The 72,089-nt window shown below is 37.8% G+C and overlaps 3 protein-coding genes and 1 pseudogene across 3 annotated transcripts; all 4 read right to left on the bottom strand.

The window, feature by feature from the left end:
- Nucleotides 1-8,167: 8,167 nt before the first annotated feature.
- On the bottom strand, nucleotides 8,168-16,645 carry LOC101134015 (olfactory receptor 6B1). Its single transcript, XM_055347563.1, has 2 exons — nucleotides 16,315-16,645; nucleotides 8,168-13,002 (listed from the first exon to the last, which is right to left on the bottom strand). Exons 1-2 carry the CDS (start codon nucleotides 16,605-16,607, stop codon nucleotides 12,042-12,044), a joined length of 1,254 nt encoding a protein of 417 aa, XP_055203538.1. The 5' UTR covers nucleotides 16,608-16,645; the 3' UTR covers nucleotides 8,168-12,041.
- Nucleotides 16,646-30,238: 13,593 nt separating this feature from the next.
- On the bottom strand, nucleotides 30,239-31,547 carry LOC101134950 (monocarboxylate transporter 1-like; annotated as a pseudogene).
- A 3,303-nt stretch (nucleotides 31,548-34,850) lies between these two features.
- LOC101137127 (olfactory receptor-like protein OLF3) lies at nucleotides 34,851-35,783 on the bottom strand. Its single transcript, XM_019030502.3, has one exon. It carries the CDS (start codon nucleotides 35,781-35,783, stop codon nucleotides 34,851-34,853), a length of 933 nt encoding a protein of 310 aa, XP_018886047.2.
- Nucleotides 35,784-51,182: 15,399 nt separating this feature from the next.
- On the bottom strand, nucleotides 51,183-52,175 carry LOC115935393 (olfactory receptor-like protein OLF3). Its single transcript, XM_031013412.2, has one exon. The coding sequence runs from the start codon at nucleotides 52,116-52,118 to the stop codon at nucleotides 51,183-51,185; it is 936 nt and encodes a 311-aa protein (XP_030869272.1). The 5' UTR covers nucleotides 52,119-52,175.
- Nucleotides 52,176-72,089: the final 19,914 nt, after the last annotated feature.

Raw genomic sequence — 72,089 nt, 5'->3', positions numbered from 1 at the left:
GGAAAGTTCTATGTCTTTTCTTAGAGCAGCATCACAGCCATTGACAGTGTTGCTCATCTTAAGTTTGTTGTACTGACTGTGCTGAGGATTCTCATCAGCTCTCTTTTCCTAGTTTGCGAGACAAGCACAAACTAAATGTTAAGAGCTCCTTTATATAGCTAATTATCAATATACCTGTGAATTTTTGTCTTTCTATGTGTGAGAGGCTTTTTCAGGAGTGTTAATTGGGTATTATTTGCAATCTAAATTTCCAGAGTTGTAATTTTAGATAGATTAGACTAGATATACTGTGTTTGAATATTCACAATCCTTGGATGTTACAACTTCTTCCAAGTGGTTTCCAAACTCAAGCATAAAGGTATTTATTTATATCCCCCAATTTTCTTCCTAATGGGTACAGAGGTAACTATCCTGTAACTTCCTAAATAAACATAAAAATAAGATTATAATAATAACTCTTAGTCCCAGTTGTTTGTATTCATGTGTAAATATAAAATATCTACATTATAATTACTTTAAAAATATTTTATTATATTATTGTATTTTAATGTGATATGAATTTCTCATTATGAAAGTAAACTTTTCTTTCTTTTTTTAAATTATACTTTAAGTTCTGGGATACATGTGCAGAACATGCAGGTTTGTTACATAGGTATACATGTGCCATGGTGGTTTGCTGCACCCATCAACCCATCATCTAGGTTTTAGGCCCCACATGCATTAGGTATTTGTCCTAATGCTCTCCCTCCCCTTGCACCCCCACCCCCTGGCAGGCACAGGTATGTGATGTTCCCCTCCCTGTGTCCATGTGTTCTCAATGTTCAACTTCCACTTATAAGCGAGAGCATGTGGTGTTTGGTTTTCTGTTCCTGTGTTAGTTTGCTGAGAATGTTGGTTTCTAGCTTCATCCACATCCCTGCAAAGGACAAGAACTCGTTCTTTTTTATGGCTGCATGGTATTCCATGGTATATATGTGCCACATTTTCTTTATCAAGCCTATCATTGGTGGGCATTTGGGTTGGTTCCAAGGCTTTGCTATTGTAAATAGTGCTGTAATAAACATATGTGTGCATGTGTCTTTATAGTAGAATGATTTATAATCCTTTCGATATATACCCAGTAATAGGATTGCTGGGTCAATGGTATTTCTAGTTCTAGATCCTTGAGGAATCGCCACACTTTCACAAGGGTTGGACTAATTTACACTCCCACCAACAGTGTAAAAGTGTTCCTATGTCTCCACATCCTCGCCAGCGTTTGTTGTTTCCTGACTTTTTAGTGATCACCATTCTAACTGGCCTGAGATGGTATCTCATTGTGGTTTTGATTTGCATTTCTCTAATGACCAGTGTTGATAAGCTTTTTTTCATATGTCTGTTGGCTCCATAAATGTCTTCTTTTGAGAAGTGTCTGTTCATATCCTTTGCCCACTTTTTGATGGGGTTGTTTTTTTTTTCTTGTAAATTTGTTTATGTTCCTTGTAGATTCTGGATATTAGCCCTTTGTCAGATGGATAGATTGCAAAAGTTTTCTTCCATTCTGTAGGTTGCCTGTTCACTCTGCTGATAGTTTCTTTTGCTGTGCAGAAGCTCTTTAGTTTAATTGGATCCCATTTGTCTGCCTTGGCTTTTGTTGCAATTGCTTTCAGTGTTTTAGTCATGAAGTCTTTGCCCATGCCTATGTCCTGAATGGTATTGCCTAGGTTTTATGCTCGGGTTTTTATGGTTTTAGGTCTTACACATAAGCCTTTAATCCATCTTGAGATAATTTTGGTATAAGGTGTAAGAAAGGCATCCAGTTTCACTTTTCTGCATATGGCTAGCCAGTTTTCCCAGCACCATTTATGAAATAGAGAGTCCTTTCCCCATTGCTTGCTTTTTTCAGGTTTGTTGAAGATCAGATGGTTGTAGATGTGTAGGTGTTATTTATTAGGTCTCTGTTCTGTTCCATTTGTCTGTGTATCTGTTTTGGTACCAGTACCATGCTGTTTTGGTTACTGTAGACTTGCAGTATAGTTTGAAGTCAGGTAGTGTGATGCCTCCAGCTTTGTTTTTTTGCTTAGGATTGTCTTGGCTATACAGGCTCTTTTTTGGTTCCATATGAAATTTAAAGCAGTTTTTTCTAATTCTGTGAAAAAGGTCAATGGTAGCTTGATGAGAATAGCTTTGAATCTATAAATTACTTTGGGCAGTATGGCCATTTTCACAATATTGATTCTTCCTATCCATGAGCATGGAATTTTTTTCCATTTGGAAAAAAACTTTTCATTTGATTTTTTTAACTTTTATTTTAAGTTCAGGAATACAAATGCAGGTTTGTTACATAGGTAAACTTGTGTTATGGAGGTTTGTTGTGGAGATTATTTCATCACCCACGTATTAAGCCTGGTACCCATTAGGTGTTTTTCCTGATCCTCTTCCTTCTCCCACCCTCCACCCTCTGATAGGCCCCAGTGTGTGTTATTCCCCTCTATGCATTCATGTGTTCTCATCATTTAACTCCCACTTATAAATGAGAACATGTGGTAGTTGGTTTTCTGTTCTTGTGTTACCTTGCTAAGAATAATGGCCTCCAGCTCCATCTACGTTCCCACAAAGGACATGATCTCATTCTTTCTATGGCTAAATAGTATTCCATGGTGTATATATACAACATTTTCTTTATCCAGCCTATCACTGATGGGCATTTAGATTGATTGCCTGTCTTTGCTATTGCAAATAGTGCTGCAGTGAACATATGCATGCATGTCTCTTTATAATAGAATGTTTCCACTTAATTTAGAAGTTTAATCATTTAAAACTACCTTCTCAACTGCTCATACAGGGCTGATGGGAGTGTAAATTGGTACAGCCACTTTGAAAAACTATTTCACAATATGTTATCAAGCTGGGCATATTCATATCCTGTGATTTAGCAATTCCAGTCTTAGTTACATGCCCAACAGAAATACATCTATAGGTTCAGCAAAGATATGTACTAGAATATCCATGCAATGCTATTCCTGATGGTCCCAAACTGGACACTCTACAGAAAGAGTGAGAAGGATAAATAAATTACAGTATTTTCTCTTTTTTAAAATTTTATTTTAAGTTTTGGGATACATGTGCAGAGCATGCAGGTTTGTTACGTAGGTAGATGTGTTACATGGTGGTTTGCTGCACCTATCAACCCATCACCTAGGTATTAAGCCCCACATGCCTTAGCTATTTATCCTGATGCTCTCCCTTCCCCTCCCCATCCCCGACAGGCCCTGGTGTGTGATGTTCCCCTCCCTGTGCCCATGTATTCTCCTTGTTCAACTCCCACTTATGAGTGAGAACATGCAGTGTTTGGTTTTCTGTTCCTGTGTTAGTTTGGTAAGGATGATGGCTTCCAGCTTCATCCACGTCCCTGCAGAGGATATGATCTCACTTATTTTTATGGCTGCATAGTATTCCGTAATGCATAGTTACCACATTTTCTTTATCCAGTCTATCATTGATGGACATTTGGGTTGATTCCATGTCTTTGCTATTGCGAATAGTGCTGCAACGAACATAAGTGTGCATGCATGTATCTTTATAAAGAAATGATTTATATTCCTTTAGGTATATACCCAGTGATGGGATTGCTGGGTCAAATAGTATTTCTGGTTCTGGATCCTTGAGGAATCACCACAATATCTTCCACAATGGTTGCACTAATTTACATTCCCACCAACAATGTAAAAGCATTCCTATTTGTCCACAGCCTCACGAGCATCTGCTGTTTCTTGACTTTTCAATAATCACCATTCTGACTAATTATAGTATTTTCACACAGTGAAATACTATACTATGATAAGAATGTGTTACCTACAACTACATGGAACAACGGGAAAGATCTCAGAAACATAAAATTGAGTGAAAGAAGCTATACACAGAGGATTGCATATTGTCTAATTCATTTTTTTAACTAAAATATCTGGCAAAATCCACCTCTGCTGTTTGAAGTAGGACAAAAGTTACTCTTGGAATTATGACTGGAAATGCACATGGGGGTGTAGTTTCTGGTGATTCTTTTTCTTCTGATGCAGGTGCTGATTTCATGGGCTGTGTTCAATTTGTGAAAATGCTTTGAGCTGTAGACTTAGGATATTAGTACTTTTACTTAAATGAAAACTTCTAAAAAAATTTAAATGATCCTATCTTTTGTGCTTCCTCAGGTTTACTGTCTCTTTCCATCAGTGTTATAGAGGTACTGTTTTTCATATTTGTAGTTGCCTCTTATAAAAATTCATAGTGACATGTATAAAATGAGTTGCATCTGTTAACAGCTATAAAAAAGCAGTGGAAAAATAATTTGGAAAAGGTCATTTTTAAAATTTATTTTTGTTTCAGGGAAAAAGCTGTGACAGACTACAAATAGGCCACAATTCTTTTCAGGTCTTTTCATCAAAAAGTGGAGTCTATTGCTCTACCTCTTGAATATGGGCTTGCTTGGGCCAATAGAATGTGAATGCTGAGTATAGATCTTAAGAGGTTTGTCAAGCTTCTCCTCTCTTAGAGCACTTTGATCTCCATGTGACAAGGTCAGGACAGCCTGCTGGAGGATAAGAGACCAGGTGGAGGGAAGACCTCACAGGCATGTTCCCAGTGACCTGCTAGTTGACTGCAGGCAGATGAGCAAGCCCGACATAATCAGTAGACCTGCCCAGCAAATCTACAGACTTCAAACTACAGACTTAAACTTAATAATTTTAAGCTGCTAAGTTTTGGGGTGGTTTGTTTGCAGCAAAATCTAACTAATGAGAGCTCTTTGCAAAGTGTGCTCTGAATATTTTATCAAGCTGGTCCACATGGACATGAATATACATGCTGCATTGTCTCCATCTTCAAAATACATCTAAAATCAGACCATTTCACCCCATTTCCACAACTACTGTTCATCATATCCACCGCTGTGTGTCACCATGATACCATAATGGACTCATAAATATTCTTTCTTCTCCTGCCCTTGCCTTATGCAAGCCTGTTCTTCACCAAAGGCTAGGGTGATCCTTTTAAAGCAAAAAGATCATATCACCCCACTGCTCTAAACCTACCAATGGTTTCCCATCTCATTCAGAGTAAAACCCAATATTTTCTCACAGTGGCTACAGGTTCAACAGTGTCTGGCCTATTCTTGTCTCTCTTATCTTATCTCCTACCCTGCTGTATTAGTCTGTTTTTACACTGCTATAAAGAACTACCTGACACTGGGTAATTCATTTTAAAAAGGCTTAATTGACTCAGTTCCACATGCCTGGGAAGGCCTCAGGAAACTTACCATCACGGCAAAAAGGTGAAGAAGAAGCAAGGCACGTCTTACATGGCAGCAGGAGAAAGAGAAAGTGAGGAAGGAACAGCCAAACACTTTTAAAACCATCAGATCTTGTGAAAACTCACTCACTATTATAAGAACAGCATGGAGGAAGCTGCTTCCATGATCCAATCTCCTCTCACCAGGTCCCTCCCTCGACAAAATGGGGATTACAATCAAGATGAGATTTTGGTGCAGACACAGAGTGAAACCATACCCCTGGAGTCTCCCAAATTTCATGTCCTTTTCACATTTCAAAACACAAGTATGCCTTCCCAACAGTACCCCAAAGTCTTAACTCACTCCAGCATTAACTCAAAAGTCCAAGTCCAAAGTCTCATCTGAGACAAGGCAAGTCCCTTCTGCCAATGAGTCTGTAAAATCAACAACAAGTTAGTTATGTCCAAGATACAATGGGAGTACAGGCATTTGGCAAATGCCCCCATTCCCAATGGGAAAAATTGGCCAAAGCAAAGGGCTATAGGCCCCATGCAAGTCTGAAACCTGGCAGGCCACCCATTAAATCTTAAGGCTCCAAAATGATCTCCTTTGACTCCGTGTCTCATGTCCAGGGCATGCTTATGCAACAGGTGGTCTCCCAAGGCCTTGGGCAGCTCTACCCCAGTGGCTCTGCAGGGTACAGCCCTTGTGGCTGCTTTCATGTGTTGCAGGAAGTCAGGGACCCTGAATGGAGGGACCAGCTGGAGCTGTGGCAGAGGAACATAAATTGTGAAGATTTCATGGGCATTTATCAGTTCCCAAATAACACTCTTATAATTTCTTATGCCTGTCTAACTTTAATCTCTTAATCCTATTATCTTTGTAGCTGAGGATGTACATCACCTCAGAACCACTATTGTACAAATTGATTGTAAAACATGTGTGTTTGAACAATAAGAAATCAGTGCACCTTGGAAAAGAAGAGAATAACAGCGGTTTTCAGGGAGCAAGGGAAGACAATCATAAGGTCTATCTGCTTGCGGGGTTGGGCAAAATAGGGCCATATTTTTCTTCTTGCAGAGAGCCAATAAACAGACGTGCAAGTAGGGAAGATATCGCTAAATTCTTTTCCTAGCAAGGAATATTAATAATTAATACCCTGGGGAAGGAATGCATTCCTGGGGGGAGGTCTACAAATGGCCCCTCTGCGAGTGTCTGTCTTATGTGGTTGAGATAAGGACTGAAATATGCCCTGATGTCCTGCAGTACCCTCAGGCTTATTAGGGTGGGGAAAAAACTCTGCCCTGGTAAATTTCTGGTCAGACCAAACTACTCTTGAACCCTGCTTTCTGTTGTTTAAGATGTTTATCAAGACAACATGTGCACTGCTAAATATAGACCCTTATCAGGAGTTCTGCTTTTGCCCTTGTCCTGTTTCCTGAGAAGTGTGTGATCTTTGTTCTCCTTTTTGCCCTTTGAAGCATGTGATCTTTGTGACCTACTCCCTGTTCTTACACCATCTCCCCTTTTGAAATCCTTAATAAAACTTGCTGGTTTTGCAGCTCAGGTGGGCATCACAGTCCTACTAATATATGATGTCACCCCTGGAGGCCGAGCTGTAAAATTCCTCTCTTTGTACTCTTTCTCTTTATTTCTCAGATGGCTGACACTTATGGAAAATAGAAAGAACCTACGTTGAAATATTGGGGGAGGGTTCCCCCAATATTCATGGGCTGGCATTGAGTGCTGTGGCTTTTCCAGGTGCACAGTGCAAGCTGTGGAGCTACTATTCTGGGGGTTGGAGGATGATGGCCCTTTTCTTACAGCTCCACTCCACATTTTCTCTCTGCATTTGCCCTAGTAGAGGTTCTCCATGAGGGTTCCACCCTTACAGCAGACTTTTGCCTGGACATCCAGGCACTTTCATACATGCTCTTAAATCTAGACAGAGGCTCCCAAAGTTCAAATCTTGTCTTCTGCACACCCACAGGCCCAACACCATGTGGAAACCAGTAAGGCTTAGGCTTACATCCTCTGAAGCAATAGTCTGAACCGTAGGTTGGCCCCATTTAGCCATGGCTGGAGTGACTGGGACACAGGGCTCCATGTCCTAAGGCTGCACAGAGTAGTTGGGCCCTGGACCCAGCCCAGGAAACCATTTATCCCTCCTAAGCCTCTGGGCCTGTGATGGGAGGGGCAACTGTGAAAATTTCTGAGATGCCCTGGAGACATTTTTCCCACTGTTTTTGTGATTAAAATTCATCTCCCTGTTACTTATGCAAATTTCTGCAGCAGGCTTATATTTCTTCCCAGAAAATGCCTGTTTCTTTCCTATCATATAGTCAGGCTGCAAATTTTCCAAACTTTTATCCTCTGCTTCTCTTTTATATGTAAGTTCAGATTTCAGATCATCACTTTATGAAAGCATATGACTATATGCTTTCAGAAAAAGCCAGGTCGCATCTTGAATGCTTTGCTGCTTAGAAATTTCTTCTGCCAGGTACCAGAAAATTATCTCTCCCAAGTTTAAAGTTCCACAGGTCTCTAGAGCAGGGGCAAAATGCTGCCAATCTCTTTGCTAAAGCATAGGAAGAGTGACCTTTGCTCTAGTTCCCAGGAAATTCCTTATCTCCACCTGAGACCACCTCAGCCTGGACTTCATTGTCTGTATCACTATCAGCATTTTGGTCAAAACCATTCAACAAGTCTCTAGAAAGTTCCAAACTTTTCCACATCTTCCTGTGTTTTTCTGAGCCCTCCAAGCTGTTCCAACCTCTGCCCATTACCCAGTTCCAAAGTTGCTTCCACATTTTTAGGTATCTTTATAGCAGTGACCCACTCCTGGTATGAATTTTCTGTATTAGTTCATTTTCACACAACTATAAAGAACTACCCAAGGCTGGGTAATTTACTTTAAAAACGTTTAATTGACTTACAGTTCCACATGGTTGGGGAGGCCTCAGGAAACTTACAATCATGGCAGGAGGCGAAGGGGAAGGAAGGCACATCTAACATGGCGGCGAGAGAGAGAGAGAAAGTGGGAGGGGAACTGCCAAACACTTTTAAAACCATCGGATCTTGTGAGAACTCACTCACTATCATGAGAACAGCATGGGGGAACCACCCCCATGATGCAATCACTTCCCACCAGGTTCCCCTTTTGATATGTGGGGATTACAATCAAGATGAGATTTGGGTGGGGAAACAGAGCCAGACCATATCACCTGCTTACCCTTTTCTCACTGCTCTGGCTGCTCGGTCTCTTCAATGTCCCTCAAACATACTACTCAAGACTCCATATCTTCCCTTGCTGTTTCTCTACCTGGAGTGTTCTTTGCCAAAGTAGCCATATATCTTACTCTCACAGCTTCTCCAGGTTTTTGCTCAAACATTTCTTCCTCACTTGGTGATTCTGTGACCATCTTATTTAAAATTTCTCATCTCCAGCAGCACTTCCTATTATACTTTCATGCTTTCTTCCTCCCCATCCATAGCACTTATTGCCACCCAAATTGGGATGTGTATTTATTTTCCAGGGTTTTTATAACAAATTACCACAAACTTGGTAGCTTAAAACAACAGAAATATATTGTCTTATAGTTCTGGAGGCCAGGAGTCCAAAATCAAGGTGTCATCAGGGCTCTCTTCCTTTGACAGCTCTAGGGGAGAATCATTACTTATATCTTCCAGCTTCTGGTGGCCCAAGGTATTTCTTGGCTTGTGGATGCAGAACTCCAATCTCTATCTCTACCTTCACATCACCTTCTCTGTTTTCTCTTCTCTCTCATATAAGGAACTTGTCATTGGACATTGAGTCCACTCGGATAATCCAGAATGGTCTCAGTTTGAGGTCCTTAACTTTATTATATTTCAAAGACTCTTTTTTTTTTTCAAATAAGTTCCCAATCACAAGTTCCAGGTTGAAAGTGTGAAAATATATTTTTGGAAGCCACCATTCAACCCATTACAATATGTATGTATGTTAGATATATATATGTATATACACACACACACACACACACACACACACACACACAAAGGTATTATCTGCTATCTGTTTCTGCTCACAAAGGTAACAAGTTTTAATATTTTGCTATTGTATCCCTACAGGTACATAATAGATCCTTAATATATATTAGTTAAATGAATGAATAAATATAGTGATTTAAAATATATACTGCATGTGTAATTAATATATATTTATATTTTATTTTGTGGGGTTCCTTATGAGTTTGGCTGGTGATAATCAAATCTTCAGGGCGTGTTCTCTGGATAAACTACTGAAACTGACTACCAGCCTTTTATGATGGTTACCCCAACAAGATCACCAAATGCCCTGAAACTTCCGGCTTGCTTTGTGTGTCACCTTAGAAATAGCTTGTTTCTATATGAATTTAACCAGTAATCCACTATACATTATTTTCTCTGTTGAGGCAGATTTCTACATTGGTCTGTGTCCTTACTTTGCTGAGCCTGTGCACTTAGGTATTCCTTCCACAAAGGGGAAGGAGCTCAATGTTCCATCTGTTATTTGAAAAAAAAATTTAATAGAATTCCCCAAGAAACCCTACTTCTACATTCTCCCTTTCCAAGATATTCATGAGAAATAATAAAGAAATAAACTGCCTCTGATAGTTGCAGCCTCCCAGGTTAACTATAACTATAGTATGTGGAGTCAACTAGGTGTGGAATGGTTTTAGACAGGTCCAGAGAGCATAGCCTTCCCAAACAGTTTTCCCATGCAAACCCTAATCTAGTGGCAGCTTGCTTAGATCATGCACTGCCCAAGATATTTAACAATCAATGTCTTTTCCGTCATGGTAGTTGATCCTCATAACCATTGCGTAAGAAACACCAAGCAACTATTATCACTCCTGTTTTACACATAAAGACTCAGTGTTTCCAAAAGTATAGATGGTTTGGCCAAGGTCACATGGTGAATATATATCCAGGGCTAAAATTCAAGTTATTGCCAGAGTTTTTTTTATCTTTCATTTCCTAATCCCTACTGAACATGTCTTTTCCTTTCTTAATTCACACATTTAATATCCCTATATGACTATGCAATTATATTTTGATTCATTTGAAGTTTTCAGAAAATAATCTCTTTTTTGTGTGTCTAGATTTTAAATAGAAATATATTCATCACAACTTACTTATTGCATCAAGGGACCAAACTACATTCCAGAAGCAAACATTAAATCCTTTCCATTTTAAGCATTGTTTTCTTTTGCACATTTATTCCCTAAAGCAAGTTGTGCTTGCATTTTATTTTTGTTTCTTTTTTCCTCTGGGACCTTATAATTCACATTTTTTCATTTTTATTTTATTACCGTTCTGCAGGTATAGTAATTCATAATTCCAACTATATTCCTTTACAACTAGCTTTCATACTTGGCTTCTAAAGAAGTATGTTTTCTCTCTAGGGAGAGCCCATTCACTAGAGAAAGACCCAGGGTTTGGATTCAGGGAACTGGGACTTTGACCTCTGCTCTCCCACTGTCTGTGGTTGTATGTTATTTACTTCCTTGAACATCTGTTCTGGAAGTTTATAAAATGGAACAAATAATTCTGCCTAACGTTTCTTAATTAAGAAGAAAGAGAAAGCATTCTTGAAAGTGTGGTTTGTTCTTAGCTAAAAGATGTTATTAATGCAAGAAACTCTCCTGTTTAAAACTGTTACAATAAAAGAATTAAATTCCCACTGATGTTGGCCCACTATGTTGAATACAGCTTAAAAATATATCTCCCTTTGCCATTGGCAAAACTATGAACCAAGAACAAGCATATCTATGTACCTTCTATGGGTGTAAAGCACATTTGATCAATGAGGTTCTAGCGTGTGTGTAGAGGGTGTTAGATATATAGGTAAGGAAAGTTGAGAATCACTATGGCATGGAATGAAAATCTCTGTCAATTCCTGAAACCTGTTACTTATCTCTGAGTTGAGTGTGGAGAAAGTGGAAAACCAAGAGAAGATAAAAGAGAGGGCGGGAAGGGGGGTGCAGGGCGGGAACAAGAGGATATCAAGATCAAAAGAAAAGAGAAGTAATGAGGGCAATTATTGTTTGGCAATTCATATATTTGATGATATTTATTTATCATCTATTTTATGTTCATCCACTAAAGGATACATTGTGGCACCTAGAAGGGAAATATAAAATTCAATAAAAGGCAACTGTGTGAGTTATATCAGAAGACAAAACACAATTGTGTAAGGTACAATTCACTTACAGATAAAAGAAAGCACTCTAACTAGTTTAAGCAGAAAGGGATTTAATACAGGTTAGTAAGTGCTTGCAAAAAGTGTTGCAAAAACTCAGGAAGCAGTCTCTGCCACCAAAATTCACTCCAAGCACATCAAGAATGAGACTGTTGAGGGAGTTGCTACCTCTGTCTTAGAAAGATGGGAAATCAGGAAGCTATCACCTATTTTGTTGGCCCCAGAGCTATTAGTGTATGGCAGATCCAAAAACAGCTAACTCACCCATCACCATCTCTCTTCCTACTTAACTCAGTTATAAATTTACTCACAGTCTTAGAAACCCCATTTGGGGTCACAACCATTGAGAACTGTTTTCTCTAGCTCTCTAGAAGGTGTATGGCCTTAGAGCACTGACCATATGCACAGATGCAGATACCCAAGCGCCTGAGATTGAAGTAGACATGGTGATGTCATATTAACATGGGCAGTGTCCTAACTGAGTCATTAAAGGAGAAAGGATGGAGGAAGACATACAGGCACCCACTGAGACCTTTCTTTCTAATCGACTGTAATTGACTAGTCAGATCTGCTGGCCTGGCAATATGCCAGTTTCTTCAGAGCTTCCTTGACCTCTCGGTTTCTTAGGCAATAAATGAAAGGGTTGAGAGAAGGAGTGACAATGGCATAGAAGATGGAAATAATTTTGTTCATGTTGAAGGCATTGATAACTCGAGGTCGAGCATACATGAAAATAATGGCTGAATAGAAAATGGTGACCACCACAAGATGGGAGGCACAAGTGGAGAACGCTTTCTGCTTTCCTGTGGGCATGCGTAATATGGTGGCCAGAATGCATCCGTAGGACAGGACAGTAATAAAGAGTGGGAATAGGAAGATGACCAGTGCCAGGATAAAGTCTACCAACTCAGTTATGGACATGTCTGTGCAGGAGAGATTAAGTACTGGAGAGATGTCACAGAAGAAGTGGTTGATGACATTGGGACCACAGAAGCTGAGGCAGGAGATGAAGTAGATCTTCGCCAGGGAGATGCCAAAGCCAATGGCCCAGGAACCAAGAGCGAGGCGGAAGCAGAGCCCATGGCTCATTATGGTTGGGTAGTGGAGTGGGCGACAGATGGCCACATACCTGTCATAGGCCATGGCAGCCAGAAGCACACATTCTGTGCACATGAGAGCAATGAAGAAGTACAGTTGTATCATACAGAGTGTGAAAGAGATGCTGTTGTTCACAGACCAAAAACTAAACAGTAACTTGGGCACAGTCACAGAGATGTACCAGGTCTCCAAGAAGGACAGGTTGGCCAGGAAGAAGTACATAGGCTTGTGCAGTTGCCGATTTTGCAGCACCAATAGGATGATGATCACATTTTCAGCCACTGTCAGAATATAGGCCACAAGGAATATCAGAAACATGGCTGCCCGCATACTCAAGCTCCCAGGGAATCCCACCAGAATGAACTTGGTGACTCGTGTCTGGTTCTCCAACTCCATATTGGAGACACAGGGCTTAGCTCTCCTGGGGAGGAAAAATCATTTGATCAGACTCCATGGCCCAGCTATATTTTTCCATACTTGTCTTCTCTATCAGTAACAGTTATCATTTATTAATACATATGACAGGTCAGACCATGAACTGGGTACGTGAGGCGCACAACGTAATTTAATTTCCACATAGCCGTGTGTGTGTATGTGTGTGTGTGTGATTGTATCTGTTTTAAAGATGAAGAAATCGTGTCTTGGAGAGGAATTAAGTAACTGACCACGTTGTCACTGGTAGCAGGGCAGGAATCACATTCAAGTCTCAGTCTAAAGCCCACGCTCCTTCTAATATCTTGCACCGTCTGACACCTAACAATTGCCAATTCCAAAAGATACACCTGACCTTCCTGTCTCTCCACCTACCCAGAGCTCTGGAAGTTCTTCCTTACAACTCCTTTATCCTTCACATGCTATTATTGTCATCTACCATCCCTGGAGATAGAGAGTAGCTGTCATCACCTATGAGGTACATGAGAAAGTGAGTAGCGGAGATTTGGGCTTTTCAGTATTAAAGACCTCCTGGACCTCATTCAAGTCTAAGGTCTGCCACCGATTTGCTATGACCTTGAAATCTTACCCTCTCTGAGATTCAGTTTTCTCTTCTGTCAATGTGAATATTCATATTTATTCAGCTTATTTCATTGAGGATCAAAATCCAAACGAGTTAATGTAAATGAAATTTTATATAAACTAATGGCAATAATCGTGAAAGGGGATTTTCCCCCATATTAGAGCAGTGATGAAGTTAGGAATACACTAACTGGAGGGAGGGGAGGATCTGCTGTGATCCAAGGCAAAGCCATGAGCAAAGTAAACATGGGCTCATTCAGGGAATTTGACATTCTTGAGAGTGAAAATGGGGATCACTGAGTGGAGATTTTTAAAGATAAGCAAACAAAGATAGAGATGCATTATAAAATTTGAAATATTTTCTATGAAGGTTAACAGACACAACATAATACTAAAGTAATCAGGAAAGGTCCCTCTGACCTTTGAGGAGGTAATATTAAGGCTGGGAAGGATTCTAGGACCCCAGCTCTTTGAAGGGCTGAGGTTGTAGGGAGCTGTGCTGAAGGAGATGTGATTGCCATGCTGTGATGGATGGGAAAGGAGCCAAGGAAGAAGGCAGGAAGCCAGGGCCAGAAGGTGCAGGACCCCAGAAGTTATAACAATCAGGGATCTGAACAGTGGTCTAAAAGCAGTCGGAAACAAGCAAAAGATTAAAGGTGAATGGGACATGATATGATTTACGCAATGGAAAGATAACTCTGTCATTGCAAAACGGACTCCTTGGAGGCAAGAGCGTGAGCTGTGAGCTATGAAACTAGTTGGAGGCTACTCAGAATAGGTGACAGTGAACTTAAATACTGTGGTTCCAGAGAAGCAGATTTAAGATACACGTTAGAAGCAGAATCTTTAACAGTAATTGGTGACTTGGATATGGAAGGTGAGAGAAAGAAGGAAATCACAGAGGAACCCCAAATATAGAGCTTGTTACCTAGAGGTGATGCCATTTACTAAGGTAGTTAGATGGCATCATTTACTAACTATCTTACTATCTTTACTAACTGTCTTACTATCAGTTCAGAAAATCTTCTAATAATAATTTATTGAGTATTTAATAGGTGCTGGGAAGTTCTTTTCATGCAATATCCCATTTAATCCACAAAATAATGTTAATTAGACATTGCTATTCTAATTTCAAAGAAGACACTGTGGTTTAGATAGATTAAATAATATTTCCAAGTTAGACAGTGATAAAATCAGAATCATAAAGCCCAGGTCCGACTACAAAGGCATGTCCTTAACCACTAGAGTGAAACACACTGATGAAGAATATCACATTTTGGACTTACCAACATATTTTACATTTAAAATTCCTGACTATTTTAGGAAGTGTTCTTTAATCCTGCTGAAATTTTATTATAAGCTGAGACTATTAGAGATGAACCCAAATGTTAAAAAGAAAGCGATATGATACAAGTACATATTCAATCAGACACACATAACAGAAATGAATGTATAGAAATGCTTGGTAAATGTATCTGAGAATAGATAATGATTGGATATGTTTTGAAATATAAATTAGGAGGAGGAAAAGGCATTTTTGGCAGATGAATCAGAGTGAACAAAGGCACGGAGATCTGAAACAGCTTGAAATTTTCAGGAACTCAACTCATAATTGCTGCGTGAGTGGGTAAATTGTGAGTGAGTGAATGAGCAGAAAAGAGATGGATGGAAAGAGAAAGAGAGAGACTCTGTTGTCACGGACCAGATCATGGAATAGTGAGGCATTTAAGAATTATCCTGAAGTATAGACAATAAGTAATCACTGTTTGTCAGCAGGATGGCAACATCCTCTTATTATATTCTTGTTTTTGATGTGGGAGGATGGGTTAGGATGAGACAAGGTTGCCAAACCAGAGATTCATAGACCCGTTAGAAAGCACCCTCATAGCAGACACTTAAAGATACACACAAAGAAGAGAAAAATCATTCTAGCTTATAACATTTGTCAAAGAAACAAAGATGGACATATTTAGCTATACTTGTTCACAAGTTACATAAGTTTTCACTTCTAGAGGAAGCTCTACAAGAAAAACAAAGAATTCCTTATTTCTCATTAACTAAATGAAGGTGCACTGGCACTAATTATTGCATACTGGTATTTTTATGTATCACCTTGCTGCAAAATATGTACAGCCTTTTTACTTATAATAGTTTTTACTCCATTAAGCATACTCAAACATGTTACCCCTCATAGCAAATTTACCACTGGTCTAGAATCAAACATCTTTGTTTCTTATGTCTGCTGCTATGCACTTTTCCCCAATTTTGTCAGGGTTCTATACATACGTAGGTTCCAAGTAATTTGAATTTGATGGACATTTAACCTCCGCCCCTGCCAAGATAGCAGCAGTTTTTGTAGCCACCACCAGAAACAAGTTGCCAGGAAGATGCAGTGGTTGCAGCACAGGGATATCAGGTCATCGGGTCAATGGTAGGGATCTAAAGTTTGGGATCATAATCTGGGGCACTAATTTTTGATCCCACACAGAGAGATGTCTCCAAAGTGGCAAGAGGAGCCTGCTCCTCAGCTCACTGCATAACTGGCTGCACTTAGATTTCAGGAGACAAGAATATTATCCGGACCGATTGCTAGGAATTGAGAGTGGATAGAACAGAGAGGCATTAAACATTTTAGAGTTTAAATGTTGCTGCACTGTAGGAGCCTGAAACAGGGCTGCCTGCATAGTGAGAAAGTAATGCTCTGAGAGGGAGCACTTACCTTGGCACAGCAGCCTCTGATAGGATGAAATGTGAAAACAAAGCCTTCACCGATTCTAAAATAGGAATAAGCAGAAGAAAAAGATTCAGGTATTGAATAGATGTGAGGAACCCACTTTCTAAACCTAGAAAGAGTGACCGGGTACAGATTGCCCCACTGCTTTCAAGCTGAAAGCCAGGATAAGATGACAGGAGAGCCCTAGGCACTAGGACCACATCTGCATCTGATGTGGCACGAGGCTGGCTCGTCCAGCACCCTGGGACTAGGGTGCCCATCACCTTCCTGGTGAACATGGCAGTGATTTTAGGCACACTGAGCTGTGAAGACCTTTGGATTCTGAGGGCTTTATAGAGTACCAAGACTTTCCCTACATATCTGCCAAGACCCAAGAGAAAAGAACCTTGACAATGGCAGTTCAGTTCTCTTGTGGGATCCAAGAGAAATTTCCATTTGCCCATTGTGGTGATCTTAATTGTTTTATATGTTATTAGTTCCATAGGAAAAAAAGTCCACTTATGACCACACACTTTGGAAAGAACCATATTTTTTTGACAGATGAAGAGAAAAATGTACTGCAGTGAAATCTCTATATATAGACTTTCGAATATTCTTCCATCTTTGGCTTACTTGAAACAGGATGATCATGCAAGTGCTCCAAATGTGATATTGATGCCCAAAGGAGACTGATATTAGTACATTTTAGTACAAGTTTAAATGACAGTTTTTGTTTTAGATACTTATGTCAACTTGTTCACTAAGTAAATTTATCCTGATAGAATTATTGTCACTTTGTCAGCTGCCCATGGGTACCATTTGACCAATAGTTCACATTCTGGTACAAAGCTCTAGTGTACTAAAAATCACTTCTTCTGTAGCCGGCAGAACTCTTAAGTTGCCCTCTCACAACGAAAAGCTATCAGATTCACTGTGATTTGATGCAATGGTAGATGAAGATATTAAAAGTTATAAACAGTTCAGTGTGGAGAGCCACACATGTTTATGGTAATTAAGCAAGCAGCCTTCAATACAATTTCTCTTGTAGGACTGAAGTATGAAAACCAAATAGCAAATAAAAATAAGCCATCTCTTTCAAATCTCTGGCCTTGATTTATCTCCAAGTCTCAGAAAAACTCTGACTTCTCTAAAATGTATTATTTGATATTAACCACAATTTTTCAACATGGTTTTAAGCTGCTGTGATATGGTTGTCACTGAGGGGGACCACATTTCTCCTCCAAAGATAGAAAATGCCCATCTACTGTGAGGAGATTCTGTGAATTACTGTGACAATCATTTTTGCCTCCTGGAGTCAACATTTTATACAAGCAATTCTAGAATGGAGATATTTAGCAGATAAAAATTGGCTGTATTCTAGGACATGTTGACACAATCTTATCCTAGAATTCAGGTGTACAGGCTTTCCTTAGAGTGTTTTTTTTTTTTTTCCTATACCAATTGGTTTCAGGTTGAAGTCTTCTGCAGATTCCTCTTCAATGTATATGGGAGGCAATAGGGAAACTCCAAGAACCTGTGTGTTGTGCCTGAGGTCCCTTGGCTATCTGCCTTCTTTTTTCGGAGTCCACGTATATTTGTTGTTATGTCCAGTTTTTTTTGTTGTTGTTTGTTTTTATTGTAAGGAGCATTTTATTCTTTATTATCGTTCTCTGTTGGGGTTGACACTAGTTCTGTTTGGGGCACACCTCCACACTTTGGCCATTACAACTCGGTTTTAGCCGTCAATTGTTATTGGGCAGACCCTGAAGGTCATTCAGAGGTGAAATCTTAGGGCCTTCTCAGGCCTTTTCTGAGCATGCATTCTGCTCTGGATATACACCTGGCTTTCTTAGTTTTCTGGCATACACCTGAGTTATAAAAAAATCCCTTATTTTCCAATGTACCTTCTTCCCCAACCTATTTTCTTCCCAATCTTTTCTGTCTGTTGCTTGTTACCACTTTTATCCCTAGACCAAGACTGCTGCAACCAATTCTTTTGCTTTTAACTGCATTCAGCAAATGGTACCTAGGAAGCTACCCCAGCCCTGGGAAAACTTCCATTCAAGAAACACAAAGGTAAGCCCTTCCACCAGCCCTTTGGTTGGCTTCCAAATGGTTAGAAAATTGTAACCAGTTTTCTTTGAGAATAAGGTTCATATTGCTGTTTCTCACGCACATTGTTAAATCTGTGCCAGAAGTGTGGGTTGTTATCTTCACAGCTGACACCATTCTGGGAAGTGAGCGAGGATAGGTGGGTAGTTTAAATGCCCAAAACTCTGTTACTGCAATGTGGCAGCTTCTGTTTTCATTAATCTTCCATTGTTTGTTTTAAACTTTTGGCTAGAATCCATAGTTAAACAAAAGCTAATTCTGACAGTTTTTGCCATCTTATTAGTTGTTTTTTGTTTTGTTTTGTTTGAGACAGAGTCTTGTTCTGTTGCCCAGGCTGGAGTGCAGTGGTGCAATCTCCACTCACTGCAAACTCCGCCTCCCAGGTTCAAGTGATTCTCCTGCCTCAGCCTCCTGAGTAGCTGGGATTACAGGCACCGCACCACCATGGTGGCTACTTTTTGTATTTTTAGTAGAGACAGAGTTTCACCATGTTGGTCAGGCTGGTCTCTAACTCCTGACCTCATGATCCACCTGCCTCGGCCTCGCAAAGTCCTGGGATTACAGGCATGAGCCACCATGCCCGGCCTTGTTAGTTGTTTTTACGGAGCTATGAAGAAATGGAATTCCTTACTTCATTTTTTTAATGGTGTGTTTTTTATACTTATATGTATATGTGTGTGTGTGTATATATATATTTACTTTATATATTGTCTTTGCCACTTGCAACCTTGCCAAACTCCTTTATGTCTACAAGCTTTATTGTACAGTCTTTATGTTTTATGTATATAATAACATTGCCTGAAGTTTAAAATTGTTTTATTTTGTTTCTTTCTCATTTGTATCCCTATTATTTATTTTTTCCTGACCTTATGATTTTGGCTAGGACTCTCAGTTGAAGAGAAATGATGAGTATAAACATACAGGTCATTTTTTGAATGTTAGAGGAAAATTAATCTTTCATCATGTTAGCTGTTGTTAGCTGCAAGTTATTCGCTAGACACCATCCTTGGTTAAAAAGTATCTTCTATAACTAGCCTTTTAGAGTCCTTGTCATTAATGAGTATTGAATTATATTTACTGTCTTTTCTGCATCTATTAAGATGATCAATTGGTTTTTCCTTTTAGTCTGTTGATAAACAAAATACATTGATTTGAATTAGTTTTGGATGTTGAATCAACATTGCATTTCCTTCATAAACTCCCCATGGTCATAATCTATTATATTTTTGTAACTTGATGGACTTGATTGGCTAATATTTTATTAAGAATGGTTGTGTGTCCATGAAGGTTATTGGACTCTTTTGTTTTTGTCTGTTTGTTTTGAGACAGGGTCTTGCTCTGTTCCCAGGCTGAAGTGCAGTGGCACAATCATGGCTCACTGCAGCCTCAAACTCCCAGGCTCAAGTGATCCTCCCTGTAGGGAAAAGAAAGAGAGATCAGACTGTTACTGTGTCTATGTAGAAAGGGAAGACATAAGAAATTCCATTTTGACCTGTACCCTGAACAATTGCTTTGCCCTGAGATGCTGTTAATCTGTAACTTTGCCCTAACCTCTTTACCCTAGCCTCTTTGCCCCAACCTTGAGCTCACAAAAACATGTGTTGTACGGAATAAAGGTTTAAGGGATCTAGGGCTGTGCAGGATGTGCCTTGTTAACAAAATGTTTCAAGCAGTATGCTTGGGAAAAGTCATCGCCATTCTCTAGTCTCGATAAACCAGGCGCACAGTGCACTGCGGAAAGCCACAGGGACCTCTGCCCTGGAAAGCCAGGTATTGTCCAAAGTTTCTCCCCATGTGATAGTCTGAAATATGGCCTCATGGGATGAGAAAGACCTGACCATCCCCCAGCTCGACACCCATGAAGGGTCTGTGCTGAGGAGGATTAGTAAAAGAGGAAAGCCTCTTGTAGTTGAGATAGAGGAAGGCCACTGTCTCCTGCCTGCCCCTGGGAACTGAATGTCTCCGTATAAAACCCGATTGTACATTTGTTCAGTTCTGATATAGGAGAAAACCTGCCCTATGGCAGGAGATGAGACATGTTGGCAGCAATGCTGCTTTCTTATTCTTTACTCCACTGAGATGTTTGGACGGAGAGAAACATAAATCTGGCCAACGTGTACATCCAGGCATAGTACCTCCCCTTGAACTTAATTGTGAAGCAGATTCCTTTGCTTACATGTTTTCTTGCTGACCTTCTCCCTATTATCACCCTGCTCTCCTACTGCATTCCTCCTGCTGAGATAGTGAAAATAATAATCAATAAAAACTGAGGGAACTCAGAGACCGGTGCGGGTGCAGGTCGTTGGTATGCTGAGGGCCGGTCTCCTGGGCCCACTGTTGTTTCTCTATAGTTTGTCTCTGTGTCTTATCTCTTTTCTCAGTCTCTCATCCCACCTGCTGAGATATACCCACAGGTGTGGAGGGGCAGGCCACCCCTTCACCCCCCATCTCAGCCTCCTGAGTAGCTGAAACTACAGGTGCACCCCACCACACTTGGCTAATTTTTTTGTATTTTTGTAGAGATGGGGTTTGCCATGTTGCCCAGGCTGGTCTTGAACTCCTGGGCTCAAGCATCTGCCTATTTTGGTCTCACAAAATCTTGGGATTACAGGTGTGAGCCGCTGTGGCCAGCCTCTTTTCTTATATATTGGTTTTGTTATCAGGTAAATCTGGGTTCATAAAATAATAGTCAGTATTCTTTTCTATTTTCTGAAAGACTTGTGTAGAAGTAGCACTATATTATCTTTTTATATGTGGTAGAATTCATTAGTGGAGCCATCTGGACCTGGATTTTTCCACAAGGAAGGTTTTTAACCATAAAATCAATTGCCTTCATAGATAGGGAGTCAGGCTACCTATTTTCTCTTATGTGGGCTTTGGCAGCTTTTGATTTTTCAGGAATTTAACTATTTCACTCAAGTTCTTTGAATTTTTAGTATAAAGATATTAAACTATTACCTTAGTATTGTTTCTAATGTCTGCAGGATCTGTAGAGATGTGTTATCTTTAATTGTATGTGTCTTTATTTGTGTTTTCTCTCTTTGTTTTGATCAGACTGACTAGGGATTTTTCAACGTTATTGATCTTTTCAAAGCTTGCTTTTGATTTCATTGAACTTCTCTACTATTTTTCTGTTTTTCCCCATCATTTTATATTTTATTTTGTTTCTTCTGCATCTTCTGTCTTTAGTTTTATCTTTTCAGTCTAGTTTCATAAGGTAAAACTGAGTCATTGATTTGAGACACTTCTAACAAAAGTGTTTAGTGCTTCACATTTTTCTCTAGGCTCTGTTTTTTGTTCAATTTGAAATATGTTTTCTAATTTTCTTTGTGATTTCCTTGACTTATTGATTAGTTAGAAGTATAGAGTTTAATTTTCATACATTTGGGGATTTTTCCAGAGGTTTTGGTTTATTCCTTATTTCTTATTTAATATCACTTCCTTATTTCTAATTTAATATCATTATGTTAAAAGAAAATATTTGTATAATTTCAATTTCAAATATGTTGACATTTGTAGTCTTCTATTGCTGAGTAGAATTTTATAAAAATGTCAATTAGGTTAATCTGGTTGATGGTGTTGTTCAGGTCGTCCATATTTGCTGACTTTCTTATCGTTTACTTGATCTATCAAATACTGAGAAAATTATGTTAACATCTTCACTAATAATGATGGGTTTGTCTATTCTTTCTGTATTTTAGTGCTATTATTAGACTGTTAAAATTATTATATTGTCTTGAAAAATCAACTCCCTTATTATACAATATCCTACGTTAATTCTGGTAATATACCTTCTTATGGGAATTTATTAGAAATTATTATAGTCACTCCAGCTTTCTGACATAGTGTTGCATGGTAGATCTTCACTATCTTTTTACATTTAATCAATTTATTCTTTTATATTAAAAATGAGTTCATTGATTGTAGAGAGCACACAGTTGGGTCTTTCTATTCAATTCTATATGTTGTTCTCTGCTTTTTAATCATTGTGTTTTAGATTATTTACCTTTACTGCTATTAGAGGATGAAGGTGTATTTAGGTGTACCATTTTGCTATTTATTTTTGTTGTTGTTGTTGCTTTTGCTTTTGTTTTCTTTTTCTACACTTTTGCCTTTTTATTAATTAATTTTAATAATTTCATCTTATACCTAATATTGGCTTATTAGTTATACCTTTGTTTAAATGTGTTTACTAGTTGCTCTAAATTTTAAAACATAATTTATTTTTATTTTTATTTATTTTTTTTGAGACGAAGTTTTGGTCTTGTCGCCCAGGCAGGAGTGCAATGGCACGATCTCAGCTCACTGCAACCTCCGCCTCCCAAGTTCCAGCAGTTCTTCTGCCTCAGCCTCCTGATTAGCTGGGATTACAGGTGCCCACCACCATGCCAAGCTAATTTTTATATTTTTAGTAGAGACAGGGTTTCGCCATGTTGGCCAGGCTGGTCTCGAACTCCTGACTGCAGGTGATCCACCCACCTCGGACTCCCAAAGTTCTGGGATTACAGGCGCGGGCCACCGTGCCCAGCCTAAAACATAAATATTTAGTCTATCATAGTCCAATTTTAAATAATATTATAGTCCTTTACAAAACATGTAAAAATATTATAACGGTTCACTTCCATTTTTTTTCCCTCTCATCTTTGTGCTATTGTTGTTGGTATTTATTTCTAAGTGTGTTATAAACTTCACAATACACTTACTTTTACTCCACAATACAGTTGCTACTTTTACTTTATTCAGTCAGTTCTTATTTACAATTAATAAAAATAAATATTTTTTGCCTTCATTATTTTTGCCATCTCTGGCACTCTTGATTTCTTTTGTAGGTTCAAATTTCCATTTGGTATCACATTTCTTCTTCCTGAAGAACTTTATTTAATATTTCTTGCAGTGCCCTCACATGTGATAAAGTACATCAGTTTTGTTTATCTGAAAAAGTATTCCATGCTTATATTTGAAAGAAATTCTCACTGTGTATAGATTTCTAGATGAGAGTTTTTTTCTTGTCAGCATTTTAAAGGTGCCCTCCTTTGTCTTATGCTGTGCCTCATTTCTGATGATAAATGGGTTGTAATTGTATCTTTGTATGTGTGTATAATATTTCTTTTTCTATACACATCTTCAAGATTTTATTTTGGTATCTGAGTTTTGGCAATTTGAATATGATTTTTTTCTCTATCCTGCTTATGATTCTCTGAGCTTCTTGAATCTGGGATTTATTTCATTGATTTTGCAAAACTTTTAGCCATGATATCTGAAAATATTTCATTTGCCTTGTTACTCTGTCTTCTTCTTAGACTCAAATTAAACATCTGTTAGATTGTTTTATGTTGTTGTACAGCTTGTTCTATTTTTATCCACTCACTCTTCTCTTTTTATTCCAGTTGGGATAATTTCTGTTTCCATAACCTCATGTTCACTGACTCTTCCCTGTGTGATAGTCAGTCTTAACTCCATCAAAGAAATAATCTATTTTTATGTTGGTTTTTTTTTGTTTCTAGCATTTCTATTTTACTTTAAGAAACAGTTTTATTGCTCTACTAAAATTTCTCATGTTCTCATGCACATTGCTTATGTTTTCTGCTATATCCTAATTATAGTTAGGGTGAAATTCCTGTTTGATAGATAGATCCAGTCTAGATCATTCCTGGTTCTGATTCTTTTGAATGTTTTCACTTAACAATGAGTAAGTATTTTCTTGTTGCTTTTGAAACATAATTTTTATTAAATGCTGGAAATTGTTGGTAAAAGAACAGTAAAGACTAGGCTATAGAGTATTTATACTTAAAAATGGGGTGCTGGTCCTTCTGTCAGACTATGTGTGTAAGTGGTTGAGGTGTTTTGGGTATTGTCACTATAATTACTTTCAGTGCTCCACAGATTACAAATTCTTCTGACCATGAAGAATGATGCTTTGTTGAACCTAAATAGGAGATTTTAATCAGTGTTCCTGCTCTACCCAAATTTTACCAAGCGTAGCATTGCCTTTGTAATACAAGGTATCTCCATACTTTGGCTTCTTTCCCGGAAATAGGTGCTGTTGATTTTTTTCTTGGTGCAAGGCTTGTGACAGGGGCAAAGATATCCTTGTTTTCCCTGATCCAGCCTCCATCCTAGTCAGCCCCTATAAACCTGAGACTTGGGAAGTGGTGTTCCTACCTCATCTCACCAGTCATGGCAGCCAGACTCTACTGTTTATTTGTGACTGGTCATGGGTGGGAGTTTCTGCCCTTATCCTAGTGGACTCCTAGTAGCAGGTCAGGATCCTAGCTTGAATGGATTTCTACCTCTTCCCTAAGAGCAAACTGCTTTTACTTCTACTTTTCCCTCAGTAGCAACTCACTTTTGTCTGGACAAGTGGCATGAAGGCTTTCTGACCTTTCTCCAGAGGTAAACAAATGTTGATTTTGTTTGCAAGGCTTATGGTAGGAGCTGAGAGATTTCCCATCCTCCTTCAGGGAAGAAAACATTTTGCTTCTATCTTGGTTCTTTAAAGATAATTTTATTTCTTTCTCTGAATACTTTAAAAAGAAAAATTGTGGTTGAGCGCGGCGGCTCACCCCTGTAATCCCAGCACTTTGGGAGGCTGAGGTGGGTGGATTGCCTGAGGTCAGGAGTTCGAGACCAGTCTGGCCAACATGGTGAAATCCCGTCTCTACTAAAAATACAAAAAAGTTAGCCAGGTGTGGTGGCATGCACCTGTAATCCCAGCTACTTGGGAGGCTGAGGCAGGGGAATTACTTGAACCAGGGAGATGGAGTTTACAGTTAGCTGAGGCTGCGCCACTGTACTCTAGCCTGGGCGGCAGAGTGAGACTCTGTCGCACCACCCCCACAAAAAAATTAAAAAATAAATTATAAATAAATAAAAGAAAAAGAAAAATTGTGTTACCTTTGGTTTGCAGCAGTTTTACTCTGATATGCCTAGGTATGTTTCTATTGTATTTTTCCCGTTTGAGATTTGTAACACTTTATGCATCTGTGTTTTGATGACTGTATGAAATTTTTGAAAATGTTTTGCCATTATGTCTTACAAATTTCTTTTTCCCATTATCTTTCTTCTTTCAGTTAGAGTCTGCAATTACAAGTAGGTTAGACCTTTTCATTATGATTCAAATGTTAAACCTTTTTAGCGTATCCCATAAATCACTAATGCTGTTTTAAATTTTTCTTCTTTTTTTATTTCTCCCCTGAATCAGGTTATTTTCTACTGACTTATCTTCTACTTCACAAATCCCCTGCAGTTCTCTCTAGTCTGCTATTGAGACTGTTAATTTTATGTTAAAAAATTAAATTTAAAAACACCATTTGGTTCCTTTTAGTAGACTCCAGATTTTTGATAATATTCTCCAACATGGTTTCTCTTTTCTTAAACATGTTAATATGTTAATCAGTTATTTTATAGTTATGTCTGATTGTGTCAATGTCTATATTTCTTTGGAATTGTTTTTACCATGAATCATAAAACTGAAAAATGCCTTAAAACCAATGTTACTGAGTCTAACAGTGGTCAAGAGACTAAGAAAATGGGCAGAACTTATGGTAGACTCAAAGAACTGAGAAAGCAACAGCTACCTTTCTGGGCTCATTAAGGAACAGATCTTTTCTAAACATCTATATGGTCAGCTGGGATTTCTAAAGTATTCTTCTCTGGGAGTAAGAAGAAATTACAAAAATAAAAACGCTTCATAAAGCAGCTCGTAGATAATTGCCTGATAGAAGTCAAATAAATCCTCTCTTGAGGAGGATAACATTATGTAAAGCCTCAAATTACTCCTTCAGTTTTCCAAACGCAGTGTCCAACACTCAATCAAAAATTACCTGTCATGAAAGATGAGATTCAAACACTGAAAAAGAGATTTTATTTATGTTTTTTTTGTTTTGCTTAGGAAGCTCTTTAATTTTTCATGGCAGGTAATCTTTGCATAATTCTACATGGCTTCTAAAATCAATATTTTGAATGTGGAGACAATAGGATTTGCTTATTATGGATTGAATATGTAATGAGGAAAATGGAGGAAACAAGAGTATAAAAATTATGATGCCATATATTAAGATAAGAAAGAAGAATATTTTGGTGAGGGGAGTAAAAGTAGAGACTTGCTTGGATATGTGAAAATCTAAATAGAGTTATCAAGAAGGCAGTTGGATACTGGAGCAGCGCTGGGTGTGTATAATTTGGGAGTCCTTAGTGTTTACTGATATTATAAAATTAGATGAGATCAACTTGGGTATTAGTGTACTTGGATTTGAGATTGTATTTGAGTCCTTAATCATCTAATATATAGACATCTAGAAGAGAATGTGGCTTCTGCACAGGAGTCTGAGAACTTTCTGATGAGGTAACAGGAATGCAAGGAGAATGTGGGATCCACTGTGTCATATGCTGCTAGAGAGGCCGAGTGAGATGAGGACTGAAATTGACCATTGGTTTTAGCAACATGAAAAATTCTAGTGATTTATACACTAGCAATTTTGGACGAATGGTGGGATCAAAATCTTAGTTTAGACTGAGTGTTGCAGGAATCAGGAGGACCAGAGAGACCACGGGGTGAATACAAGAGGATCCTTATTGAGTGCACGCAGACCCAGCAGACTTAACATCCAAAAACTGGGCCAAGAACAAAGACAGCACTTGACTTACATACACACCTTTGAAAGGGAGTGGGCTAGCTTGAAACAAGCGTACAGTAGCATGAAGCGTAAAGGCATGAAAGCAAGGATACAGAGGCAGAACAAAGGCAGTTAATCAAATTGTGACAGGTGCATAACCCAGAATTACACATGACCCTTGATACACAGCCCAGATGGCTGTTATCTAGGCTTTGCTCTAGCATCTTGCATGGGCTTATCTCATAACCTTCGCTATGACACCCAGGTGGCTGTTGCTCAGGCCTGCTCAAACAGCTCATGACCTTCACTGTGCTGCTTAGATAAAACAGAAAATTTGAAGTTACTAGTTGCAGAGAACAGAAATCTATAAACTCATACCATAAGAGAAAAGAAAATTTGTTTTTCTCCTTCCTATGTTGAGGGAGTGCTGGGAGAGTCTCCAGAGCACATTCCTTTGTGTCCTAGTTTCTCAGATAGTGTTTATTGAGGCTTTTCCTGGGTCTGGGCCATGTCTGTTGCTGCCTCTGGGATAAGTCAGCTGAATACAGGAAAGTTTGTTTCTTTTTCTTTTTAATTTTCTTTTTTCTTTCTTTATTTTCCACCTCATGGGCAGTGATTGAAGGGGAGAACATGGGAATGAAAGGTGCAGTTAGTTCCTTCAGGGAATCTCTATGTAAAGGAGCATAGTGAAATGGGACCATGTCTGTAAGGTGATACATAATGTGATCTGTTTTTTTAAATCTAAAAATGATTTATTCTCAAGTGGTAGGTGTGATATGGTCTTAAGGAGGTTCATTTTCCCTTCAGATGGCAAAGGCATATGAAATTTGTGCTTATGGAAATGATGCAGGAGAAAATGAAAAATTTATGATTTAAATAATTCAGGTAAAAATACATTCAGGTTTTGTGGGGTATGAAACAGATAATTTACGAGGTACCCTTTAGGGAAAAGAACATAAAATAATAAACAAAGATTGTATGAAAATAAACATTTATTTAGAGTGTAAAATGATGGATAACTAAGTTTTATAAGGTAGAAAATACCTTAAACATCAAAAGTTTATAAAAATAAAAATATTTTTATCTATTAGATGTCTGACACAACTCTCTAAATCTCTGCTCCCTATGTTTTGGCTACATATTATTTGATCACATTTTCATGACAATAACTTCGTAATATCACTTTCGGGTTGATTTTGGAATCACAGGAGGTGAGTAATTTGCTCAGATGTGTAAGCCAAATGGAGATAAAAACCAAGACGAAGAAAGACCACCTGTAAAGTATGAACTTCCTGCTGAGTTCAAATAAACAGGGTTGTGATGCAGGAAGAAATTGTTTAGGATGGCCTCCTAGAGGGAAGTGCTTAATCAGACCTAATTAAAACTTACTTGTTGATGCTGGGCTCCATCCAAGTCCTCATCCCCTGTGGGTGGCAGCTTCATTTTTAAGTTATCACTTTGGCTTTTATTTCTTTCCTTTCAACAGAGAGAAATGTACAGCTTTTTTTTTCCATAAAAGAAGTTTATTTGGAAAAGTCAGCCTCTTACACAAGGTTTTGTATCTAATATGTTCATTCTGTCAATTAAATGCATTGAATATAAGAAATATTTAGTTTTTGTTTTGGTCCACCCCCTCTTTTATCCTGATGTAGAATCTACCTCTACTTCTCTACTTTTCAGGTCAGTGAAATGGGTCACATAATTTTTAGCTTTGTGTGGAGAGTAAGTATGTGTCCAATAATTCTAAGTATACCATAATTTTCTTTAAGGCCTTCTCAGAAAAAAGAAAAAAAATAGTCATTAAAACTAGGCACACTTAGCAATTTCTCTCATAACCTTATCCTTATCTGCTTGCTTGGTGCCACATTTTTCTGGCCCTCTTTAATTTGCAAAGATTCAAACTAAAAGTGAAAGTAAGCAAAACAAAACAAAAAAAACCCCACCAAACACACAGAGAGTATATCTCACACACAGCACTAAGCTAAACTCAGATATAAATGAGACCTCTGTGAATCAAAGGAGAAAACTTTCACAAAAAAGATCCAATAGTCTCATGATTTAACCAAGGCTTTGGGAAAACCTAAACTGAATTCAACTGATGTTTGAAATATGTCTACATTTAATTGGATGTGCTGTATTTACTAAGAAGTCACAAATACATAGTTTTGAAATTTTTAATACTAACCTTTACAGTGAGAAAAATAATACCAAGTGATTTGAGCAGGGGCAATAATTTATAACCATTCAAAATCTGTCTTTAAACAGGGGAGCAAAGTAGTATTTTAATAAAAACAACCCTTAAGTACTTATTTGACTTCTAATAAGTATCCCAAGAAATGGTACCCAAGAAGTGTCAACAAGTACAATCTGGCTAGAACAGCCAAGATGCTTCCAAAGTTTTATGCTTCAAATTTCCTAAATATATAGATAGCAGAACCATATGCCAGAAAAACTACTGATGCTGGAAAAACATATTCATCAGCATTTTATAAAATCTCCAACTTTCAACCAACGTTTCTATTCGTAAATCTTCCAGTGACCATATCTGACAATACATTACAAATGCCAAAGAAGCAAGATTACTTTTAAATTTTAAATTCGTCTCAAGTTAGTTATGGTTTTTCTTTTTAACACAACACTCAAAATACATGAATTCAGCAGAATTATTTTAAAAGTTAAGTTCTCTGAAGATTTCTAAAGACTAAAATGTAAGGCACATGTTAAAATCTTCATGACACTGTTAAAAACTAAGATTAAAACAAAACCTACTTCCTTCCCTCATCCTTTACCATCAACCACCCCCTCCCCAAAGCATATGTCATTTTAAATTTAAGCTATTGGTAAGGAGTGAAACAAAACTTCCATCAATGAACACCTGGTATGGTTTCCACACAAATGTCTGTTATCTGCATTGAGCACCACTGGTAGATCCCAGGCCAGTAGAATATTTTCAGATATCTTGGGTCATGAACTGCTCCATTTACCCTTTAGCTGAATGGGTACAGCCTGGACTCTCCTCTTCACTGAGGCCATCTTCTGTGCCTTTCTAATTAGGGGAGTCCTCTTCTTTAGTAACTTCTTTGGGCTTCTCAGTAACATCTGTGCTGTTCTTCTCTTTTTACTTTCCTTTTCCTGTTTCTCTTCTGCTTTCTATTCTTTTACCGAAAGTTGATAATTGATACCTATCACCTAGCAATGAAGAGCTAGACACCTGCAATAATTAAGATTATGCCATATGCCCATATGTCTATTTGTAATTTCAATAAGTCATTGAGATTACCTAAAAATGGTGGCCCCAGGGGGACACAGCAGCATCCCACACAGCAGCATCCCACAATGGTAAACCAAACCCACAGTGCTGGAGGACCTCGGGGTCCAATGAGGTCCATCAGTATTTCAAACAATATGGAACTGAGCCACTAAGGTAAATCCAAAGAATCCCACAGAGACACAGAACTCAATATAGCTGGTGGATAAAGGTGCTAGCAAATGGCACATTCCGTTCACAATAATGGAAGCAGCAAAGAAATACTGAACTTGAGAACTTGAGGCCTTATCTGCTTTGTGTTGGCTGCAAGTCCCATAGAAGGCCTTGCTGTGTGTCAACAAAAGCCAGAAGGGAAAGAAGGAAGGCAGACTTCTCCTGGAGTGATACTGACTCTTGCCATCATTACTGAGAAAAGCCAAAGGTGTAAAGAGTCCAGAAAAATGTGAGCACATTTCCAGAGAGGTACAGCAAAAAAACTCTCTAAGTAAACAGGGATGAGTACAAGAATGTATTAATTGTTTGGAAGATTAATCATTTCCCTTCTTTTGGGTGTCCTCCAATAAGATCTGTATTGTATCACCTGCACCTTTTTTGCATCTGATTTTTCAGCTTCCTGAAGGAATTCTTTAGATCTCTTTCCCTGCCTTTGTTGGCTTGGACCTTATTGGTCACATCGGGTCTCCAGCTACGCAGCAGTTTAGTAGGGAAGCCCCCAAGAATTAGGAAGCTTCCTCTCCATCCGTAGATACCAAAGAAAACCTTACTGAGGAGGCCAGCATAGAGAGGCTGCCTGCCATGGCCAGTCTGTTGGCCAATGGTCACTTCCTATAGAAATGCTTGCCAATCATGGTCAGAGCTAGGTTCAAGTTAAAGGAAAGCCCAAGACCTCCAATGATTCCTATACACAAGCAAAGTTCCTGTATAATGTTACAGAAAGAAGCCACAATCAAGCTACAGCCTGACAAGCAACACCAACAGTCATGACTGAACAACTGCCAAATTATTCACCAGGATACTGCTGATGAGACCTCCACCATACATGACAGGCAGCATGATGGAGCATATCTGTGACACTTTGCTGGTGGTGGCATGGAGTATACCTTCCATCTCTTTGAAGAAGACAGTAATATATTTGAGAAATGCTAAGAGAAGTTGATGGAAATGAAAGCTTCCACTACGACTGCCCACCCCCAACATCTGTCTGAAGGGGTGTATCCAACTGAACTTCCAACTGCTGGTGGCATTTTAAGTGTAGAAAAATTCCAGCTTGCAGCACTGAGCATGGGAGTGAGGCAGTGGCAGGGGCTGGAGTTCTGCAGAGCCCAGAGTGACGCTCATGTCCTTCTCTTGCTGCCTCATTGGCTGGTTCAAGTACCCACATGGCCAGTTAGTCAAGTTGCAGCTTGCCACTTTTTCTGGTTGAGCTGGAGTGGCTGCCTTGTCAATTTGCAGTCTTTTTAAAAACTCAATTATCTACTCAAAAGGCTTTAGTTTGCTACCTATCCTACCACAACTTAACTTTCATGCCTCCCAGCATTTTATTTTAAGCCATCCTAAGTTGTTCCTACCATTTTTTTTTTGAGATGGATTATTGCTCTGTCTCCCAAGCTGGAGTGCAATGGCGTAATCTCGTCTTACTGCAATCTCTGCCTCCAGGGTTCAAGTGATTCTCCTGCCTCAGCCTCCCAAGTAGCTGGAATTATAGGCAACTGCCACCGTGCCCAGCTAATTTTTAGTGGAGACGGGGTTTCACCATGTTTGCCAGGCTCATCTCAAACTCCTGATCTCAGTTGATCCACCCACCTCGGCCTCCCAAAGTGCTGGGATTATAGGTGTGAGCCACCGCATCTGGCCTAGATTTTTGTTAGAGTTTTTACAGTCATCATGAAGGGTATATGGGTAATAATTTTATTGAACTTTTGCATATGGAATTGTATATGTCTATCGCCTTTAAAAATGCATGATGGCTTAACTAGGTATGTAATTTTTATTTAACAATATGTTCACTCAGGATTCTATAGAAAGATGTTATTGTCCCTGTCATCTAATATTTCAAAGACCGATTCTAGCTGTCATAGGCTGAATTCCAACCTGGCCCCCAAGAGTCTCACTTCTTGGTGTACAAGTCCTGTACAATACTCTCCCCTTCAATATGAGCAGGACTTGTGACATATGATGGGATTTCACCCCTGTGATAATGTCACACTACATGGAAAAACAGAATTCGAAGATGTAATTAATCAGCTGAATTGGATTTACACAAAAGGGAGATTATCCTGAGTGAGCCTGACCTAATCAGGTGAGAACTTCAAAAGTGTCCAGACTTTCTTAGCCATCAGAGAGATTTGACACAATAGAGATTCTCCTGTCATTCTTGATGAAGCAAGCTGCCATGTCGTGAGAGGAGTGGGCCACGGGTTAAGGACTTGAGGGTGGCCTCCAGGAGCTTAGAGGAGCCACCAGCCAGCCACAAACAAGATAATGGGTACCTCAGTCACACACATGCAAGAAAATGAATTCTTCCAATGACTGGTGAGTTTGAGAGAGGACTCTGAGTCCCAGATGAGATCACAACCCCAGCTGCTACCTTGATTTGAGCCTTGTGAGACCCTGAGTTCAGAACTGGGCTGTGCTTCTCACCAGCAGGAATGTTAAGATAAAAAATTTGTGTTCTTTTAAACTTATAAATTTATTACAATTTGTTACACAGCACTAGAAAATTAATGCACTTGCTTAACATTTTTCTAAGTGACTTCTCTGTTTTGTTTTCTGAATCTTTATTATCCTTTCATTATACTTGAAATTCAGTCATTTTTACCAATATATCCATAAATACTTTTACTTTTCTTTAATTTTCAGGTACATGGCAAGGCTCTTTCATCTAAATAACAAATTCTTCCTTTATTTAAATGACATTTTTATAAATTATAGTTAAAAGTAAAAAATATTTTTATTCAGTCTTTTCATCAGAAATACTAATTATCCATATGTTGTTTCTTTTTTGTCTGTATCAGTTATCTTCTTTTGGATTCCAAACAACAGATTAACTTTTCTATATTATTAATTTTTGCTGTTTACTGCTTTAATGTCCTTTTAAAATCTGAAATAGTTTGTGTGTGTGTGTGTGTGTGTCCCTACTTTACCTGTAATCCTTAGCTCCTTTTGTATCTCATTCTGCTGTCCTATCACCTCGTCTTTCATTGACCTGATGTGTTTAATTTTCTTGCAAGTACTATGGTCACAAATTATTAGATCTATCAACATTTATTCTCCTCTTCCTTCTTAATATCAGAAGCTCTGATTGTGTTTTAGGCACATGATTACTAACAGTAACACTTATCACCTTTGAGTATGTATGTGGCCAAGTAACTAAGTTTAACTTTGCCAGCAGAATTTGTGCAACAATTTTTTGTGTGTGAGTTTTTTAAAAGGTCTCTAAAGGAAGTGGGTATGCTCCTTCCTCTCTTCTTTATTTTTATGTATTTATTTATTTTTTGAGACAGGGTCTCACTCTGTCACCCAGGCTGGAGTACAGTGGCATGATCTCAGCTGACTGCAACCTCTGCCTCCCGGGTTCAAGCAATTCTCCCACCTCAACCTCCCAAGTAGCTGGGACTACAGGCATGCACCACCATGCCCGGCTAATTTTTGTATTTTTAGTAGAGACAGGGTTTCACCATGTTGGCCAGGTTGGTCTCAAACTCCTGGCCTCAAGTGATTTCCCCCGCCTTGGCCTTCCAAAGTGCTGGGATTACAGGCATGAGCCACCCCACCTGGCCTCTTCTTTATTTTTGATGGACAGTATGTGAATGTGTTGGCTGAAATTCAAGCCACTTCTTGAACTATGAGGTAGAAGTTATATGCCTAGAGTAGTGCATTAGAAACAGAAGAAGCCTCAATTCCTATAACTTTAAGTTAGGCAGGCTTACCTTGCCTAAATCTAAATTAATGTCTATTTTATTTAAACCATGATTTCTCAATATTTTCTGCCTCTCACAATCTGACTGTACTGAAATAAATGCATTAATAAGTGTTTATTAATAAGTGTGGCGTATCCTTATGTTTGTTTCATGAGGAAATTATTCCCATTAAAAGTGGCTTCCATTCGAGAAGCTAGGTACAATTTTCTTATCTAACAAAAAAGAAAACTAAGGCATATATTATTGAAATAACTTGCCAGAGAGCACAGGTAGTGAGAGACAGAACAAGGATCAGGAGTCAGGTCTGCTTTATGAAGCTGGGGACCATTCCTTTATGCACTGACAAACTGATAAAACCAAAAGTGGGCAGGTGAAGCCCCCAAGTCACTGGATATCTGAGAGAAGATGTCTACAAAGAAGCCATATTATTGATCCCTAACATGTGTATCTTCAGATATTGGCCTATATAAAACAAATTAAGCATTTGGAGGAACACTTGGTTCAAATGCAAGGATTTGACCGTAATAGTCTTCTTTTAGTGTAAGTGTGGGAGTCCTGTCTACAATTATCTTATCTCCTTTTTGGTTTTGATGATAGATAACAAGAGGTTCTTAGAGTCTTGACCCTTTATCTGCATCTTTCTAAAACTTTCCGGACAGCAGCCATAACTTCCTTATTCCTCAAGCTGTAGATCAAGGGGTTCAACATGGGTGACACCACTCCATAGAAGAGAGCAATCATCTTCTCTTCCTCTGCTGAGGAGGCCGACTGTGGCCCCAGGTAGGTGAAGATGGTAGCCCCAAAGTACATGCAAACCACAGTGAGGTGAGAGGCACAGGTCCCAAAGGCTTTGCGGCATTCCTGGGTAGAACGAATGCGCAAAATGGTGGCAACTATGCAAGCATAGGAGAATAGAACCAGGGAACAGGGAAGCAAGATCACCAGAAACCCTGAGATGGCCACCATGACCTTGTTGAAGGGGACGTCCACACAGGCTAGCTGTAGCACTGCTAAGGTCTCACAGACAAAGTGATTGATAACACTGTGACACAGGGGAAGCTGGAAGGTGATAATTGTTTCCATCAGTGAATTTGAGAAGCCAGCCACCAGGCGGCTGGCCGCCAGCCCCAGGCACAGCCCTCCATGCATGATGACCGTGTAGTGCAGTGGGTGGCACACGGCCACGTAGCGGTCATAGGCCATGGCCCCCAGCAGGAAGAACTCAGAACCACACAATGCCAGAGAAACATAGAGCTGGAGCACACAACTGTAGAATGGGATGGACTTTCGGGCTGAGAGCAAGTGGGACAGCATTTGTGGGACAATACTCTTTGTATAACAAAAATCCACAAATGACAGAACACTAAGGGAGAAGTACATGGGGGTATGAAGCCTGTTGTCCAGTCTGATCAGAAGAAGAATGAGGGTGTTTCCTACGATAGTCACCAAATACATGGCCAGGATCAGGGAGAAGAGGGAGACCTGAATGCCCCAATCACTGGAAATCCCCAGCAGAATGAACTCACTCACCCATGTCTGGTTTTTATTTTCCTGACCCATGAGCTTCCAAGGACCACACTAAAGATGTAGAAATAACCAGTCATGGAAATGAAGGATTAGAAGATGATTCGTAGGGCATATGGAGAACCCACCCATCTGAACATAAAGTCCACCTAGAATGTCTCAGCCAAATCACCATCCAAACTCTGCTTGAACAATGCATCCAGGCATGAGGACCACAGTGGGACCCAGCTGTGCAGGGAAATCAAGGAAAAAAGAAGTTACATTCTTAAAATTCAGTTTATTGGAATATAATTTCTTTTCCCAAACATCTGCTCTTAAATAGGGGAAGGAAATTAATGCAGTATTTAGACTTAAAGTCTTATTCAGTTTAGTAGTTTTTACAGAAGAAATGAGAAAGTTTTTTATCCATATGAAATATATGTCTGAGTTCTGACTGCTGTTCACCACCATCTAACTTCTTTTTGTTTATTGGGTTTTTCCTCTGGACATCTCAGACACAACTCTACTCACCTCTCCTCAGTGGAATGCATCCATGAGATCTTGAACATTTTGAATAGTCTTCGTAGACATTTTATAACTGAACAATTTTGAGTTTGTTTTCTGTAATTTGCCCTTTTGCCTTTAGAGTGTCAAGTGGAAATGCTTCCTCCCCGCCTATCTCATGCAAGGGGCCCAGTAAGCCAAGACCGACGCAAGGTGGCCAACTTCCAGGGATCAGGTGTTGCACAAAGATAAGATATACAAAATTGCTAAAATTAATCTCTTATCCCGCACAAGGTGAACTTAATGAAGTGGTTAGTGACGTCAGATTATTACTCAATATTGATGTTTTCTCAGGGATAGGATAGTTTATTCATTTCTTGTAGAAAATGGATCAGTTCTCACCAGTGAAGATAGAAAGATAGAAGATAAGGCTTTAATTCTAGAACATAGTGACATAGGTAGTAGTGGTTTTTTTTTAAAAAAAAAAAACTACTTTTTTGAGCTTCTGCACAGCAAAGGAAACAATCAATGAAATGAAAAGGCAACCTACAGAATGGGATAAAGTATTTTCAGACCATGTATCTGGTAAGGGATTAATATCCAAAATATACAGGAAATTCCCACAGCTCAGCCCAAAAAAGGTTAAAAATGGGCAAAGGAACTAAATAGATATTTTTCCAAGGAAGACATACAAATGGCCAACAGGTATATGAAAAAGTGTTCAGCATCACTAATTACCAGAGAAATGCTAAGAAAAATCACAAGAAGATATCACCTCACATTAGTAGTAGTTCTTTGAACACCAAATCAAAACTTTTTAAATATTTGCTTAGTTACTGAAGGAAGTGATTCATAACCAAAAAATTTAGACAGGGTATGAAGTCTTGGAGAGAATCTTGCAAAAGTACATAAAGGATTTACACAAAAATTTGGTTGGCATTCCAATGGCTCTACCCTAGTCATGATGTAACCATAAGGGACAGCATACTACAGTTGAATTTATTGAAAGGTTCTAGTCTCAGCCTAAAAACTATTGAAATGACTGTCAGAGATCACATGACTTATAACACAGGGGATAGGGGTACTTTAAAGTTCATTATTATGCAGACAGCAGTATTCAGATGGTTGCTCATAAAATATTCAGGATTTAGTATTGTTTGTTTAATAGGGTCCGAGACACCAAGGAATTTATTAAAAACATAGAGCTTTTAGAAACTGGGTGTCAAATAAAAATTCATGAAAATGATCACATAACATGAGGCACCACATTCAATACCTTGCACTGAGAGTTTTCAGTCGTCCATCCCAAAATCATCAGACAATTAATGCTCAGCTATAAGACTGGGGAAAAAAATGCACAATGCTTAAAGGTGTAAGGTTGTTCATGGTGTGAAAAGATAAAAGGATTCAAAATCTTTATCACAAATAGGTAATTTATAATTAAGAGCAATATTTTGCTCCAATGTTCAGAGTTAACAGATTTTAATCCCCATAACTAAAAATAATAACATTGTTAATTATTTTGTTTCCTTTCTTGTAATTTCCTGTTGTGCTATATCTATTTGTACATCAATTTCTTTTTGTTCTGCCCCATTTTATACTAGCATAAAAAGTATTTGTTCTAGAGACATATGAGTCAGGAAATTTCCTAGTCATGAAAGGCCTGATACAAATATGCCCTGGTGATGTTTACAATGTCCATCTATCCTGGTGTAAATGTACTTGTGGTACCCGAATGCTTTTTAGAGATTTACCAACAGCTGAAGAGACTATATTACATAATACCACTAAGTGTAAGACCCATCCGTTCTTCCTCTTCCTACTACTTTGTTCCCAACCTAGGGCTTCCTACACTGTAGTTCTCAGAATACAGTTCAGATTGAGGGGGCTTGCTAGGTTCATTTTGACAGGCAACGGAGTTTTCTAAAAAAAATCATTATAAGTACCTTCTCTGGGGATGTTATTTTAAATCTGAAGATTTGAACTATATTTCCTCCATATGGGAGCATTTGCTTTTTTCCTTCATTTTCTCCTTCCCACCTAACATCATGATGGCTGCAGATATCTGCAAATCTTCAGGTTTAGAAGGGAATTATAACTCTCTATCATCTATCTATCTATCTATCCACACACACACTTATATATATTACACACACATACACACTCTCTCTTCAAGAATTGCTTATTGCTGACAGTATGAATACTGAAGGAAGTACTATTTGTTTATGTTTACTATTTTGTTATAGGATTTAAACAAATGAACTAAACAACTATGTATATCACAAATAAAACTTAAAACATACCAAAATGGGATGAAGAATTTCTCGGAAATGTTTCTATGGTGACCTGCTCTTTAAAGGAATACCAGTGATTTGTCCTACATCGTATGCAAGACTTACTTCAAATACCCTTTCTTTAGTGCTGCCTACCAAGAGTTCAAACGCAACTGTGATGCAGCAAGTTTTCCAGATACTATCATTGGGGATGACGTGCACACAGGTGGCATCCATGTGGAAATTATGGTTAAGGTTGGATTCCTTTATACTTGACACTTCTATAACAAAGGCTTAAAGAAAAAAAGTGAACAAACATTGAACAAACAAAATGTGATATTTTTCTACCTTTCTCCAAAAACCTATGCAAAAGGAGAGTATTTATACTTCAAGCCATGTTGTTTTTGCTCAGAAACAATGTAGTCGATTTGGGTTTTTTCCCCACAAAAAATATATTTGATATTTTTTAAGGTGACAGGCATTAAAGTCAAAGCAAAACCAGTTTCTTTGTAAAATCGTTTCAAATAACTTACCCGACTCAATTGCCCAGTAAATCATTGAATGATTGGATTTGGTTTCAGAAAATTTTCTTCAATTTGTCTACTATTTTTGTGGAAAGTGGTGGGAAGAAAACAAGCAAGCTCCTGAAGCACTCTTGGCTAGGCAAAGTCCAAAGTTCATGGGGTGGAAAGAATATTAGGAGAATAATTAAGTTGTGAGTGCATTGATCTCTATATGACATTGGGATAACCTTATACTTACTGTTTTCTGAGAACATACTCTGTGCCAGTCATTATGCTAAATATACATCTATTCACATAATATAATATAGTGTAATCACAACATCATTTCAAACTTTTGCTTGTTGTTTATATTTTACAGGTGAGAAAAGGAGGCAATATGCCTAGAAAGTGGGAGTCAGTAGGAAACCAAGGGTTATCTGTGAATCTGGTGTGCATCCATTGTGCCACTCCTATCTATAGCATGGCCTTGTGTCATGCACAATGATAGTCACTGTTTAGAGCAGGGTGTCCAATCTTTTTGCTTCCCTGGGCCTCAAAGGAAGAAGAATTGTCTTGGGCCACACATAAAATACACTGACAATGATGATAGCTGATGAGCTAAAAAGAAAATTGCAAAGATGATCTCATAATATTTTACGAAAGTTTATGAATTTGTGTTGGGCCACATTCAAAGCCATCCATGGCCCATGGACCATGGGTTGGATAAGCCTGGTTTAAAGGCCGAGGAGTAAATGAATGTAAAAATCAGATGAATCAAGAGGACTAATTGAGTTTCTACTTTTGATCTCATTCAGTTCAGAGACTGACCATTCCAAGAGTCACAGTGCACCAGAGTACGCTTATCCCCACTTGCCCATGAAGGTGACATTTGGCTTTCAAGCCTCATGGGCAACAGGTCAAAGAGGAGAAACACCAGCATCTTCCTCATTTAGGGATTCTTTTTGTTGTATATGATTAACTAGCCTCTTTTACACATTTGAAAAGGTAATAATGCTTTATGTCTGATACAGTAATAAGCACAACAGCTTACAGTGGGTACATGTTGGAGAGACTGTTTTTCCCCTCTAATAAAAATTAAAGAGCTCTGATTATGGAAAATAATGGGAATACGATGGAGCTGTTTGTCAAATAATACAAAATTTCAATTAGGCAGGAGGAATACATTCAAGAGCTCTATTATACGTCATGGTGACTATAATTAATAACAATACATGATATAATTGAAAATTGCTAACAGAGTAGATTTTAAGTATTCTCACCACAAAAGAATAATAAGCACGTGAGGCAATTCATACGTTAATTAGCTTGGCTTATCCATTCCACAATGTATACAGGTATCAAAACATGTACACCATAAATACATCATGTTGTACACATAAATGTATACAATTTTAACTTGTTAATTACAAATGAGCTAATATCAGAAGTAGATAAAAGTGAGTACTTATATTTAAAAATTAGCCTTCAGAAGAAAATTTGAACTTCAGCATAGTTTTGTGTAGGTAAAACAAGAAAAAGTTGAAGACTGATAAGAGATCCCGTACTGAAGAGATGAGTCTTACCCAGTTGGAAAGATTTGTTCCTTCTTCGCTGTTTCCCGTCGGGAATTAAGAATCTATTCTTTGTAGTGGTGAGAGCTTATAGATCAGCATATCTCCCACTATTTGTGTAGTTACTGTCACACTAGAATAAAAAGGGGGCTGTGTTTCCAGGTTACTTGCTAATCATGCCAAAGGCAGAGGTATAATGCGGAGTGGCCACATGGTTACCTCAGAATCCCTGTAGAGGGAGGAAAGAACCGGGGGTTCTTTGCATAATCAAAAGAATGCTCTCCATGTTGCCCCCTTTGGATTCCACATACAGACACATTCACATGCTCAAGCTTTCCACACACTACTTTTCATGCCTCCTTGCCTGTACACATACAAACATGGAACCTTAATACTGTGAATGCACTAAATGTCTCTGAATTGTACACTTTAATGTTGTTAATTTTATGTTGCGTAAATTTCATCTCAATTTTAAAAAATCTTCATGTACTGTGATATATAATATATATATACATTAAAAGCCTTTCTCAAAAAAAATTATCCCAAATTTAAATAAATAAATAAATGAATAGATGGATAAATACCTGAGAGAGAAAATTATACAAAATGAGAAAATGGGGAAAGGGAAGTGGATACTGAAATGTAAATAAGAATCAACAAATGAAGAAACTTATTGTAAGCTATCTATGGGAGAAAGTGAAAAGTCTAACTCTTCTCTAAGAAAGAATTAATGGTCATAAAGGAAAAAGGACCTGGTGCTCACTCCTTAGGAAGCTTAGCCCCATCCTAAAGGTTGAGAACCCTTAAATCACTTGAAAAGTTCTGGCTTCCTAATTTGAATACCCAGAACACATTTTCTTAGGACAGATTTCCACTGGTTGACAACTTTATCAAGCCACCTACCCTCAGGCCTGAAGATTATGGGAGAAGGCCAGGGATTACAGAAACCTGGTTTCATCATTTGTGTTGATAATTAAATGTTGAAGAATCAAGGAAAATTCCTGACTCACCTGTGGAGAGTGAAGAACGCCATCCTGTACCTTGGAAGGATGGCAGGGCTGGGAAAGTCGTGGAATTTGAAGAAAGTGCAGTTGGAACAGATAACTTTCTCTAACTTTAGGGATGAAATCTCAGGCGGCCAATTATATTTTGTTTATTGGATTTCTTTTATTTTCCCTCCCCCTCTGTATGGTCATGTATGCACCTAATATCCTAACCTACATTCAACTTTGCAAATAAAAGTTTTATCTCCTTGTCCCTGGAGCATGGGAAGGGGCTCACCAAACTTTAATCTCCCAACGGGGTTACGTTTGAGTCTTCAGTGATGCCACCTTTGGATGGAGAGAACTTTGATCCCACTTTATGGGCTTGTAAATGTGATTAAATCTCTACTTCCTCATTCCAATTCGCCCATTTCAACTTCTGTTTGAGCAATAGCTCCTGGTCCAGGCAACTTAGGAGACCATTGGAATGCTCTGTGTGCATAATCTGGTCTGAGCATGGGCAGTGAGACTTTTTTATACCAGTCCCCAGTGAGATGTTGCTTTATAGTAGGCTGCTTGCTCTCCGGGTTTGGAATTCTACCACAACCTTCGGTAACCTTCTTAGAACTTTTGTCTTGTCTTTACTTGGAGGAAGACAGACCTTATCCTGGTTTTTAACTTAGAAATTTTACTTCCCAGAAGCATTAATAATAGATCTTTAATGAGGATACTAAGCATTGTGCAGCAAAACCTGTAGAATTGCAATGCATTTCTCTATCTCCCCTTACCCAAGGGTGAGAGTGGAGATTTCCGTGTGTGCATTGTTAATATGAAAGCCGCAGGCTGTTCTTACTGTCTGCTCAGCTACCTGGCATAGCCCTGGGAAAGACGGCTTATAATTTCTTCTCCCTGGCTTGTTCTGAAGCTGAGACAATGGTATCTTTTTCTGGCCAGTGGTCTGAGAACCACTTTCTAAGCACAATGAACAATCTGCCTAAAGAGAGCTCCCCACCCCTGTGAGTACTGGAGTTGGAGAGAGAAATTCATTAGAGCCCGAGGTAGCTCTGGACCTTAAAAAGAAAAGAGATAAGGAGTGCAGGGCCAGGGAAAAGAAGAAATTTGCTTTCTAGCTCCTGAAATGTTGCTGATATCTCTCATTAAATTTTTTTTTCTTATTTACTGTCTTCTTTACTTTGTGGATTTCTTATCTAATTTCTTATTCTTTTTACCATTATTTATACAGTTCTAGGAGGAAACAAATAGAAACTCATTTGTAAAATACACTTCCTCACCTTCAGATCTTACGAATTAATTTTTTCCTGTGGTGTATAAGCAAAAAAATGACATTTCTTTGGCCTTTTACTATAGACACTCGTGACAACATCATTTTTTGTAGCATATATTTTCCTAAATTTATTTGAAATTATGAATATATGATATATTAGATTCCCACACGTGAAAGTTTCTTTTTGGACTGCATCTTGATTCACTAACGCATTTGTCTTTCTCTACACCAATACCGTAGTTTTAATTGTAGTTACTTCATGATATGCTTTGATATGGCGTAAGACAGGTACTTTCTCACTTTATTTCACTTCTTTCTCAAAAATCTTTTAATTACTCTTGCTCGATGGCTTTTCTTTCATGTGAGGTTTTAAATCAATCTGTCAAGTACCATTTTTAACAGTGTCTTCTAGATTTGGATTGCTGTTTCCTTGAATTCACATACTCTTTGAGAAAATTTGACTTTTGTGATATTAATTGCTATTTGCCAGAAGTAGCTGTCACTTCATTTATTTTAGGACTTTTAAAAATATCTTTTAAAAAATCATTAGAGCTTTCTCACTAAATGTCCTACATGTGTATCATTAGATTTATTTCATATTTATTCTTTCATGGTTTATGTTGTTATTGTACACAGGAGAGTTTCTATTATTTTTATAGTTGTGGCTTGAGTATAGAAATGCTAACCTCCTTGCTGAGCTCTCATGATTTCTATTAATTTGGTAATTGAATATCTTGGATCTTTTAAAGATATACAAATCATATCAACTGTCTTCTGTCCATCAATATCCAATTTCCACTTTTTTCTTCCAAGTTTTAATGCAATACATGGCATTTCACAACCTTCTTTATAGCCTAGGTGAGACTACTTGACTGTTTGGACAGCTAACATGCAGAAGATCCTTGAGAAGGAAAATAAATATTTATTGTTGTAAGTTCTGTGCTTTACGGGTTGGTCTTTACTCGGGATTATCTCTGCCCTATCTGATTCATATGTCTGCTAATCTCATTCTATGAGCATGTATAGTATTTATTCTATAAAGCAATAAGAATGTGGCTAGGCAAGGGGATTATAAGCCCACTAGGGCTTATACACAATATAAATATAATAAATATTATATAATATAAATATAATAAATATTATATAATATATAATATAATATTATAAAATATTAGCTAAAGCAATCCAATAATTTTTAAAAAATAATGTATCATAATAAAATATGGGTTTTCCCAAGGGATGCAGGGATAGCTCACCATAAAATAATTGACTAATGTGATGAACTACTTAATAGACTGAAACTGGAAAATGTATATGATTATTTCAATAAATGGATTAAAAACCATTTGATGAAGTATTTATCCATCGATTTAAAAAATCATTTAAAAATAGAACTAGAAGGGAACTTCCTTAACTTGGTAAAGGTTAAATATTCCAAATCCACAGCAGTGTACTGGATGGAGACTCTCTGGATGCATTTCTTTAAATCAGAAATAAGAAAAGATACCTATTCTCACAGCTTACAATTAGACAGGATACTAGAGGTCCTGGCCTATGCTATAGGAAAAGAAAATAATTAAGATTTACAAAGACTATAAGCAAAACCATGATTATTTACAGATGATAAGATTATATATCTAGGAAAATTTTTGTAACAATCTGTTAGCCTTAATAAGAGAACTAGACGCAAGACCACCTCACAGATATCAATGACTACAACTGTAATTTCAGCACTTTGGGAGGCCAAGGCAGGAGGATTGCTTGAGACTAAGAGTTCAAGACCAACCTGGACAAACTAGCAAGACCCTATTTCTACAAAAAATAAAAAATTTAGCAATGATTGGTGATGCACACGTGTAGTCCCAGCTACTTGGAAGGCTGAGCAAGGAGTATTGTTTGAACCCAGGAGTTTGAGGCTATAGTGAGCTATGATTTCACCACTGCACTCTAGCCTGGGAGAGAAGGTCAGACTTTGTCTCTTTAAAAAAAGGAAGAAAGAAATCAATGGAATTTCTGTACACCAACAATAACCAACTAGAAAAATAAAATAAAATGTCACTTATAACAGCAACACAAATTATAAAGTTGGAATTGTATAAAGTGGGAATTGTTTAACAGAGAATATACATGATTTCTATGGCACTCTTTGCCAGAACTTTCAGTCCTCCCAATATTCATTTATTTATTTATTTATTTATTTAATTTCCTTCTTTCTTTCTCTCTTTCTCCCTCCCTCCCTCCCTCCCTCTCTCTGTCTCTCTCTTTCTTTCTTTCTTTCTTTCTTTCTTTTTCTTTCCTTCTTTTTCTTTCTTTCTTTCGGAATCTCACTCCAGTTGTGCAGGTTGGAGTGCAGTGGCATGATCTTGGTTCACTGCAACCTCTACCTCCCAGGTTCAAGCTATTCTCCTCCCTGAGCCTCCTGAGTAGCAGGGATTACAGGAGTGCACCACCACGCCTGCCTAATTTTTGTAGTTTTATTGGAGACGGTTTCATCATGTTGGTCAGGCTGGTCTTGAACTCCTGACTTCAGGGGATCCACCTGCCTCGGCCTCCCAAAATGCTGGGATTACAGGCGTGAGCCACTGCTCCTGGTCAGTATTTTTAATCTACCTTCCTTATTATTTTTCTTCCTAGCAATTAACACCATCCAACATAACATGTATCTTATTTCTTATTTTTGTTGTCTGTTTCCCTTAAGTTGAATGTAAACTCCATGAGGACAGATATTTTCGTTTGCCTAGAAAAGTGTCCAGCATGTAAAAAATATTTAACAAATATTTGTTGAACAAATATGGAGAAAGTATTAAAACTATAAATAGGACATTAAAGAGTTTCTGAACAACTGTAATGACATTTCATGCTTTGTCTTGGACAATTTAATATTAAAAGATCAGTTCTCCAAAAGTAATCTATAAACAATTAAAATTTCAGGTGAAATTTTTGGGAAACTTCAGACTAAAATTAGTCAAAATTTTATATGAAATAAATCTCTCTATAAATAGCAGAATTAACTTTGAAAAAAAGACCAAATAAAATGGATATGCTCATGTTATTTGATATCTTACATACCCTGTAGGAAGACTTATTAAATTTAAAAAATAGAATGCTAGAATTGCATGGTGTAAGAACAGATGAAATAACAAACAGGAATGAATAGAGAGTTCAAAGACAGACCCAGACATAGGTAAACTTAATACACACTAAAATTATTACAAATGATTGTCTAATAAATGGAACACTGGAAAACATAACACTGGATCTATATTTAACAAATATTTAAAACTGAATGTCAGATATACTAAAGAAATATTGTAATAGGTAAAACTAAAAACCTAATTAAATAAAAAATATAGTATTTTGTGACCTACATGCAGGATTTTATTTTTTTAGAAAAACACACTTCCAAAGCACAAATCACAGAATAAAAAAGTGATGCATTTGATTGCCTCAAAATGAAGACCTTCTGTTCAACAAAGGACTCTATGGATAAAGTGAACAGAGGGATGGCAGATTAGAAGTATGTATTTGCAATAGGTATGACAGAACAGGGCTAACATCTATAATATATCCATCAATAAAGAAATGGCAAAAAACCCAAAGGAAAAATGGGCAAAGAAAATGAACATGCAGTGTACAACAATAAAAACCCAAATAGCTAACAGTTTGCTTCACTCGCTCAGAAAATATTTATTTTGTGCCTTCTATGAGACAGGCACTATTTTAGATATTTGGCATATACTAGTTTAAAAAACAAAGAGCCCTGCCTTCAAGGGGCTTATATATGGGGCAGTGAAGGGAAACCTATATATAAAAATGCATAAATTGCAAAGAATGCTAGAAAAGATAAGTTCTTTGGAAAATAAATCAAGGGGAGAAGGAGTGGGAGTATGGGTCAGGAAGGAAGTTTGTTGTAACAAATAGGTCAGTCATGTAAATCTCCTTGAAGAGATGATGGTTGAATGAAAAATTGACAGAGGTGAGGAAGTGGCTATCTAAGGAAAGAGCATCCCAGGAAAAGAGTCTAGATAGAAAACAGGCCCATCTCCACAGAAAGACTTTGGATTGTATTTTTAGTAAATGCAGGGTGTGAGGAGGGTAATGACATGGCCTGAATTATATATATATGTATACACACACACATATACACACATATATACATACTCATATACATATATACACATATATACGTATATATATATACGTGTATATATATATACACATATATATGTATATATATATACACACGCACACACACATATATATATATATATATATTTTTTTTTTTTTTTTTTTGAGACAGAGCATCACTCTGTCGCCCAGGCTGGAGTGCAGTGCCGGGATCTTGGCTCACTGCAAGCTCCGCCTCCCAGGTTCACGCCATTCTCCTGCCTCAGCCTCCCAAGTAGCTGGGACTACAGGCACCGCTACCACGCCCGGCTAATTTTTTGTATTTTTTAGTAGAGACGGGGTTTCACCATGTTAGCCAGGATGGTCTTGATCTCCTGACCTCGTGATCCACCCACCTCGGCCTCCCAAAGCTGAGTTATATTTTGAAGGGTTCCCTCTGAGTGCTGGGACACAAGAGTGAAGCAGAGAAGTTTGTTCTACTGCAGTAACCCAAGTGGGAGATGGTGGTGTTTCACACCAGGGAGTGACTGCAGAGGTGAGAAGTGATCATATTCCGCACATATTTTGAAGGTAGGGGCAACAGGATATTTTTGCAGATTTGAGTCAGGTATGAGAAAAAGGAGTGGTGAATGGACTCATCACTGCAATGACGAAGTTACCATGAACTGAGACAAGGAAGGCATGAACAGAATGATACAGAGTGAGAGTGGGTGGGAATCAGGAACTCAGCATGAGAAAAACATGAGAAAAAAACTCTGTGTCTGATTACTTTTCAGAGTAATGGAAAATAAAAGAATTTTATCTTTTAGCTAAAAAAAAAATCAAAACATGCCAAGTGTTGTTGAAGTTGTACATAAGGAAAGATTGTGCACTGAAGTAGGAGTATAGAGTTATAAAGCCATTCTGGGGATCACTATGACCTAGCAACTCGGTTCCTCCGTAAATACACCAAAGAAATTTTCACACAGGTCTTTAAGTGAGCCTGTGTCATGATATGAATCCCAAGGTGCTGGGGAATTGGATATTTAGCTACCGGGAATGATAGCTAGAATATTGTGAACACCATGGATTCATAATTGCTCACTGTGAACAATTAGAAGTTGTAGACTAGCAATACGTATGAATCTTTATAGTGTTGAGGCTGGGCGCAGTGGCTCACACCTGTAATCCCAGCACTTTGGGAGGCTGAGGTGGGAGGATTGTCTGAGCTCAGGAGTTCACAACCAGCCTGGGCAACACGGTGAAACCCCGTCTCTAGTAAAATACAAAAAATTAGCCGGGCATGGCAGCGTGCACCTGTAGTCCCAGCTACTCAGGAGGTTGAGGAGGAGAATTGCTTGAACCCGGGAGGCAGAGGTTGCAGTGAGCTGAGATCACGCCACTGCACTCCAGCCTGGGTGATAGAGTGAGACTCCATCTCAAACAAACAAACAACAACAACAAAAAAAAACAAAAAATATAGTGTTGAATGGAGAAAACGAATACATAGAATCAAACAGATAACAACATAATGCATTTTTTAAAAAATGCATAAATGCACTCTCAAACATATTTTATTGCATTAAACAAATTAGAATAGTTGGCCAAAAGACCAGGAAGAAATGGACATTACAAATAAGATAAAAGAGAATTAATGCAATATGCAGCATAACAATGTTTTGCTCGATGACTGACCTCATTATACTATGGTGGTCCCATAAAATTATAATGGAGCTGAAAAGTTCTTATTGCCTACTGACTTCACAGCTATTGGAACATCATAGCAACACATTATCTTTTCTATGTTTAGATATATTTGGAAACACAAATATTTACCACTGTGTTAAAATTGCCTACGGTATTCAGTACACTATCATGCTGTACAGGTTTGTAAACTAGGAGAATAGGCTATACCATCTAGCCTAGGTGTGTAGTAGACTACACCATGTAGGTTTATGTACCTACACTCTATGGTGTTTGCATAATGACAAAATCGCCTAATGACACATTTCTCATAGCATGTCTCTGTTGTTAAGCAATATATGACTGTAATAAATTTTCAAAAATTAGTAAGAGGGCCCTCGTGTTATTCCATATACTGAGGAGTATTATTAACCAATTATCTCTGCACTTGAGATTTTAAAAAGCCTTATTTTCTAATATCCTAAATTCTAACATATATGATCTTTATATACTTCATAAAAGGCAACTCTTAAAATAGTAAAGAACATGTCCATCAATAAATTATACAATGAGCATGAATTTAACAGCATTGTTAGGCACTGTGACGACAAGGAGCATCCTCCTTGCTCTCGAGAAGCTTACAGTCTAACTTCCCAAGACAGCACTGCCCTTTTTGCCCACTGCGAAAGCAGGTTTTCTTCTTTTGAAAAGTAGGGGATCAAAACAGCTTTATTTTTGAAAATTTACACAATTTTTAGCCAAGTCATTGATGACAGTAATCTATAGAATTCAAAATTTCCATTGAAAAGCAATATGTATAAATAAATTAGATTAAGTCCAAGATTTCACACACAAATATCTTGTAGGTCTAGAATCATTTTCTCCATCAATACATATGACTTGTAGAAAAATACATTTTCTTTTTATAGAGATTTATCTGTTTTCTCCCAACCCTTGATGGATGAACACATGCAGTGAAAGAGGGGAGACAGGATGCAAGTGCAAATGGGGAGGGAACAGCAGCTGGACCATAACAGGCTCCGCACAGGAAGAGTTTGGATTTTGTTCTAAGAAGGAGATGTAGCCTAATTTATTTTCTAAGATAAAGGTGTCCTCGCCAGGTCAAAGGGCCCAGGTTACCCAACAAATAAATTACAGGAAAAAGAAAGAGTTGGAGGGGACCTACAGGTTGAAGAGACTTTGAAGACACACCAAGTGGAAATGTGCAGAACTAAACTAGAATGACTAGGGATGTTTGTTTGGGCATTAAAGCCATAAAGAAATGCAAGAAAGTAATTACTACAAAGATCAGGATAGTAGTTACTATTGGGATTGGGTGATTAGGGTGGGGCACATGGAGAGGCTTCTGCAGTAGCTGGTAGTTCTGTTTTTGACCTGAGCAGTGCTCACAAGGAGCTTGGCTAATAGTAATTCACTAAGTTACACAAGTGTTTAGTGTGGTTTTCTGCTTCTGTATTTTATTTTACATAAAAAACAAATAGTAATTTAAAAAATAAAGCTATTGTGTAAAGAATAAAATGTGGAAAGTAGAGATGGAAACAGAGAAAGCAGATCGGTCATATATTTTGTTGATAAAGCTAACAGAATCCATTGACAATTGGATATGAAGGGAAGGAATCCAGAATTATTCTGAGCATGTTCGTTTTACTAATATAGTGACGGTATACTGGGGCAAGAGACAAGCGGTTTGCCCTAGAGGATGCAAGCACAATAGTACCAGTTTAGCTATGTTAAGAATGTGATTCATTTTCCATAGCTGTTATTAAGCAAGCGATTGGACACGTGTGTTTGGAGCCCATAAGAAAGATTTTCTCTATCCTGGAACTAAGAAAATTAAGAACCTCAGCATAGATGTATGGATAGATAGATGATAGATGCCACGAGTCTGGGTAAGATCACTTAGAACATACAGAGAACAGCAAGCCACTATATCCACAGTAATTTTTTTAAGTCCATTTTGAATACCTATATGGGAGAGAGAAGATTACATAATACTTAGCCCTGTAATTGCACCCTAAAATCTTTTCTAAGTAGTTGAGTATCTACTCTATGCCAGCCACTCTGCTAGGTGTTTTAAAAAGATTATCTATAATCTTCAAAATAATCACACATTAGATATTATGATTTCTTTTAATAGCTGAGGGAACTAGAGGTCAGAGATTGTTGAAAGCCACATTGTTGGTGAGAGGTAGGGTGAAGATACAAAGTGTGGCTGGTCTCACTCAGAAACTCTTCACCCTGCCCACATTACATTTCCTGAAATAAAGGATGTGTGAAGTCTAGGAGGATAGATTCCCAAGCAGACCCCAGTTTAACAATTGGAATTTTTTGTTTTTGTTTTCTTGCCACATATTTAACAGGGCTGTGATTCTTAGTCAGAACTATAGTGCCAGAGTCAGTCTACAAAAACATGCTCACCATGGTCTACCTTATCAGAAAATCTTAGGAGAAAGGGCATAGCAATCATTTCTTCTTTGTAATGTCTTTCTTTGGACTGTTGGAGGGGAGGAGAAATTCATTGAATCTTTATCCTTTTCCGCTAAGTTTTTCCAACACTCTTTGTAAGGCACTCTGCACATCATTGTTCCTCAGGCTGTAGATTAAGGGATTGAGCATTGGAGTCACAACAGCATAAAAGAGGGCAACCATCTTCTCCTGTTCCAGGGAGGAGCCACCCGCAGGTCTCATGTAGGTGAATATTGTAGCCCCAAAGCACATGCCAACCACAGTGAGGTGAGATGTGCAGGTCCCAAAGGCTTTGCGGCGTCCCTGGGCAGAAGGAATACGAAGAATGGCAGCAACTATGTGAGCATAGGAGAATAGGACCAGTGAACAGGGAAGCAGGATCACCAGAAACCCTGAGATGGCCACCATGGCCTTGTTGAAGGAGACGTCCACACAGGCTAGTCGTAGCACTGCTAAGGTCTCACAGGCAAAGTGATTAATAACATTGTGACACAGGGGAAGCTGGAAGGTGATAATTGTTTCCATCAGGGAATTCATGAAACCAGCCACCAGGCAGCCGGCCACCAGCCCCAGGCACAGCCCTCCATGCATGATGACCGTGTAGTGCAGTGGGTGGCACACGGCCACGTAGCGGTCATAAGCCATGGCCCCCAGCAGGAAGAACTCCATGCTGCCCATTGTCAGGGAGACACACAGCTGGAGCATACAACCATGGAATGGGATGGACTTCTGGGCTGACAGAAAGTGAACAAGCATCTGTGGGACGGTGCTATTGGTATAACAGATGTCCACAAATGACAGGATACCAAGGAAGAAGTACATGGGTGTATTGAGCCTGCTGTCCAGCCTGATAAGGAGGAGGATGAGCAAGTTCCCCAGCACAGTTACTAGATACATGGCCAGGAACAGGACAAAGAGGAAGACCTGAGTCTTCCAGGCACTGGACAATCCAAGCAGAATGAATTCACACATCCATGTCTGGTTTTCTCTACCCATAAGCCTCTGAGGACCAAACACAAGTCATAAATCAGTAAGTCCCAGAACTTCAGGGTGGCGGAGGCTTTATGAGGTCATTTACACCAGGTAGCCCATCTAATATTAAGTGATGTGGTTTTCCAGATTATATACATCTCCTTGGAGGTTTTGGCCACAATAGAAACTACAGATGTTCACATTCTTTGAGGACAAAAACCTCTTCTTCCTTAAGTGGGGAAGATTTTATTAAAATGCATAGACACTTGAGTTAAAAAGATAAACTGTGAAATTTGAATCTCTTCTTTAACATCTAATTTCTAATTATAAAGTTTGCTTACTTCTTTGTTGGATACCCATTTTTCCCTTCTTACTATCTCAGAATCCATAGTAAAGTAACTTAACAGTTATGAACACATTTTAAATTTTTTAATCTCTGAATTCTCTGACTACAAAACTATGGTGCTGCATTGTTATCCATTTATAATTAGAAATTTGGGGCTTCATCTTAGAAAGCAAACATAAAATAGATTTTTCAGTGACAAAAACTGTCAAAAATTATATTTCAAGGTTAGTAAAGAAACAAATGAAGACCTGGCTGCTCAGTTTTGAGAAATTTTCACATGCTTGTCTCTTATCTGGATGATAAGGTAAGAGGAAAGAATGCCCAGTGTCATTTTCATCCTCCCGCAGAAAAGTAGCAGAGCATGTGTTAACAGCAGGCTATGACTGTCCAGAAACTATATGTCAGTGATGCATCTCCTATCTTCCCTAATAAATGATAAGAACTTACATATTTGCTAGAAGTATTAGCCTATTAACTAAGAGATAATGGTCATCTAGTTGCATATTCCCACCGGTTCTATTTGTATTGTGTCCTGAATAGTGACAGTTATGGTTTGGAGACCACAGTGTGATGGAAAATAATTAACTGGAATTAACTCATTGAAATGACTATTGATTATCTCTCACTCTCTCTCTTAATTCCCTTTATTCTTGTCGTCATCTCAAATACTTTGCTGTTCCACTCCCTTGGAAAACTTTGTCTTCTCTTATCTTTGTAATGTTCTCCTTCTACTGTGGCTCACAGAACCAAAAGGCAACACTCTAGCCTGCTCAGTACCATCTCCAAACTTTCTAATACTGATGATAAACAGTATTTTGGAAAGTTCAAGGGCTCTAGTATTCAAAAATGCTCTTTGAAACTCTAAGTAATCTTGTGTTTGCACGTTATTCAAATCACAAATGATTTGGAAATATCTTATGGTCTTACCAAAGCCTATTCTCAATTTCCCACATATTCTATTTTTTAATTACTCTGACTTGTGACAAAAGAAAATGAAACTTAAACCCAGATGTTCCAACCAAACATGACCTACTTTCCATCTGTGGTCAGGTAGTGCCATTAACTGCAGATAAATAGGGTGTCCAGAGCACTTGGATAAGCTAGTGGACAAAAAGTCAATGGGCATTTGGATATGATAATCCTTTATTCACCTTTGAATAAATTAAGCTTAATAAATCATTCCTGTCCCAAGAGATAATTTATATAAGTTACAATGAGAGGAGGCAATAAAAGTACTAAATGTTTTTTAATTCTTTAAAATGTACTCTAGAGCTTCAAAAGATGAATAAATCACTTTGTAATATTTCTATCAAAGAAAGAGGAAACCTACCCTTTTTTAATCCCTAATGAATAAAATAGTCAAATTATGAAAGCATAACTGGCAGGCACTGCAGGTACAAAAGAGAGAGACACATCATCTCAAAGAGGAAAATCAATACCTGGGACCTGTCAATGTAACTTGGCCATAAACAGACAATATTTTATAAACTAGTTCTGAAAATTCAGTGGAGTAGTCGTCAGTTCTACTATGATCTATGAAACAATTTATGTAAAGGAATTTCATCAGCAAAGGGTTGGAACTAACAGAGAAGGGCATATCTGATGATGCCTTAATGGATCTCAGGTACCAAATAAGGAAACCTGGTTGAAAAAACCAACTGACATTAATCTCTTGGAGTTTTAAACCTTTTACTTCTTAAAAAAAATAAAAATTAGTTAAAGGTTTCACAGAATGTAGTAATCCCTGATTTTTCACCAGTAATCCCCTTAAAGGCCCAAGAAGGTATTGATTAAAGATAAAATAAAAATACCTGTAGTTAGCATGTCATATTTTTGCATCATCCTCATGTTTTTATTTTTTAACTGCCTCTTCCTGGGAGTGAATGAACTGCTTTGCCAATGAATTTGCGTTTACCAGTTCATCTCTCATTAACTCATTTCTTGATCTGCCTAAAGGGAGCATAAGTTCAAATCTTTCCTAATTCATTGGAGGGAGGCAATGTACATATCCTTAATAGAATAAGAATATAATGCTAATGGTAAAAATAATGATTTCTTAAGAAAAAGAGCAAAAAATAAAATAATAAAGCTTAAAACATTTTTGAAAATTTGTTATGTTAGTAAAAGTTAAACAGATTTTCTAAAGTAAGGTGGCAATGTTATAATTGACAATAATAGTGAAGGTGAAGGACATTCCTGTATCACCTTTTCTTCCTGAGTTTATGATTCAAGCTTCCTATGGTGATGAATTACAAGAGTTCTTTTCAAAAAACAAAGCCACATGGAAAGCTTGAGTTTTCCCCAAAATGTCGATTGGCTGAGTTGCTCTCCCAATCCCTACTTCCTTAGCCATAGCCACAATGCTGGCAGCAACATACACTTTAAAGCTGGTTATTCTAATGAAGTTACCTTCCAACCATCATCATTTATGAGCCAGTCCACACAAACCTGTCCTCTGGTTTGTATTTCCAGGAGTTAGTGCTGCTATGTGCTGCGGCGGGATGCAGGAAACATGACCAGCTAAGCCTGGTGATTCCTGTGAAAGCTGTCAAAGCCTTATGCTGGGTGCTTCTCTTCTCAGAGGTATCTGAAGATAACTTCCTCCTCAATTTGGCTGTTCAAACTATGGTTTCTTGGAACCAGTTGCCAAAATGAGACTTTTATCGTTCCACCAACCAAATTCATTCCTATTGTCACTTAAGGCTTAAAAGTCTAGGAAGCAGCTGTGTGTGTTAAGGAGGAAACCCTGGGTTCATGGCTCAAGGTTCTAAGACAGCACTGGAGATGACTTATTGCTATGACAGGAGGCCAGCACTACCCCAGGAAGAGAGGGCTGGGCAAGAGGCAGGATTTAGAAGTTATTTTCTGTCCCCTCAGAGAGAAAATCTCTGCAGGCCAATTATGCTGTGTTTATTAGTCTTCTCTTACTTTTTCTTTTTTTTTCTTTTATTTTTTCCCCTTCATTTGTTTTTCCTTCATTCAGGAATTTCAATATGGTGATTCCCTCACCTTAAACTCTTACATATACATTTAAGAGAATTTACAAATGAGAATTTAGTGTTTCCTGACCCAGAAACATGAGAAGAGAATCCAAAGTCCCAGTTCCCCAGGGGATATTCTTCTAAGCCTTTGTTGAAGTTTCACTTTGAGGAAGCTGTAGCTTGCCCACGATGTTCTGTCCACGCACTCATGATGTGGAATATTTGACCCAAGTGTCCAGTTATTCATGGATCATCTATGCGACCTGTGAACATTATCTTCTCTAATATGACCCTTAAGTTGTGCGTGATTGGTGATCAAATATCTTTTCACAACTGATGCAACTGTTTTGTGAAACCTTTCCCATTCTGTCTGACTACTGAAAGAGTACTTCAATCTATCAAATTATTTAACTATGTGTCTAGTGCTTTACCCTTATATTCTGCAAATACCACAGAAATTTACTACATACTTTAAGCATCTCAATTTATATATCCATTCTGTTAGACATTTGGGTTGTTTCTAGTTTGTAGCTATTAAAAACAATACTGCTATGAACATTCAAAGACACATACAACACACTCATCTTTCATCCCACATATGTACCCTTTTCCGTTGCCTGGTAGTGTAATTGCTACATCACAAGTTAAATGCATGCCCAACATTAGCTAACATTGTCAGTTTGCCAAAACAGTTGTATAAATTAAATTTCCATCAACTATATATTAGGATTTTTTTTTTGCTCCATCCTTTCTCTACCCTTGTTATGGTCATTTTTTTTTCATTTTTAGCCATTCTCATAGGTACATAGTAGTATCTCACTGTGATTATATTTTACATTTCCCTAATGACTAACAGGGTTGCACGTATTTTCAAATATTTATTGGCCATTTGGATATTCCATTTTGTGAAATGTATAAGCAATGTTTTGCCCAGTTTTCTACAGGGTTATCTCTCTTTTTCTTATTGATTTTGGCTCTTTACATATTTTGAATGTAAGTCATCTGTCATTAAATATTTTCTTCCACACTGTGGCTTGCCTTTTTTGCTCTCTTCATTGTGCTTCTGAGGAACTGATTCTCTTAATTTTAATGTAGTTCTATATACCTATTGTTTTTTATGTAGTTCTAACTTTCTATGTCCTGAATGAGAAATCTTTGTCTACCACAAATCATGAAATTATTCTTTATTTTTATCTTGGAGTTTTCATGTTTTACTTTTCACAGACCAACAATGTATCTGGAACTTATTTATGTGCATGATGTGAGATAACAGCTCAGATTCACTTTTTTCTACGTGGATATCAAATTAACTGAGCATGTTGAGAGATCGTTGCCTCTTCACTACTCCCATGTGTTGCCATAAACCAAATTTCAATTTATTGTGTAGGTTTTTATTTCTATGCTCTATGCTCTTTTTTTCTGTCCCATTGGTCTATTTATTTATTGCTATACCAATATTATATTTTCTTAATTACCATAGTTTTATAATAAATCTTGTTTTATCATAGTGTAAATCCTCCGACTAGATTCTAAATTTTTAAATCGTCTTGACTCTTCATGGCCATATGAATTTTTAATATGATTCTAAAATATTCTCGAAAATTTCAAGGAAAATAACTTGCCAAAATTTTAATTTGATTTTCATTGAATCTAAAAATCCATTTGGGGGGAAGTGACATTTTTATGGTATTGTGTCTTCCAATCTATGTAAAAGTCATATTCTTCCATGTATTTAGTATCTGTATTTTTAATCTATATATACGTATTGTAGATCTCTCATTAGATTTGTTCCCAGATTTGAAGCTTTGAAATGTTTTAAACAGTGTCTTTTAAATTATGTGAAAATATAATTAGCCTTTCTATATTGAATACACAAAATGGCTTTTGTGGATGACTGGTGTCATTTCTATCTTATATATTTGGTAGAATTCCTTAAAGAAACACTTGATCTAAAATAATTCTTTGAAGGAAAATTCTTAAACACAGATTCAAATTTCTTAAAATATAAGACACACGATTTCTTCATGTGTCCATCTTGGTAAGTTTTTTTTTTTTTTGGAACTTCTCTGTCCCATCATTAACATTCAAATTTATGGGCCTAAATTTATTAATATTTCTTATATTTTCTAATTTATATAGAATCTGTGATAATGTGTCTTTTTCTTTTGCTGACATTGTTTATTTCTTCCACTTCTCTCCATCCCCTCTATTTTGATCAGTCTGGGCAATAGATTCTAAGTTTCACTAGAAAATATTTTAAAATCATTTGATGCAAGGAGGACAACAAAGAATCCAAATAGATTATGACACCAAAACACAGGCAACAAAAGCAAACAGGGAAGTGGGATTTCTTCAAACTAAAATGTTTTCACACAGCAGATGGAACAATCAACAAAATGAAAAAGCAATCTATGGAATGGGAGAAAATAGTTGCAAATCAAGTATCTGATAAGGAATTTGTACCCAAAACATATTAAAAACGTAGACATCTTAATAGCAAAAAAAAAAACCCCACAAATAACCCAAGTCAAAAATTGGCAAAGAACTTGAATAGCTGTTTTTCCAAAGAAGACATAAAAATGACAAACAAGTATATGAAAAGCTGTTCAGTGACACCAATCATCAGAGAAATGCAAATCAAAAAACACAAGAAGATATTACCTCACACCTGTTGGGATGACGATTATTAAAAAGATAACAGATAATAAGTATTGATGAAGGTGTGGAGAAAAGGAAATCTTTGTATATTTGTGGCAATGTGTGTGGGAATTTGTGTGGAGAAAAGGAAATCTTTGTATATTTGTGGGAATGTAAATTGGTTTTATATATATATACACCAATATATGATGATATTATATATTGGAATGTATATTATATATAGGAATATTATTCAGCCATAAAAAAGGAAATCCTGTCATTTGTGACAACATAGATAAACCTGGAGGACATTATGCTAAGTGCGAAAATCCAGGCACAGTGTAAGATCTCACTTATATGTGGAATCTTAAAAAGTTAAACTCATAGAAGTAGAGAATAGAACCATAGTTTCTAAGGGATAGGATATGGGGAAATAGGGAGATGTTGGTAAAACTTTCCGTTATCAGATAAACAAGTTCTGAATATCTAAGGTACAGCATGGTGGTGATGGGTGTGTCAATTGATTTGATGTGGTAATCATTATGTAATGTATAAATATATTAAATCATGTCATACTTCTTGAATATATACAATTTATCAATTAAATATGGGAAAAGAATACAAATAAGGGGTAGTCTCATCCTTGGAAAACACCATTTAATTTAGCAAGTAACAGAAAGAAGACAATTATTTCCTCCTTTAAGAAGAAAATTCTTAATACTATAAAAGAAAGCAAACATCATTTTAAAATTATCTTCAAATATATATGGAGAGAACTTTAAAATATGTAGCTCTTCTGAGCTTCTCTAGTCCAGTGTGGGACAAGGTGATAAATGCTAGGACCCTGAAAAATCCATATCTATTACATCAGAACCACTTCAAAAAAAAAAATACATGTGCTAGGAAAATAAATAAAATTTACACCATCTTCTCTTTGAGAAGGAATGCTGATCTATTAAAAAGATTTGATTTCAAAAATGTAGCAATGTATTTCACAGATCTATTTTGGAGTTCTATCAAATATTAAAAGAACACATACCTTCAAATTTACACAAGGTTTTCAAAAGAAAACAGTGAGGGATCATGGCATAACTAATTGTATAAGATTATCATAACCATGATCCCAAAACTAGGTAAGGAATCTGAAAGAAAGAAAAATTCAGTCTGAATGAGGAAAATGCATAGAAAACTTTACAAAATATACAGCAACCCCCATACATTCATATATAAAAATATTTAATGCATCATACAAACCTGGTTTAACTCAAGACAAAAAAGTTTAATATTAGAAAATACTCGATTATTTGCCACATTATTAGTAAAAGAATAAAAGCCATATGACTGTATTAATAGACACAGAAAAATATTTTAAAATTAATAATATTCATGATTTAAAAAATATAGACCTTACTAATCTGATGAAATGCGCATAAAGTAGATAAGCTTAGAAACAAAATAAAAATGTCATACCCCTATATATTAGTTTGTTCTCACACTGCTATAAAGAACTATCTGACACTGGGTAATTTATAAATAGAAGAGGTTAAATTGGCTAACGATTCCACAGGCTATACAAGAGGCATTGCTAGGGAGGCCTTAGGAAACTTACAATCATGGTGGAAGGATGAAGGGGAAGCAAGCACACATTCATATGGTAGCAGGATAGAGAGAGTGAAGGGGGAAGTGCTACATACTTTTAGACAGCCAGATCTCATGAGAACTCACTCACTATCATGAGAACAGCATGGGGAAAATTTACCCCCATGATCCAGTCACCTCCCACTAGATTCCCCCCACAACATTGGTGATTATGATTCAACATGAGATTTGGGTGGAGACACAGAGCCAACCTATATCAACCCATCTTTATTTAACATTATACTGATAGGACTAACCAGTAGAAGAACACAGGGAAAAAATATAATAATATCAGGATTGGGGGAAAAAAAGCAATATTGTTATTTTATTTTCAGATTATATAATTTTCTATATAAATAACATAAAAAAATCTACAGATAAATTATTATAATTATTAAAACAATTAAGCATGATCATTGCATTAAATAAAACAATATCAGAAGTGATTGTGAATTCACCTTCTGGCCATGATAGAATAGCTGGGATGGTATTCATTTGACTTACACAACTAGAAAACTGACCAGACTATATGAAGCAAAGGTTTTCAGACATTGGAGAAAAGGCAGGGCAAAACAGTACTATCTGAGAGAAGGAAAATAAATGAGGTGAGCCATAAGTACCGTTGCTTATTTCCCAGAGAGAGTTACCAGGCCACAGCACAGAGAGAGGGAACTCAAATGGAGCCCATGGTAATCCCGAGTTGAGAAGACAAAATTTATAGTTTGGAGAAGAGTGACAAAGAGGAGAGCTAAAATGAGGGAAAACTTTCAATATCCGAAGATGGATATCCTTCAATCTTTTGCTGACCTGATCTTTGCATAAATATGAGGAACCTTCCTAGGCCAAGGAAATAACCAGCAGAGAGAAGTAAACAGAATAATCTTTAAAGCTAACACAAGGCTCAGAATATCTCATGTGCTCTCCAGTGAGGATGGAAAGACCTCAAACACACACATTGAGTAGAATCCTTAGAAAGGTATAGCCTCAGGAGCAGCGCAAATTGACCCCACACTTGGCTGGACCTAACCTAACACCCAGCAAGACTTGATATATAAGCTAATTCCAAGCAGTTTCACTGCTTCCCAGAGAAAAGAGAAAAATATTTAAAGGAAAACAAAAGTACTCAGCACCCAAAAACATGAAACTCACAATATTTACAATCCAATAAAAAAATGTCCAGGCATGCAAAGAAGCAGAAAAATTTCCCATGACACAACATAAGGAGAGGGGACCAAAACAAGCCACAATAAAGAGAAAAATCAATCAATAAAAACATATACAGAAATAATGGATGACATAATTAGAAGACAAGTACATTAAAATATCCATTATAAATAAATTTCACATTTAAGTTGGTAGAGAAAGCCTACACATAATGAGAAGAAAAAAACCCAAGATATTAATGTCACAGGATCCTTGGGGTGTCACTTTGCCAGCTGCGGCCGGTGGCACCTTTGCTCAAGTTTTGCCCAGGCTCGCTGGTCTTGGTCCACCCGCTCAGACTGGCACGTTGAGTTCAGCTTGCACTACCGGCCTGGATCCCATGCCTGCCAAGGGTGAGCCAGGCATGGAGCAGTGAGGGGTGTGTGAGCGAGCAAGTGTGGGGTCTGGCCTCTATGCACATCCAGGCATGCCAGCTATGGCTGGGTGGGCAGTTCCAGATGCCGGCATTGGTGCCAGCTTCCCGTGAGGCTGCAGCTGGAGCAGGTGTACTGCAAGCATCTTCCACAGCTGGCACTGGGGAACACGGTGGCACCTGGAAGCTGAGAGATGCCGGGAACCATGGAGCCCCAAAGAGGGTGTTACCGCCCTGGCTTGGGGAGCTCCTAGGTCTGGGATCCGGGAAGGGCCACAGCTCTTTTCTCCTCTCTTCCCGCCTTCTCATTGCTCGCAACATGGTGAGCAAAGGATGTGTTTTAGCCCTGTTTGTGTTACAGCTCTTTCAGTCCTGCCATTCGGCAGGTCCCAAGTTCCTGTCCTGTGTCGAGGAAGAGTGAAGTATGCGGACAAGTGGAGGGTGAGCAAGGCAAAGAGGTGCTTTACTGAGCAACAGAACAGCTCAGAGGCTTGCAGTGGGTAGCTCCTCTCCACAGGCAGGGTGTCCCACAGTGCGTAGCTCCTCTCTGCAGGCAGGTAGTCCCTGACATCCGCTCAGTTCTCAGCTGAGAGAAGATCCACAATGGGTAGCTTTTCTCCACAGGCAGGTTATCCCTACATTTACCCAAGTCTGGCTGAGTCCGGGGGGTTTTATAGGCTTCAGAGGGAAGGAAGCGCATGCTGATTGCTCCATGGGCAGCCATGGGGTGGCGTGAAAAACGCACCATAAGTTCTCATTCCAGTCTGCAGAACTGGCAACTTGGACCCTAGGTTTCTGGCTGTCCCTGGCCTGAAGGTGAGGTTTCACTGGGGACCCATCCCTTTCCGCCCAGGAGCCAGTCCACCTCCTGCTGCCATTAACCTGCTGTCCACGGTGCACATGGCACCCAGGCTGTTCATGCTGAGGGGTGCCTGCAGGCCCACGCTGAGCCACCCTTAGCCCTCTCTTGGCCTTCCTTCCGTGCACGTTGGCACCCAAAGTCCGAGGTGGCAGGGGACTGGTGTGTCAGTGCTGCCCTGAGGACACGCACCTGGCCGGGTCGTGACAGAGCTGGGGACAGCCAGAAACTTTGCTCCAAAATTGGAGCGGGCACCAGGCACTGAGAACAGGGAGAGTCCAGGCAGTGGGAGCAGGCACTTTCAAGCCTGTAGGGGAATGGGGGGCTTCCTGGGCCCCCGAGAATGCAGAGATGCCCAGGTCTGCTGCCGCCGCTGGGTGGCTGCAGCTGCACTCCTGAGGGTGGGATTGCTGCCCCTCCAACTTGGAAGAGGGGTGGGGCTTCTGCCTGTTCCTGGCTCCCGCCAGCCCCAGCCGCAGCCCTCACTGCATCCGGCGTCATGGCAGCGGCCGCTCCAGACAGGCTGCTGCTGCCATGATTAAGGCACGCAATTCAAACTACTAGGTGATGAAAAACACAATATCTAAGATAAAAAAAATGCAGTAGATAGAATTAACAGCAGATTCGACACTGCAGAAGAAAAGCTAGGAGAATTTGCTGATATAGCAATAGAAACTATCCAAAATGAAATAGACAGTTATAAAAGGCTGAAAAAGTTGAATGTGCTTCAATAAGCTGTGAGTCCCAGAGGGAAAAGGGAGAGATGAGGTGTGAGGGAAACATAATCAACAATTAAAAGACCCACAATTTCAAATATGATAATAACACTGAACCTGCACATTTAAGTAGCTCAACAACCTGAGGCATAAAAAATAAAAAAAAACCACCATAACAAAGTGCTATATTCCTAAAATGTTGAAAATAAGTAATGAAGCAAAAATTATGAAAGGAGCCACAAGGAAAAAACGCACATTGCATACAGAGGAACACAGATAAGACTTACAGAAGAACTGAAAGAAGAAAAAAGTGCCAACCTAGAATTCTATGCCCAAAGAATACATATTTCAAAAATGAAAGAGAAATAAAGACGTATTTAGTTATATAAGTGCTACAAAAATGCAGAGCCAGCAGACAAAAGCATCGTAAGCAAAAGTAAGGTCATAAATCAATGGAAAAAAATAATAAAGATTAAAGCAGAATTAATAAAACAAAACAGTAAAACAAAGAAAATCAAAGTTCTTTGCCCATTTTTAAAGTTGTGTTTTTGCTATTAAATGGTTTGAGTTTTTAAATGTTATCAGATGTATAGTTTACAAGTTAAAGAAGTCCAATTTATCATTGCCTAACCCCAGATTGCTAAGTTTTTTCCTATGCTTTCTTCTAGAAGTTTTATGATTTTACTTTTGCATTAATTTTATAATCCACTAAGAGTTAGTTTTTCTATGTAGTGTATAAAAAAAATCCTTCCTTCCTTCCCTTCTTGGTTGCTTGCTTCCTTCCTTCCTCCTTTCCTTTCTTTCGTTTTCTCCCTTTTCCCCCTTCCCTTTTCCTTCCTTCCTTCCTTCTTTCCCTTCCTTCCTTCTTCCTTCTTCCTTCCTTCCTTCCTTGTCTTTTTTCTTTCTTTATATGGGTGTCTAATTTTTCAAGCACCACTGTGGAAAAGATTATCTTTTCTCCTCTGAATTACCTTGGCATCTTTATCAAAAATCAGTGGACTGAATCAGTGAATTTGGTCTAGTTTTGGACTCTTGTCTATTCCATTAATCCATATGTTTACCTCTGAAGAAATATTTCACTGCATTGACTACTGCAGCTTTATTATAAGTTTTAAATTCAGTGAGTGTGTCGTTTTTTCTACATTTTCAGAACTATTTTGTCCATCCTCAGTTTTTTGTTTTTCATATAAACATTAAAATCACATTGTTAAATTTTTGAAAAACTCCTGGTAAGATTTTGACCAGGATTGCAATGAATTTGCAGATCAAACTGGAGAGATTACCATCTTAATAAAATATTGAATCTCCCAATCCTTGAACATGACATAAATCTCTGTTTAGGTCTTCTTTAATGTCCCTCATTTTAAAAATGGTTTCCACTGTATAATCTTGCACATATTTAGCTTTCCCTTAAGTATTATTTCATGATTTTATGCTCTTTTACATGACACTTTGATTTAATTTTAATTTCTACTTGTTCATTGCTAAAAATAAAATATTTATTACTGACATGTATCTTTTGCCATTGTTGAACTCCATTATTAGGTTTTTTTCTAATTTAATTTTTTATTTTTTTGAAATAGAGTTTTGCTCTTGTTGCCCTGGCTGGAGTACCTCCTGGGCTCAAGTGATTCTCCTGCCTCAGCCTCCCAAGTAGCTGGGATTACAGGTGCCCGCCACCACACCCAGCTAATTTTTTGTATTTTTTTAGTAGAGACATGGTTTTGCCATGTTAACCAGGCTGGTCTCGAACTCCTGACCTCAGGTGATCCGCTTTCTTCAGCCTCCCAAAATGCTGGGATTACAGGCGTGAGCCACCGCACCCAGCCCCTTATTAGTTTTGATAGGGCTTTTCTGTGGTTTCTTTGAGATTTTCTATGTAGATGATTATGTCATCTGTGAGTAAAGATAGGTTGACATTTTTTCTTTTCTGATCTTTATTCTTTCATTTCTTTTCCTTTCCTTTTTTCAGTGACTAGAACCTAGAATATTGAAATGGCGTGCTGAGAGTGAGCATCCTTGATTGTTCCCAATCTAAGAGAGAATCATTTAATCTTTCACCATTAACAATGATGTTAATTAATAGAATTTTGTTGATGTCTTTTTTGTATTTAGGAAATTCCCTTCTATTTCTAGATTACTTAATTTTTATCATTAATAGACATTGAATTTTGTCAAATGTTTTTATCATCTATTGAGATGATCACTTTAAAAAATCTGTATGCTCTTAATATAGTGAATTACATTGGCTTATTTTTTGAAAGATTTTATTTTGAAGTAATTTTAGCATTACAGAAAATTTTCAAAAATAGCACAGAAAATTTCCACTAATATTATCATCTTATATAAGTATAATATAAATAAAAGAACAGGAAACTAACATTGTTGCAACTAATATTATTTTTAGCTAAATTACAATGCTTAATCTAATTTCATCAGTTTCCCATTCATTTCTTTGGTCTTTGTCTTTTTTTTAAATTTAAGATGCTATCCAGGATCCCACATCGTATTTACATGTTATTTCTCTTCAGTCTCCCTCTTTCTGTAGCAATTCTAGTCTTTCCTGGACTTTCATACCTTAACACTTTTGAAGAGTACTTTGCATTCCTGTGATAAAAGTAACTTGGAAATAAATAAGGATGGCATCACCACAAAGGGTCACAAAATGTCTTTTGGAAATATTACATATTTTGTTTGTGGTTGTCATAAACTTTCATCAAAAACTCGTAGAACCATACACTTAAAATAGTGAATATCACTGTATGTACAATATGCACCATTAAACTTGACTTTAAGAAAGGAAAGAGAAAAAGGACGAATAATATTATAAAAAGGATATATAAGTACTAATTCAGTAGACATTCAAAAGATAATCACCAAAGTTATGAATAGATTTATGTCAGTAAATTTAAAAACTTAAAAATAGACAAATTCCTAGTAAAATGTAATTCATTAAAAGTTGATGGAATATAAAACAGCCTGAAAAATTCTCAGAAACATTAGAGAAATGAAATACTTATTAAAAGTATTCCCACAAAACTAGTTATATGGGTAAGTTCTGTTGAATTTTTACAAGGAATTGTTTCAGTCTTACATTCTTTGGAGTGGAACTATGTGATTGATTGTGTATTATGAAAATGTGGTGTTCTGAGGTGGTAAGTCAGGCAACATAGATAAGTGCATGTTTTACTTGGCAATAGCTATGGCCTGACTTGGAACTGTTTATTCTAAAGGAAGGAATGCCTCTTTCTAGTTGGAATGAGGCCTATGATACCATGTGAGCCCCGTTTTCAGTCTTCTACTGACAATGGAAAGTTGGGCCAGATGATGTCTACATTATTTCATGTCTACATTATATAAGTTTATGACAATTTATCTTAAAGCAAAATTATCGTCACTCTACAAACTGCCTCCCTTTTCTTGATTTCCATATGCATGAACTATAGGATCATGTCCACTCATTTAAAAAAATTAAGAAATGTCAAAAAAGTGTAAGAGATTGTTGAAAGCCACACTGTCTCCTTCCCCTTGTTATGGGTCTTTAATTTATCACAGATTTGGCTTTCACTTAATCTCTAGCAAGAGTACTTGGATAGCCCTTAGCACTTAGTGAATGGGCATAGAGAGTTATGCACTTACATAGTACTTAAATAATAGTTGACATTTAGTATTTGTGATGGCCCTTAGCCAATTGTTTCTCTGTAAAGTGGAGTGTGATAAAAATTTATTTTAAAGACTATTTCTGGTTGTATAATAAGCATTAGTAATTTTAAAGAACATAAAATATCAAGCAGGTTAAATGTTTTGTAGCCTTTCAAGTTCTCTTCTGATAATGGTTTCCTTATATTTGAAATGGGAATAATAATGCCAGCTCTCCCTACCTTACTACATAAAGGATAAAGAAACAAGGCTATAATGTTTACTGAGTATAAATATACATTCTGGATTGTGTGTCCCCCTCCTCATACTTGTGTTGAAGTCCTAATCCCCAGTACCTCAAAATGTGACTCTATTTGCAGATAAGGTCTTTAAAGAGGTAATTAAGCTAAAATGAGGTTATTGGAATAGACTCTGATCCAGCACGACAGGTGTCCTTATAAGAGGAGGAGGTTAGGACACAGACACACACAGAGGGAAGACACTTACAAGGCAAGGAGCAAGCCCTCACAAGAAATCAACCTTGCCAACATCTTTATGGCAGACCTCTAACCTCTAGAGTGGTGAGAAAATAAATTTCTGCTGTTTGAGCCACCTACGCTATGGTACTTTGCTACGGCACTTCTTACAGTAAATTAATAAAATAGAATAAATGAGATGACAGATAAAAATACACTTTAGCAATTAAAGCTATTCAAATGTAAAGTTATATTATCCAAATTAACAATAATAAAAGTAATGTCAATACGCATGTCTCTATGTGCAGATTTTTCTCTTAAAATTTTTTTAATTTTGACAGTTACAGGTTTTTATTTTTAGGAATAGAACTCAAAATAAAAAGAATGTATTTTTCAAAAAAATAAATAATGGTAAACTCTTTACAGTAACCTCATCTGCTATATTTGTCTTCTTTGGAAAACAAGAGTCACTAACTGTAGAACACCATGGCTGCATGGAGATGTTTCTCATTTCATCCTGTTCCACTTTGCAAAGAAAGTAAAAGATCTCTGAAGGGTTGTTGGTTTAGGAAGCCCTGGAAGTAAAAGATTCTCCTGTAAGATCTCTATTTGCCCACCGTTTGTAATAACATTTTTAGAAGCAGCGTGGGACAATGGTTCTGAGTGTAGACTCTAGATCAGGCAGCCTGAGTTCCAACTAAGGAAAGTGGCCAGGTGCGGTGGCTCATGCCTGTAATCCCAGCACTTTGGGAGGCCGATGCAGGTGGATCACAAGGTCAGGAGATCAAGACCATCCTGGCTAGCACGGTGAAACCCAGTCTCGACTAAAAATACAAAAAATTAGCTGGGTGTGGTGGCACGTGCCTGTAATCTCAGCTACCTGGGAGGCTGAGGCAGGTCAATCACTTGAACATGGGAGGTGGAGGTTGCAGTGAGCCAAGATCATGCCATTGCACTCCAGCCTGGGTGACAAAGTGTCTAAAAGAAAAAAAAAAAGTAAAGTAAAAAGACCTTGGTAATTAGTCTGAGTACTCAGACATGTTCTCTTTTATGTCACTGTATGAAAAAACCTTCAGAATCCAAACACAAATTTATTTTTAGTAGGCTTTAAAAACCCAGGAAAAGATTTCTGTTTCTAGTCAAGATGGAAAAACAGGCATTTAATTTACTCTCCCACAAAAAACAACTAAAGATCAGGACAAAATATATGGAAAAATAACATTTTTAAGACATAGAATATGAGATGATGAACAGTGACCCCTGAGATATGGGAAAGAAATATCATGTTAACATGAATCAAAAGAAAGTGGAAGTTTCTATATCAGTATCAATCACAGTAGATTTCAGAGCAAAAAATAAAGAAAAGCATTTCATAATCATAAAGGATTCAATTCATGAAGGATGCAGAACAATGAAATATTTACATACTTAACAGACATTCAAAAAATATGAAGCAAAAACTGACAAAATACAAGAAGACAGACAAATTTACAATTATAGTCAGAGATTTTAATACCTCTCTCTCAATAATTGGTACACCAAGTAGAAAGAAGGGAAAAATCAGTGAGGAAATAAAAAACTTGAACAACACTATCAAGCTTGACCTAATTGACATTTATAGAATGCCATCAGGCCTCACTTAACAATGTGGAGATATTCTGAAATATGTGTCCTTAGGTGATCTTACCATTGTGTGAACATCATAGAGTGTACTTACGCAAACCTAGATGGTATAGGCTACTACACACCAAGGCTGGATGGTATAGCCTATTGCTCTTAGGCTACAAACCTGTAGAGCATGCTACTGTACTGCCTAATGTAAGTGATTATAACACAGTGGTAAGTGTTTGTATATCTAAACATATGAAAATAGGAAGGTGAAGTAAAAATACACTATAAAAGATTTTTAGGTCTGCTTGCTGCAGAGCTGAGTTCAATTCCAGGATATCCTTGTTAACTTTCTGTCTCGTTGATCTGTCTAATGTCGAGAGTGGGGTGTTAAAGTCTCCCATTATTATTGTGTGGGAGTCTAAGTCTCTTTCTAGGTCTCTAAGGGCTTGCTTTATGAATCTGGGTGCTCCTGTATTGGGTGCATATATATTTAGGATAGTTAGCTCTTCTTGTTGAATTGATCCCTTTACCATTATGTAATGGCCTTCTCTGTCTATTTTGATCTTTGTTGGTTTAAAGTCTGTTTTATCAGAGACTAGGATTGCAACCCTGCCTTTTTTTGTTTTCCATTTGCTTGGTAGATCTTCCTCCATCCCTTTATTTTGAGCCTATGTGTGTCTCTGCACGTGAGATGGGTTTCCTGAATACAGCACACTGATGGGTCTTGACTCTCTATCCAATTTGCCAGTCTGTGTCTTTTAGTTGGAGCATTTAGCCCATTTACATTTAAGGTTAATATTGTTATGTGTGAATTTGATCCTGACATTATGATGCTACCTGGTTATTTTGCTCGTTAGTTGATGCAGTTTCTTCCTAGCCTCAATGGTCTTTACAATTTGGCATGTTTTTGTGGACCTAATAGACATCTACAGAACTCTCCATCCCAAATCAACAGAATATACATTCTTCTCAGCACCACACCACACTTATTCCAAAATTGACCACATAGTTGGAAATAAAGCACTCCACAGCAAATGTAAAAGAACAGAAATAATAACAAACTGTCTCTCAGACCACAGTGCAATCAATCTAGAACTCAGGATTAAGAAACTCACTCAAAACCACTCAACTACATGGAAACTGAACAACCTGCTCCTGAATGACTACTGGGTACATAACGAAATGGAGGCAGTAATAAAGATGTTCTTTGAAACCAACGAGAACAAAGACACAACATACCAGAATCTCTGGGACACATTCAAAGCAGTGTGTAGAGGAAAATTTATAGCACTAAATGCCTACAAGAGAAAGCAGGAAAGATCTAAAATCAACACCCTAACATCACATTTAAAAGAACTGGAGAAGCAAGAGCAAACACATTCAAAAGCTAGCAGAAGGCAAGAAATAACTAAGATCAGAGCAGAACTGAAGGAAATAGAGACACAAAAAACACTTCAAAAAATCAATGAATCCAGGAGCTGGTTTTTTGAAAAGATCAACAAAATTGATAGACCACTAGCAAGACTAATAAAGAAGAAAAGAGAGAATAATCAAATAGACACAATAAAAAATGATAAAGGGGATATCACCACCGATCCCACAGAAATACAAACTACCATCAGAGAATACTATAAACACCTCTACGCAAATAAACTAGAAAATCTAGAGCAAATGGATAAATTCCTTGACACATATACCCTCCCAAGACTAAACCAGGAAAAAGTTGAATCTCTGAATAGACCAATAACGGGCTCTGAAATTGAGGCAATAATTAATAGCTTATCAACCAAAGAAAGTCCAGGACCAGATGGATTCACAGCAGAATTCTACCAGAGGTACAAGGAGGAGCTGGTACCATTCCTTCTGAAACTATTCCAATCAATAGAAAAAGGGAATCCTCCCTAACTCATTTTATGAGGCCAGCATCATCCTGATACCAAAGCCTGGCAGAGACACAACAAAAAAAGAGAATTTTAGACCAATATCCCTGATGAACATCGATGCAAAAATCCTCAGTAAAATACTGGGAAACCGAATCCAGCAGCACATCAAAAAGCTTATCCACCATGATCAAGTGGGCTTCATCCCTGGGATGCAAGGCTGGTTCAACATATACAAATCAATAAACATAATCCAGCATATAAACAGAAACAATGACAAAAACCATATGATTATCTCAATAGATGCAGAAAAGGCCTTTGACAAAATTCAACAACGCTTCATGCTAAAAACTCTCAATAAATTAGGTATTGATGGGACGTATCTCAAAATAATAAGAGCTATCTATGACAAACCCACAGCCAATATCATACTGAATGGGCAAAAACTGGAAACAGTCCCTTTGAAAACTGGCACAAGACAGGGATGCCCTCTCTCACCACTCCTATTCAACATAGTGTTGGAAGTTCTGGCCAGGGCAGTCAGGCAGGAGAAGGAAATAAAGGGTATTCAGTTAGGAAAAGAGGAAGTGAAATTGTACCTGTTTGCAGATGACATGATTGTATATCTAGAAAACCCCATCGTCTCAGCCCAAAATCTCCTTAAGCTGATAGGCAACTTCAGCAAAGTCCCAGGATACAAAATCAATGTGCAAAAATCACAAGCATTCTTATACACCAATAACAGACAAACAGACAGCCAAATCATGAGTGAACTCCCATTCACAATTGCTTCAAAGAGAATAAAATACCTAGGAATCCAACTTACAAGGGATGTGAAGGACCTCTTCAAGGAGAACTACAAACCACTGCTCAATGAAATAAAAGAGGATACAAACAAATGAAAGAACATTCCATGCTCATGGGTAGGAAGAATCAATATCGTGAAAATGGCCATACTGCCCAAGGTAATTTATAGATTCAATGCCATCCCCATCAAGCTACCAATGACTTTCTTCACAGAACTGGAAAAAACTACTTTAAAGTTCATATGGAACCAAAAAAGAGCCCGGATTGCCAAGTCAATCCTAAGCCAAAAAAACAAAGCTGGAGGCATCATGCTACCTGACTTCAAACTATACAAGGCTACAGTAACCAAAGCAGCATGGTACTGGTACCAGAACAGCGATATAGACCAGTGGAACAGAACAGAGCCCTCAGAAATAATGCCGCTTGTCTACAACCATCTGATCTTTGACAAATCTGACAGAAACAAGAAATGGGGAAACATTTCCCTATTTAATAAATGGTGCTGGGAAAACTGGCTAGCCATATGTAGAAAGCTGAAACTGGATCCCTTCCTTACACCTTATACAAAAATTAATTCAAGATGGATTAAAGACTTAAATGTTAGACCTAAAACCATAAAAACTCTAGAAGAAATCCTAGGCAATACCATTCAGGACATAGGCATGGGCAAGGACTCCATGTCTAAAACACCAAAAGCAATGGCAACAAAAGCCAAAATTGACAAATGGGATCTAATTAAACTAAAGAGCTTCTGCACAGCAAAAGAAACTACCATCAGAGTGAACAGGCAACCTTCAGAATGGGAGAAAATTTTTGTAACCTACTCATC

The sequence above is a fragment of the Gorilla gorilla genome, chromosome 6 (genome assembly GCF_029281585.2).
Source record: "Gorilla gorilla gorilla isolate KB3781 chromosome 6, NHGRI_mGorGor1-v2.1_pri, whole genome shotgun sequence".
NCBI classification, from domain to species: Eukaryota; Metazoa; Chordata; class Mammalia; order Primates; family Hominidae; genus Gorilla; species Gorilla gorilla.
The sequence above is the reverse complement of the archived record's forward strand: the minus strand, read 5'-3'. Positions and strand labels throughout refer to the sequence as shown.

What these genes read in the sequence shown, in the direction of transcription:
- LOC101134015 (XM_055347563.1), bottom strand. Translation starts at nt 16,607, where the DNA reads ATGTTCACCAGGAAGGTGATGGGCACCCTAGTCCCAGGGTGCTGGACG. An exon ending in TCAGAGGCTGCTGTGCCAAG is followed by an intron (nt 13,003 to 16,314) that starts GTAAGTGCTCCC and finishes TTTCCTCCCCAG; the next exon opens with GAGAGCTAAGCCCTGTGTCT.
- LOC101137127 (XM_019030502.3), bottom strand. Translation starts at nt 35,783, where the DNA reads ATGGGTCAGGAAAATAAAAACCAGACATGGGTGAGTGAGTTCATTCTG.
- LOC115935393 (XM_031013412.2), bottom strand. Translation starts at nt 52,118, where the DNA reads ATGGGTAGAGAAAACCAGACATGGATGTGTGAATTCATTCTGCTTGGA.